This window comes from Ornithodoros turicata, unplaced genomic scaffold, assembly GCF_037126465.1.
Source record: "Ornithodoros turicata isolate Travis unplaced genomic scaffold, ASM3712646v1 ctg00000864.1, whole genome shotgun sequence".
NCBI classification, from domain to species: Eukaryota; Metazoa; Arthropoda; class Arachnida; order Ixodida; family Argasidae; genus Ornithodoros; species Ornithodoros turicata.
The window spans coordinates 108,735-180,823 of NW_026999408.1; the positions used below are offsets into that span (position 1 = coordinate 108,735).

The 72,089-nt window shown below is 47.2% G+C and overlaps 1 protein-coding gene and 1 non-coding gene across 2 annotated transcripts; one reads left to right on the top strand and one right to left on the bottom strand.

Moving 5' to 3' along the window:
• Positions 1–220: 220 nt before the first annotated feature.
• Positions 221–13,235, top strand: LOC135375459 (CDK5 regulatory subunit-associated protein 3-like). The gene is made up of 12 exons (XM_064608151.1): positions 221–290; positions 861–1,010; positions 3,320–3,408; positions 3,476–3,565; positions 3,627–3,763; positions 5,232–5,391; positions 6,146–6,220; positions 6,440–6,551; positions 7,278–7,378; positions 7,492–7,697; positions 10,989–11,160; positions 11,644–13,235. Exons 1-12 carry the CDS (start codon positions 248–250, stop codon positions 11,713–11,715), a joined length of 1,407 nt encoding a protein of 468 aa, XP_064464221.1. The 5' UTR covers positions 221–247; the 3' UTR covers positions 11,716–13,235.
• A 27,681-nt stretch (positions 13,236–40,916) lies between these two features.
• Trnaa-ggc (transfer RNA alanine (anticodon GGC)) lies at positions 40,917–40,989 on the bottom strand. The gene has a single exon. It is a non-coding gene; the product is annotated as a tRNA-Ala (tRNA).
• Positions 40,990–72,089: the final 31,100 nt, after the last annotated feature.

Here is a 72,089-nt window from a genome sequence, read left to right on the forward strand (position 1 = left end):
CCACAATTTGTGGTACTTCTCTTCTCAGCAGGGGGAGACATTGTTGCCAATTGACATTCACACAAACAAGCTGCTTGGTAAGTGGTCTGTTTACAACAGATAGGTTTGCATGTAGCAACAGTGTACTTATTCTATACATAATATTGTCCTTGTCATAGACTGGCTGATTAGTCGAAGGCACTGTAATAAGGATTGGCAGGCAAAGGCACTAACAGTCAGAGAAAAGATCAATGCTGCCATCCAGGACATGCCTGAAGTGGATGAGGTCACCAATCTTCTGTCAGGAACATGTAAGCACCCTTGTACCGGCATGACCCCAGCCCTAAAGTGACTAGGCCATAGCGTCGGTGCTAGAGTTCACCCCTGTTCGAGAACTATGAAAATGAGGGACCTTCTTTTTTAGATGCAGGTTATATGTGGTTCCACATCACTTTTGAGTAGATTTTTCTAAAAAAAAATTACGAATATATGTTTTTTTTTTATTTTCTGGGAATTTTGAACCACCCTCTGTTTGGTTCTTCAGAACGAGTCCACCTTCCAACAGCATTTCGCCCTTCAGCTTTTATATATCTGTAGCAGAAGTAATAATAATAGGATATAGTTATCACAAAAACGGTTTGATGCCAAGAGTAACACCTCTTGCTCCCGCACCATTAGAAGAAAGGACGCATCGTCATTGCAAATCTCGCATATGCCCCCAGTAAAAGATATTAATTTATTTCCTGATAATTAGAGCATTCGTTATAGACATCCTGATTCTCCACCTTGTAAAACTGCCCATGTATCTATGTATTGCCCATTTCCTTGACCGTTCCTTCAAATTCAATTTTGAAGTGAGCTTGCCATTTGGATGTGTGCAGATATCAACTACTTCCATTGCAAGAGAATAGTGGAGATTTTGAAGGACACTGAAGCCAGCAGTAAAAATATATTTGGAAGGTATTCCTCACAGAGGATGAAAGACTGGCAAGAAATTGTGAGGCTGTATGAGAAAGACAACATGTATCTAGGTAAGTGCCACATAAAAACACGTGGAAGCAACACTGGACATCCAACCTGAACATTTTGACTCACTGATGAGAGTTCAAGGTGGCTTCCTATAGCGTTGTTCTTATCCCATGCATTACTAGAGTTGGCCCTGCTTGCATGAAACGCTTTGAGTGCAGCGCAGGTAGTGTTGTACAGTACCCATATAAACCACTCTGGCACAACCAGCAAAGTGAATGTGTTGTATATGTAACAATCTTTCACTGCCAACAGGGGGAGTCCCAGAGATATGTAATGCTCAGATGTAACAGCTTTTCCTGAAACTGAAAGTAACTTTGGAAGTCATTCTATTCAGGGTGCATCACGTAATGTGTCATTTGACCTTTGTAAAAAAACGGCTGAGCAGAAAAATATGGGGTAAGCGGCTGCCTTCCGGCCATTAAATTTGCCACCTACTGGAAATAATTTCCACGACTTGTAATTGAAATAAATTAATCTTTTTAAATTGAACTCTGAAATTTGCCTAGGCAATGTCATGTTATTCTTGCTAAATCAGATAGGCCGTAGTTGAATTTGCCAAACCCACTGCGAACTACGATTCGTAGTACGGTGGTTACGTACAGAAACGTTGTCCGAAAATTGAGGTTTAGTTGAGCGTATTTCAGCGACGCATTAAGTCAGTCAGAAAACAGCGCCGTGAGAGGGTATGCACTCTCCACCTGATGGACAGAGCAGCTGAAAAATAAGGCAAGGGAAGCTTTCGCATCGAGCAATCAGAAACCCGCTTATCTGCACATAAGCGGGCGGGTTTGGCTATTTCAACCATGGTCTATCTGGTTTAGCAGGAAAAATGTTACATTGACTAGGCAAATTTCCAAGTTCACTTTTTAAAACTTCAATTTAATTCAATTCAAAGTCATTGAAAGTAATTTTAGTACGATGAAAGATGAAAGTCACTGAAAAGGTTAGCCAGCTGTAGGGGTCGAACCCACATCTTCTGGATTGCCGGTCCAGGGCTCTACCAATTGAGCTAAGCTAACACGCCTTCTCAATTTTAGTACGTTGCAAATTGAATGGCTGGAAGGAAGCTGCCTACACCATATTTTTTGGTTGAGCTGTGTTTTTTACACGGGTCAAATGATGCGTTACGTGACGCACCCTGTATAAAGCACACACATTTTCAATGCACCAGAAAAACAAAAAAACTAGACAGTGTATAGGTTCCAGAGGATGTGCCAGACACTTAAGAAGTATAAAAATTGGCCTAGTTCTTCTTTTGTAAATCGTAACAATTAGGAAACTGCAGTTAGCATGTGTGAGTCCGAAAGCATCCTTCGTGTTGCTACGACTATTACCAAGAATCTGAATTCTGAACTCTGATTATCTTTATTGGCAGCATTGCTTAGATAACAATAAAAACGTGCTTGATGGCCATTCGTCCTTGTCAGTATGGCTTCAACAAAGACAACATTGCTCACACAACTTGCTGAAAGTACACAGCACAATTGGTCTATTACGTTCTTCCAGCATAGGCAGATTGACAGCTTTTCTTTCTGTGATTAGCACGACTATTAATCAGTGATGGCCACTAACTACTTCTACAGTAGTTTAACTATAACTACTTTGCGATGGAGTAGTTTAAGTAGTAGTTCAACTACTTTTCAGTGGAGGTAGATAAAACTACTTCTTTAACTACTGCAGTGTAGTTTAACTACTTAACGTTGTCCATCAACACCAACCCCATTCTATAGTGTTCTTAGACCCCTAAATATGAATCACAAGCAGTGATAAAAGTGAAAATTTAGTACACATGCACGACACAATTGCTCTGCACCTCCGTTCTTATCAAACAAGTAGCTCAAGGTAAAAGTCGGAAGCACAGTCGTGCCGTAAAGCTTGCGGCAAAATCGGAAGTAGTTGGCGCCTGCAGTGACCTAACTACCGTAGTCAACTACTCGAAATAGTAGTTTAACTAGTAGTTGCACACTACATTTCTGCAAGGAGTTGATAACTACTTTTTAACTACAATCAGGTAGTTTAACTAGTAGTTGCACACTACATTTCTGCAAGTAGTTGATAACTACTTTTTAACTACAATCAGGTAGTTTAACTAGTAGTTGCACACTACATTTCTGCAAGTAGTTGATAACTACTTTTTAACTAAAATCAGGTAGTTTAACTAGTAGTTGCACACTACATTTCTGCAAGTAGTTGATAACTACTTTTTAACTATGATCAGGTAGTTTAACTAGTAGTTTAACTACATGTAGCTAACTACTGGCCACCACTGCTATTAATTGGTTTTAAACTCCGTAAAACCGTCGCCTTTCAGCGGAAGCCGCACAGATGCTCATTCGTACGGTGAACTATGAAGTGCCTGCCCTCAAGAGGCAGATTGCTAAGTGCCAGCAAGTACAGCAGGTTAGTTGTTGTCGTCCTCTTTCTGTGTACCAGAGCGCAATCATTAAACTCGATCACAACGCGACAGGAGTCGATAAAGAAAGAATCGGACTACACAAAGCACGCCGAGGAGCTGAAAGCACGATACCGCCAAGAATGCAAGCAGCTTGGGATACCGGTAGGTCGGTTTCGAGCAAGTAGGAAGGGGTTTGTTGTGACGTGAATGTTCTTTTTTGCAGGGAGAATGTGTGAAGAAAGAATTGCTTGCACTCTTGGATGAGCTCCCTACAGTCTTCACTGATGTCGTTACTCAGTTGAAAGGCTGCGACAAAGCAATCCAGTTCTATAAGCTGTTTCTCGAGTTTACTGTGGGAAGGTAATGAATTTTGCTGTTTCTTCTCAAAGTATGAGCTACTAATGAGCAATGTTTTCTTTCGTTGACTTTTCGAGTGTAATTTTGATTTAGGATTCGTGTAAAAAAATATGTAATGAAAGCTGTCAGTTTCTTGCTCAATTTGCATTCCTGCTCAATGCATAGAGCCTGAAGTTTTCGGGAAATATTTTTTCCAAAATTCGGGGGGTAAAAATCTGGTAAATAAACATGTGCACTAAATTCGTGCGAATTCGGGTGAAAAAACTTCCATTACGCTAAAATCGGGGAGAAATCGGGCCCAGTTATTCAAACTAACTGTAGCGGTTTGGTACAAACGGTGATGTAACTGCATTTTTCTGCCAAACAAGTTAGTTGGTGCATTCCTACAGACATCCCGGTGAGGGCAATTTGCCCGGTAAAAATCGGGTTTCACCCTAAAGGGGCAACCTTCAATTCGGGGTGCAAATTCGGGGAAGAATCGGGTAAAACCCTAAAACTTCAGGCTCTATCAATGCACTTTTTATGCTTACCATAGCTGAGTCGTGGTCCCAAGGTGGGAAAGGGTGGTGCCCCTTTCCCAGAGCTGAGGTCCTTCTTACTTGACCTTTCAGCCTTCAGTATTATTATCTCGACTTTCACTGTGCACAAATGTTTTCAAATTATCAAACATCCTTACATAATTTTTCTGTCGTATCCCACCAACAACTTGTAATTTGTGATTCATCTGTTGTCCATAGCTGTCACACCTTTTAAAAGGATCTCTGCATACAAAGCATGTCCCCTGCTGGCCCTTTAGTTTGATGTTGTTTCTCTCTGTCGATCTTGCTATTGCCGTTGGGCTACATACTTACGTATTATGAGTAAAGCCCGAAGTTTTTGGGTTTTACCCGATTCTTCCCCGGCAAATTGCGCTCACTGGGATGTCTGTAGGAATGCACTAACTAGTACTTGTTTGGCAGCAAATGCAGTTACATCACCATTTGTACCAGACCACTACAGTTAGTTTGAGTAACGGAGCCCGATTTATTCCCGAATTTAGCGTACTGGAAGTTTTTTCACCCAGATTCGCATGAATTTAGTGCAGATGTTTATTTAACTGATTTTTACCCCCCCACCCCCAACCCCCCATTAAAAAAATATATACAGTCAAACTCCTTTACAAGGAAACTCAGGGGACAGCAAAAAAAAAATTCGCAGTAAAAGTATTTTCGTTAAAAAGGATGTCTATTATTGGACCTATAGGCTCCAGCGGGACCGCAAAAAAAAATTCGCTGCAGTGGTATTTTCGTTAAACAGGTGTTCGCTATAAAGGAGTTTGACTGTATATATATATATTTTCGAAAACTTGAGGCTCTAATTATGAATGAGTGTGATGAAGCTTGAAATAAAAGCCAGGCAGAGCCAAAATTGAAGCCAAGTGTGTTCATTTTGAGTGAGAGACAGTGTCTGAGCCGTGTTTTATGTAATGCAGTGAGAAAGCTGGCCCAGTGTTGCCTTTGGCGACGTTCCTTATTGAACATGGTAATGCAACGACATACCAGTGGAAGCATGGTGAGGCTCCCGAGGTGGTTGAAGAAACGTTACCCGTTGTCCCGGTAGATTTGGATAACGGCAGCGGACATGAGGACCAGGTAACGCACGTTTTACATGCAGTAATGCAGGTTTGGGAAGTATATTATGGGATATAAATCAGATAACCCCTCATTAAAAAAAAAAGAAAAAAAAGATCACATTTTCCAAAGCAGAAGATTGTTTACCACGGAAATTGGTGGGAAAGTGTTTCAAATTGTGTTTTGGGTGTACGGCCGTCAGACTTAACTGTAACACGTGAGTGCGCAGACAACAAAACACTGCGGAATCCTGTCCACTGGGTTTGAGGCTAGGTTGCAGTGCACATGCAGCACAGACTGGAGAGCGTAGGTGTGGGCAGATATTGATTTGTAGGTGCGATAACTGCTGAGCTGAGCATGCCGAGCTGCTGTCCTGAGGTGGTGCATGTCTCAGCCAAGTCTTGGAAGTATGTCTCGGACGCAATCTCAAACCAAGAAGCTAATGCCCCTGTTACATGGGCAGTCTTCGGTGATCATTGGAACCAACGGCCATTGGATATGCGTGTGGCGCCACCAAGCACTTCTCACACAACATTCCAATGCTTTCCGCCAAGTTGACACATTACATGCTTGGTGGCGCTACGTGCATCCTCAACGGCTGTTGGTTCCAATGGACATTGAAGATTGCCCATGTAACAGGGGTATAACACTCTGCAGTGCTGGTGACTGCACGTGCCTCACGGTTAGGTCTGGTGGTGGCTGTACATTTGAGGAGGGTTTCGTACGTGTGTATTTCATATGCTTACACTTCGGCTGACGAACTCTTGACTCTCAGATTGACTTTGGAGATTTGAACCTGGATCCTGGCGCTGCAGTTGGCAATGGCTCACCCAATGGCGACTTTGTGCATGTAAGCTTCGAGTAATCTCTTTTTCGAAGTCAGAAAATGTACTCTTTGTGCTACCATGCTACCATGTGAGCTTTGTCAAATGCTAGACATTTGTGAAAACAAACAAGGTTGACAATTCTGTTGGTTGGCTGCTGCCCAGATGGTCAAGGAAATTATTTTATGAATGATATTGCAGTTGTTTTGTGATGTTGTGTTAAAGGGTCAATCCTTCATTGTTAGGTGGACTTTAACGAAGGTCTGGAGCCCGTAGTGGTTCAGGAAGATGAAATCAAATGGGACATCAGTATAGAAGATGCTGGAATCACAGTGGATAGCTCATCTGATGACAAAGGTATCTTAAATAGTTAAAATACAAGGTAGTGGTCAAAAATAAAACTTACCTGTACTGGCACGCTGTACTCAGCAATTAGTGAATTCTGGTGGAGCATTGTGTTGTGCATAGATAAAGCTCTGAACGAGATTCTGTCCTGGCAAATTTCAAACTGCTTGAGGGTGGGGGGGGAATATGTTTATTAAGAAAAAGAAAGGAAAGGTCAGCCAGACAAAGGGTGGCTTGCTATTCCAAACAAAAAAAAGGGAAAGAAGGGTAGAAGGAAAGAAAAGGGAAAGAAGAAACTGCTTCAGCATCCTTTGCAGACTTGTACAGTTGCCGAGAGATTTTTTTAAACTTTGAGAATCCACAGAATAAGTCTGAATTTTAGAGCAGTCCTAATTTTTAGTCGACGATAAAAATTCACATTGTTTGTAAAGCCTTTATTCGGAACACTCAAAGTGGTTTGGGAAAAACAAAACTGTCAATGCATGTTTGCTTCACTGCACGGACACAGGACAATACATCACATCAAATTTCTGTCAGCGTTTCTGTTACCATTCCTGTTTCCGTTTTCTGTTAACCAGCTGGTGCACTATTATCATGGTCAACAGTAGGCCCAGCTGAATTGGAGTACTCTCTGTATTTAGCTCACTGTGCTCTATGCTAAAATTGAATTTGAAGACAAAAATTTTTTAAATCTGAAAATATTGAGAAAAAATACAGACAGTTTTTTCCCCCCTCCAGGGGCCACTGTAGACGGTGCCAAGGTTGCTCGAGGAAGTGACGCGCTTTCCATCCTGCACAACCCTGAAACACGTGCAACCTTTCTTAACGAGCTTGGGGAGGTGAGTTTTTGCAGCCGCGATTTCTTGCTCGAAGAAATGCGGTGAATGTTTCGTAAGTGGTTCTGCTGCGTACTGTATCTACAGTGATAGCTGGTATGACACTATTCCCTTAGTTGCAATGCTTTTTGACTCAACGGTTGAACGAACTGAGGATTCAAGGGGACGCTCTCGCAGCCAGCATTGCTCAAGCAGCGCCAGACCAGGTGCAGCTGCAGACGGCTGACCGTGTGGAGGCCATGCTAGCTCACCTCGAGGTTGTCCTGGCAGCGCTCACTTCCAAGCGCATGCAGCACCTTTACCAGCTACATAGTTCTCCAAAGTATGTGCACCTTTCTGATGGATTTTAACTAGAGGTGTGCGTATATGCGAATTCTCGAATTCGAATCGAATATCAAACGCTCGAACTATTCAATTCGCGAATCGAATATCCAGTATTCGATTTTTCGAATATTAGGCTATTCCGCGACCTTAGCATTTTTTTCCACAGCTGTTACCACTGTAGTAGGGAATTTATTTTGTGATGGAATGGGATAAATCCGACATGCACGTTCTGTTTCTGACAAAAAAAAAAACGTGACATTGGCTCGGCAAATTTCGGAGTTGAATTCAGAAAATTCAATTTCCTGCGACTGAAAATTGATCAAAGTGCTCCCATGTCATGCCAAACTTGTGCGGAAGATAAACCCCAAATTTTCAGCCAAGTAGATGTTTAAATATATTTTTGTTTGATCGCAAGAAAATTTATTTGACTCTGTTGTGTCCCCAAATGGCCCTCGACGAGATCACCTTTTTTACTTTACAAACTGTTCACGTATGAGCTTCCCTATCCTTCCAACGTGCTGGCCGCAGAGCTGTGACAAGAACGCTTGTCCACAGGAAAACGAAACTATAGAGCGCGATTGTCCGACGTCGTCTCTATCGATGTGGGCATCCAGCTACGCATTTCCGCTTGTATTGGAGAATCGGGTTGCAAAAACTGTCGCATTAACTGGCACTTTTGGTAGGTAAGACGAAAAATGGTCAGTCTCGAACTCTCGATGCTTTGAAAACGGGTCTCGAAACTGTAACAGAAATTTTCTAAACCGGTTCAGTTCCGGTTCAGCTCCAAGATGGTGGCGGCCTTTTCGGTTCGGTTCTGGCAAAAAAATAACGGTTCTTTCCGGTTTTTTGGTTCCGGTTCGGTGTTGATGCTCTGCCTAGAATAAAACCCTATTTTCAAAAAACATAACGTATTTACTCGCATAATTTGCACACTTTTTTTCCCCAAAAAATGAGCAAAAGTTGGGGTGCGCAAATTACGTGGGTCTTTCTCAAGACGACTTGAAGAACGGGTGCAAAATCAGTTCCTGATAAGCCAAAACAAAAGACGGGCCTTAAGGTGAATAATTACCTTTATTACTTGGTAACTTTACAACTCGTCGTCGCTGCTCGAGCCAGAAATAACGTCACAGCCATCGGCGACATCGGGGTCTCTCTCGTCCCATAGCATGTTGTCTTCTGTACCGTCCACGTCGTTAGAAATACCAGTCTTCTTGAAGCTTTTGACGACAACGTCAAATGGGACCATGTCCCATGCGTCGCAGATCCACTGGCACATCTGTTCAGTCGACGGCCGCTTAATGCGCCCAGTTGGCGTTAAGCATGGTTCGCCGGACGCCATCCACTCTACGTAGACATGAAGATCCAAAACACAGCGCGAGAAGACACGACGGAAGAAGAGAGGACAGGACAGGCGCTGACTCCAACGAACAGTTTAATAACACAAAAACCAGTACGCAGGCGCACAGCCGCCAACCCAGTCACCCCACCTTGGTCCAAAAGTGCAGACGCTCAGACAGACACAATCACTACCGCCTCGACAACATCCTCCTCTCTCCCGATAACAAAGACACAGAAGTTTGGCTCACACACCTACCGCCTCTATCCCCGATAAAAAACGCTTCAGATAACTCCCGCGCACCCTTATCTCTGCTCCTAGATAGCACGACAATCTGACTAAATAGCTGTGTACTGTGACTAAATGGCTGTGCGCCTGCGTACTGGTTTTTGTGTTATTAAACTGTTCGTTGGAGTCAGCGCCTGTCCTGTCCTCTCTTCTTCCGTCGTGTCTTCTCGCGCTGTGTTTTGGATCTTCATGTATAGTCGCCAACGTGCCCAACAGCGAGTACTCTACGTAGAGTTTGCGCAGATTGTCTTTGAAAGGCTTGTTAATACTGACATCAAGCGGTTGAAGTACCGACGTTAGGCCACCGAGGATAACTGCAAGGTCGGTCTTCATCTGTGCAAGCAGACTCTTCACTGTCTTGACAAGGTGGTCTCTGAAGCTGTCGAGGACTAGAAGCGACGGAAGCTTCAGCATGGCACCCGGCCTGAAGCCCCACACGGTCTTGATCCAATCTTGGACGAGGCTTTCATCCACCCATCCCTTTTCTTGAACCCGGAGATGGACCTTTTTCGGAAACTGTCCTTTGGGCACAGTTTTCCTCTTGAATATGACGTACGGCGGAAGTTTTCGTCCATCCGCTGTCACAGCCAGCATTACCGTGCACCGCTGCTTTTCACACCCTGCTGTGCGTATGGTCACATTTCTGGCCCCTTTCTTATCCACTGTCAAGTTCAGAGGCATGTCAAAGTTAACAGGGGTTTGATCAGCATTTCCTATCTGTGACAACAAGTACGACATGGCCTTGCGCTTCTCTATCATGTGACGATGAAACGAAACCACCTTTTCTTCGTAGTCCGTCGGCAGTCGTTGGCAAAGTCTGGTCCTCCTTCGGATACTGAGATCGTGCTGTCGCATGAAACGTGTGATTCATCCCCTTCTTGCCTTAAACGTTGTTACGGGAACATCCCTGGCTGTGGCGATCTTCCGGGCTTTGAACTGAAGCATTTCACCCGAAACTGCGCATCCGCTGTTCCTTAGCTTCTCTATGTAGACTAGCAGCTCCTCCTCAACTTCTGGGAACTTGCCTTGCTTTGGTCCACGGAAAGCTTTCTTCCCTGGCTTGGCACTCAGCAGGCGGTCCTTTTGCTTGCGCCAATAACGCACGTGGCTTTCCTTGACCTCAAACTGCCGTGCTGCTGCTCTGTTGCCGTGTTGCTCTGCAGATTCTATGACCCGCAACTTAAACTTGGCCGTAAAATTGTCGTAGCCCATTCCGATCACGGAACTTGGAAGGAACTGCCAGCGACATGTTGTGCAACTGAGTCGAGATCAAATGACAACCAGCAATTGCGTGACCTAAGTCACCAACGCGGACTCCCCAACGCTGTTCCTGTGATGACTAATGAGAGCGCCGTGTCATTGGCCGTAGGGTCTGCACGTGCAATGGGCGTGGCGAACCCCACGAATCCCATGAAGGGAGGAAGGAGAGGTTGGAAGAACGATGGAGCGTCCACGATTTCTGTTCTTGCGAAAGTAGGGGTGCGCAAATTGCGCAAATCTTTTTTCTCTTGAACTTTTAAAGTAAAAAGTGGGGGTGCGCAAATTATGCGAGTAAATACGGTAACCCCCCCCCCCCCCCCAAAAAAAAATGAGGGTCTACCTGCTCCATAAGCAGCATGTAGTGTGCTACCTCTCACAGAAGAAGTTGTTGTGTCTTCGCCTCAGGTACGTGGACCGTCTGGTGGGGTCGCTCCAGCAACTTCTGTATCAAGCAGACAAAATGGAGCAGTCACGGCGGGCTGTTCTGGTTGGGGCCGAGGAAGCTCTGGCGGAACAGAGGCAGCTTGAACCCAAGAGGGACTTAATTCTACTGAAAACCAGGGAGCTTCAAAAACAGGTATGGTAGCACATTACTTTATTTTTTTTTTTAGTCTGAAGGGGTGCTCTAAGGAAAATACTCTATTGCAAAGTATGTTTGAAGATCTTATTTCCAAAACGAGCAAAGTCTTATTTTTCTGGATCGAGAGAAAGATGATTGTGTTCATACGACTCCTTTCCCCACAAATCTTGTTTTTTTGTGCTTTAATTTCGGGCAAGCATGGAGCCCTATAGTCTTCTGAACCGCTGGATGTGCCTCTGGAGCCCCCTTTTAGTCATTTATCTCAGTTATGTCAAAAAACGACAGTGCTCATTTCAGAAATAACCTCTTCAGCTGCCAGAAAGACGTAAATCTGGCTCAGTAAATGGAAGTCCTGATAAACGGAACAGATTTTTTCGGGTCCCTCGAGGTTCCATTTGAAGAGATTGCACTGTAATAAGCTTTTGTAAGGGATGCTGTTTACCTTATGATGTTCATTAGCGATGTGTTTTGCCCTGACAGATCCAAGAGGAGATTTCAAAACGGTACAAGGACCGCCCCGTCAACATCATGGGAGGTATCACGGTCATGTGATTGCTTGTGGCATAGCGAGAACCATACTGTAAGATGCGTCGACATGTAGCGTTGATGAGTTACGTGCAACATGTCGCAGCGATTGGCGTGACTAGCAGAGCAGTGCATTCCAGAGAACGGTGTGGCTCTTTTCGGGAAACCACCGCAGTAAACTGAAATTGAGCGGAATGCCAGTGTGCATTTTGTAATATATAACCAACCGTGCGATTAAATTATTCGTGGCAGTGCTGGAGAAAGGCAATGGGCAGAGTTGTGAGGTCCGTAAATGATTTGTGTACATATTCTTTTAGATTGAAAAATGTAGGACAGATCTTTGCTAAGAAAGATATATTACCTTCCTTGTTGAGTGCACTAAATGGTATTCTGTAGAGACATGAAGTCTTGTCCATTCACAACTTTTTTTGAAGAGAAAGAAGTCTGAGAGGAAAGGTAGGGTAAGGAGCATTTGAAACAAAATAAATAAAAACAAACATGCCTTTTTGTCCCCATTGTGAGAAGAAGTGACAGCGATAGCTGTGTCATCCTTGTCCGGATCACGACCTACTACAGTTTTTCCCGGCGATTTTAATCCGCGTGCCAGCTAAATTAATCCATGCCCCATCAAGTTTGCATGGCACATGGATTAATTTCGATGGCACTCGGATTAAAATCGGCGGGAAAACCTGTAGATTGTAACGACCATGTCATGTTCGGTAACCCCTATGAGGAGCCCATCCGCACGATCCGCTAGGGGCGCTACACATCGGCCCGCGAGATTTACATCACGATTGGACAATGAAAATCTGAATTTTGAATCCGCATAAGCGGAAGTACGACTACCGTAGCAGACGACAGCAACAGCTCCTATGAAAAAGCGTAGAATGATGATGATGACATTCAACATTAGAATGAAACATATTCTGTGGGACATTCACCACTTGTACAAGAATACTAAGGCAAGCTGAAGTACAAAATATCGTAGAAGTTGAGGAAGCAATAACCGGGCGGATGAGTAGCGCCACCGCTACTTTCCAAATGCGGCGCTGGGAAGGGGTGTCTATGACATGGTCGTTATAATCTACAGGTTTTCCCGGCGATTTTAATCCAAGTTCCAGCTAAATTAGTCCACGCCCCAAAAAGTTTGCGTGGCACGTGGATTAATTTCGATGGCGCTTGGATTAAAATCACCGGGAAAACCTGTAGTAGGTAGTGGTGCGGATTACGTATTTCCCTCTTCCTGCACTGCAGTTGACTACAGCGCTGGCCAGTGGCATGTGGTGTGATGTCGTGTGTGCGTGACTTTCATTGTATGTGTGTCATGTCTTCCGTCATGCTGGGTCTTCTAAGGGCAGTGTAATAGGAAAGAATGGCAGCGGAACGTGAGTTTTTGCCATTGATTATGAATTCGGAGTGCCCGATAATTCGGACTGATTCTGTGACTCCCGGAAGATTAAAAAACCTATCAGTGACTCTACAATGGAAATGTAGGAAGATTAAGTTGAATGAAAGCAAATAAATTTCTTAAACCAAGACATCCATGACATTCTGTTCTTTTTTTTTTATAACTGTTAAACACTGGAGATGAGGATGTTGATACTCAACAAAAGGAATTCGTACAAACTAAGCTACTGTGTAAAAAATTTAACTAGATTATTAACGAAGTTACAAGTTACAAAAATGAACTTGAAGTTCCCAAGTTACTTTGGGAAGGACAACAAGTTGCTTTTGGATTGCTATACTTGCTGCATAATATGTACTCTTTTGTTGCTCTTTGGGAAGAAACCCTTTAAAAGAACGGTCGACGTCTCGACAGTGGTACTGTCTTCGTCAGGACAAAAAAGTTAAAGTTAATAAAAAGTTAATGAAACAAGTTAATGAAAAAATAAAACAGTACATTTTTTTGTCCTGACGAAGACAGCGCCACTGTCGAAACGTCGACGGTGCGTTTATAATCTATGTTTTAAATTACCCATTAGATAAATTAGTTTTTGTTAACTTTCCTGTAATCTGTCGCCATGCCAGTACTGGACAGCTGTTTCAGACTTCTTGGGCCTCATCAGCAGTACGCAGGCAGGCAACGTTTGAGCGGATGGCGTCAGAAGGTCACGTAGCACGCGATTGCTCCCGTCAGGTTGAGCTAACTCACCACTGAAAGCCCAGTGCAGAGCCAGTGAAGTATGCTGTAGAAGTGGTTTTTTCCGCGTTTTCGAACAAAGCTGGTTTGAGGGGAACTTAAATTCGCGACACAGGTTTCCGTTAGTGCTTCGCTCTTGCATACAGTGCCGCGGTCAGTACTCGGGCATATATTTCGGCACGTGCTAAGACATACGTTGTTGATCGAGATGGGGGCGTTCTAGGTCAATCCCTTTCTTCTCCACACAGACATGGGAGGAAAGGCCCTGTACAATGATCTTTAAGGACTCTGCAGGAGGCCATAGTACTGGCCGTGTGCAGGTCAGCCAGTTCAATTTAGTAGTTCTCATTCATTATCACTCAGGGCACTGAACAGTTCTGTTGAGATGTCGTACTATCATACAAGCTGGTTTTGAGAAGGCGGGGAAGGACATGTTGCGGCTTCGGGGTATAGTGGTATATATGTACAGTGCAATGCGTTTGTAGAGGTAGCAAAAGCGTGATCAATTTTCATTTCTTTACATCATGCTTGGTGGGATAAAACAATCTTCTGCGGCTTGCTTAAACTTCCTACGCTACATGGAGTAGAAAAGGTCAAGGCAGTCACGGTATGGCGTCGAACGCCGCACAATTTTCGCCCTCATGTGGCCAGAGCTATTCGCGGGAACTTAAATTCGCGATTTTGGAGGAATGCGCGAAAAACGCACGCGAAAAAAAAAAAAAAGAAAAAACACTGCTACAGTAGTACGGGAAAAAAAAAATAGCCGGAGCTCTTTGACTGCACGTATAGCATACGTTTGTAACTCAAACGTCGCCATGCCAGTACTGGACAGCTGTTTCGGCCTTCTTGGGCCTTATCAGCAGTACGCAGGCAGGCAACGTTTGAGCGGATGGCATCAGAAGGTCACGTAGCACGCGATTCCTCCCGTCAGGGTGAGCTAACTGACCACTGAAAGCCCAGTGCAAAGCCAGTGAAGTATAGTAGGGGAAAAAAATATCTGGATCCCTTTGGCTGCACGTATAGCATATGTTTGTTACTCAAACGTCGCCATGCCAGTACTGCACAGCTGTTTCGGCTTTTTTGGGCCTCATCAGCAGTACGCAGGCAGGCAACGTTTGAGCGGATGGCGTCAGAAGGTCACGTAGCACGCGATTCCTCCCCTCAGGGTGAGCTAACTGACCACTGAAAGCCCAGTACAAAGCCAGTGAAGTATAGTAGGGGAAAAAGATAGCCGGAGCTCTTTGGCTGCACGCATAGCATATGTTTGTAACTCAAACGTCGCCATGGCAGTACTGCACAGCTGTTTCGGCCTTCTTGGGCCTCATCAGCAGTACGCAGCCTGGCAACGTTTGAGCGGATGGCGTCAGAAGGTCACGTAGCACGCGATTGCTCCCGTCAGGGTGAGCGAACTCACCACTGAAGGCCCAGTGAAGTATAGCAAGGGAAAAAAAAATATCCGGATCCCTTTGGCTGCACGTATAGCATATGTTTGCTACTCAAACGTCGCCATGCCAGTACTGCACAGCTGTTTCGGCTTTTTTGGGCCTCATCAGCAGTACGCAGGCAGGCAACGTTTGAGCGGATGGCGTCAGAAGGTCACGTAGCACGCGATTCCTCCCGTCAGGGTGAGCTAACTGACCACTGAAAGCCCAGTGCAAAGCCAGTGAAGTATAGTAGGGAAAAAAAATATCTGGATCCCTTTAGCTGCACGTATAGCATATGTTTGTTACTCAAACGTCGCCATGCCAGTACTGCACAGCTGTTTCGGCTTTTTTGGGCCTCATCAGCAGTACGCAGGCAGGCAACGTTTGAGCGGATGGCGTCAGAAGGTCACGTAGCACGCGATTCCTCCCGTCAGGGTGAGCTAACTGACCACTGAAAGCCCAGTACAAAGCCAGTGAAGTATAGTAGGGGAAAAAGATAGCCGGAGCTCTTTGGCTGCACGCATAGCATATGTTTGTAACTCAAACGTCGCCATGGCAGTACTGCACAGCTGTTTCGGCCTTCTTGGGCCTCATCAGCAGTACGCAGCCTGGCAACGTTTGAGCGGATGGCGTCAGAAGGTCACGTAGCACGCGATTGCTCCCGTCAGGGTGAGCGAACTCACCACTGAAGGCCCAGTGAAGTATAGCAAGGGAAAAAAATATCCGGATCCCTTTGGCTGCACGTATAGCATATGTTTGTTACTCAAACGTCGCCATGCCAGTACTGCACAGCTGTTTCGGCTTTTTTGGGCCTCATCAGCAGTACGCAGGCAGGCAACGTTTGAGCGGATGGCGTCAGAAGGTCACGTAGCTCGCGATTCCTCCCGTCAGGGTGAGCTAACTGACCACTGAAAGCCCAGTGCAAAGCCAGTGAAGTATAGTAGGGGAAAAAGATAGCCGGAGCTCTTTGGCTGCACGCATAGCATATGTTTGTAACTCAAACGTCGCCATGGCAGTACTGCACAGCTGTTTCGGCCTTCTTGGGCCTCATCAGCAGTACGCAGCCTGGCAACGTTTGAGCGGATGGCGTCAGAAGGTCACGTAGCACGCGATTGCTCCCGTCAGGGTGAGCGAACTCACCACTGAAGGCCCAGTGAAGTATAGCAAGGGAAAAAAATATCCGGATCCCTTTGGCTGCACGTATAGCATATGTTTGTTACTCAAACGTCGCCATGCCAGTACTGCACAGCTGTTTCGGCTTTTTTGGGCCTCATCAGCAGCACGCAGGCAGGCAACGTTTGAGCGGATGGCATCAGAAGGTCACGTAGCACGCGATTCCTCCCGTCAGGGTGAGCTAACTGACCACTGAAAGCCCAGTGCAAAGCCAGTGAAGTATAGTAGGGGAAAAAGATAGCCGGAGCTCTTTGGCTGCACGCATAGCATATGTTTGTAACTCAAACGTCGCCATGCCAGTACTGCACAGCTGTTTCGGCTTTTTTGGGCCTCATCAGCAGTACGCAGGCAGGCAACGTTTGAGCGGATGGCATCAGAAGGTCACGTAGCACGCGATTCCTCCCGTCAGGGTGAGCTAACTGACCACTGAAAGCCCAGTGCAAAGCCAGTGAAGTATAGCAGGGGAAAAAGATAGCCGGAGCTCTTTGGCTGCACGCATAGCATATGTTTGTAACTCAAACGTCGCCATGCCAGTACTGCACAGCTGTTTCGGCTTTTTTGGGCCTCATCAGCAGTACGCAGGCAGGCAACGTTTGAGCGGATGGCATCAGAAGGTCACGTAGCACGCGATTCCTCCCGTCAGGGTGAGCTAACTGACCACTGAAAGCCCAGTGCAAAGCCAGTGAAGTATAGTAGGGGGAAAAGATAGCCGGAGCTCTTTGGCTGCACGTATAGCATATGTTTGTTACTCAAACGTCGCCATGCCAGTACTGCACAGCTGTTTCGGCTTTTTTGGGCCTCATCAGCAGCACGCAGGCAGGCAACGTTTGAGCGGATGGCATCAGAAGGTCACGTAGCACGCGATTCCTCCCGTCAGGGTGAGCTAACTGACCACTGAAAGCCCAGTGCAAAGCCAGTGAAGTATAGTAGGGGAAAAAGATAGCCGGAGCTCTTTGGCTGCACGCATAGCATATGTTTGTAACTCAAACGTCGCCATGCCAGTACTGCACAGCTGTTTCAGCTTTTTTGGGCCTCATCAGCAGTACGCAGGCAGGCAACGTTTGAGCGGATGGCATCAGAAGGTCACGTAGCACGCGATTCCTCCCGTCAGGGTGAGCTAACTGACCACTGAAAGCCCAGTGCAAAGCCAGTGAAGTATAGTAGGGGAAAAAGATAGCCGGAGCTCTTTGGCTGCACGCATAGCATATGTTTGTAACTCAGACGTCGCCATGCCAGTACTGCACAGCTGTTTCGGCTTTCTCGGGCCTCATCAGCAGTACGCAAGCAGGCAACGTTTGAGCGGATGGCGTCAGAAGGTCACGTAGCATGCGATTGCTCCCGTCAGGGTGAGCGAACTCACCACTGAAAGCACAGTGAAGTATAGCAAGGGAAAAAAAAATATCCGGATCCCTTTGGCTGCACGTATAGCATATGTTTGCTACTCAAACGTCGCCATGCCAGTACTGCACAGCTGTTTCGGCTTTTTTGGGCCTCATCAGCAGTACACAGGCAGGCAACGTTTGAGCGGATGGCGTCAGAAGGTCACGTAGCACGCGATTGCTCCCGTCAGGGTGAGCGAACTCACCACTGAAGGCCCAGTGCAAAGCCAGTGAAGTATAGTAGGGGAAAAAGATAGCCGGAGCTCTTTGGCTGCACGCATAGCATATGTTTGTAACTCAAACGTCGCCATGCTAGTACTGCACAGCTGTTCCGGCCTTCTTGGGCCTCATCAGCAGTACGCAGGCAGGCAACGTTTGAGCGGATAGCGTCAGAAGGTCACGTAGCACGCCATTGCTCCCGTCAGGGTGAGCGAACTCACCACTGAAAGCCCAGTGAAGTATAGTAGGGGAAAAAGATAGCCGGAGCTCTTTGTCTGCATGTATGGCATATGTTTGTAATAGAGCCCTGCACCATCCGCGGATGGAAGCGGATATCCGCAATATACTTGCGGATTCGGATGAAATTTAGCACTTTCTGCGGTGTGCGGATCGGATGCGGATGTCTCGAGGTCGGATGCGGATACGAAGGCAGCGGATCGGATGCGGATATACCGCGTGCTGTCATTTTTCCACCCGCAATTTATTTGTATTGCGCGCCGACAGCCGACAGCGAGCGCATGCTCTGGTTCACCTTTGACCATGCACGGCGCCAAGACGGGAGAGGAGGCATTCAGGCGTCTCGAACCGCGCGAGCGCCGACGAGGTAGCGTTCCACGCGTTCCAGAAGTCTCTCCATATCGCGTTTGTTGAAAGGTTTACCCTTGCTTGTCGTCATGACTGAGTCCTTCCGTGACAGCATGGAGGTATCCGAAATTATACCAACATGCTTTACGCGTCTTTGGAAACGTGCGGATTTTTGCGGATCGGATGCGGATGGTGCGTTTTGCTCAGAGGATCGGATGCGGATGTAAACTGTTGTGTATGGTGCGGTGCGGATCGGATGCGGATAACGTGTGCGCGGATGCGGGTCGGATGCGGATGCCAAAGACCTCATCCGCGCAGGGCTCTAGTTTGTAACTCAGACGTCGCTATGCCAGAACTGGGCAGCTGTTTCGGCCTTCTTGGGCCTCATCAGCAGTACGCAGGCAGGCAACGTTTGAGCGGATGGCGTCAGAAGGTCACGTAGCACGCGATTGCTCCCGTCAGGGTGAGCTAACTCACCACTGAAAGCCCAGTGCAAAGCCAGTGAAGTATAGTAGGGGAAAAAGATAGCCGGAACTCTTTGTCTGCACGTATGGCATATGTTTGTAACTCAAACGTCGCCATGCCAGTACTGGACAGCTGTTTCGGCCTTCTTGGGCCTCATCAGCAGCACGCAGGCAGGCAACGTTTGAGCGGAGGGCGTCAGAAGGTCACGTAGCACGCGATTGCTCCCGTCAGGGCGAGCTAACTCACCACCGAAAGCCCAGTGCAAAGCCAGTGAAGTATAGTAGGGGAAAAAGATAGCCGGAGCTCTTTGGCTGCACGTATGGCATATGTTTGTAACTCAAACGTCGCGATGCCAGTACTGGACAGCTGTTTAGGCCTTCTTGGGCCTCATCAGCAGTACGCAGGCAGCCAACGTTTGAGCGGATGGCGTCAGAAGGTCACGTAACACGCGATTCCTCCCGTCAGGGTGAGCTAACTCACCACTGAACGCCCAGTGCAAAGCCAGTGAAGTATAGTAGGAAAAAAAAAAGAAATAGCCGGAGCTCTTTGGCTGCATGTACACAAACATATGCTTACAAACATATACACATATGTATATAGACATGTTTGTAACATATACAAACATACGCTATACGTACATACAGGGTGTCTTTTTTTAGGCGATACAGATTATTCATCAAAAAACTATAAGGGCTATAGACATGCCGTTTTCACTTCTATCATCTCGGTGCCGGCGGACGGTGTTGACCATATGTTGCTCAACCGTCAAATCACTAATTACCTAAAAATCGTTAATTAACTTTTTAATTATAACAGCTACGAAGCTGTCCCAATGAGAACATCTGTTCCTTTCGGTGACCTGATATCGTAGCCGTTTTCAGCACAAAAAATCCGTTCGGTAGATCGTCCGCAAAAAATTTGTGAAGGAACGCCATTTTTTTCTTCATTTTCTTCATTGCGCATCTTCCGAGACGCGTCTTTCCTTCACCCCCCACACACACACCTCACACGCGAGCGCGTGACCTGCACAGGCACAGGCCGCTGGGTAGACTCAAACCCAGTCAGCCAGCATGCAGCGCAGGCGCTGGCGTGGGCATGTGTCTGGTTCTCTAGATGCGTTGACCTCCAATCGGGCACCCTCAGCCGCTTTCATGAGGCGGTGTATGTCTTATCCCAATCTCCGACACAGTCCCATATAGTCTCGGAGACTAACCCCCACAGACTTTCATGCTCAGTCACTGTGAGAAGGCATCCATTACCTTAGGAATCCTTTGTTTTCACTTTTTCTTTCTCCCCTATTTTTGGTGACGACAGACCAACCTATTGGCGGCGAGACCCTCACTAGGGGCGCCACTGCGCCGTCTCTTGGTGGGGATCCCCGTTTCGGTTTCGTTTCTGTTACTTACAGTAAAAACTGTCATATTGGAATAAAAATGCGATTTACTTGGAACACATATGTCGTTTTCTTCATGAATCACCAGGAAATATCAATGCTGGACAGCCCCTAACACGTGCAATGCCTTTATACGCAATGCAATGTGAGAATACTGGCCCGGGGACATCCCCACGACAAGGTTCGTTCAGTGAACACCAGGGGGCGACTCCCAAACTTCTCGGCGCCAATAATCAGTGTCTCACAGAGCCACCAGTTCGAATACTCGGACGCCCTGTTCGGAAACTTCCCAGTTACTTAGTTAGAACAAACGCGAGCTGTCTAGTTTACGTTGACGTTGACGAAAAAAATAATAATAATAATAACAGGGAGAGATTGAATTCGTCACACGACAAATTCCGCTAAGAGATGTCCAGTGAACCAGCCTGCGCTTTGGGGACAGTTCCTGGATATGCTGCACACGCAGTACCTGCTTTTATTATTACGTGCACTTCATTTACCGGCAGTGAGAATAATCTGCTTTCGGTAACTAAATGACACAAAGCGCGGCCAGGTATCGCACCCACCAATGCTGTTTCTACAGTAAAAAGAGCAAAGGCAAAACCGGGAACGTTACATCTATCAGAAACTTCAAAGGTCTCATCTTCGAGTGTTGTGCTGAAATCCCATAGTCTCCTGGACTGTAGTTGGCATGTAAGTCAGCTTCCTCTAACCCACTGCAAAAGGACATATTTTTTTTCTTTTTACCGTCAGTACCATGTGTCTTTCACCTACAGTCGTGGCCAAAGGGTTTCAGACTGACAAATTTTTCTTTCAACAAGAGTTATTGATTTAGTTCCTGTAGTGGCGGTTTGCATTCACTTTAGATTGTCAAGGAGAGAGATCAGTTGATTTGCAATTAATTACAAATCCTGTGGCTGTCCCGGCCAAGTTAATAATAATTAAAACAAAATGTCAGTCTCAAAACGTCTGGCCACGACTGACCTAGGCAGATAAATGTTGTCGTTACACTCATAACTATGTTTCGGCATAATTGCATATTGCAATGTGCACTGCATTATGACTGGTGAAGACTGCACGCCTGAACTAGGCTACGGTATGCGGATGCATCCAAAACGGAAATGCTTGAAAACACTTCTCTACCCTAAAGATATGGCACTCTCATATAGGTGCACTCACCTTGATTAGAATAGCTGTCACTGACGTCACCGCCTGAGCACCGTTTGTTGCTTGATATATCTGCAACTGACGCATCCAACTGCTGCGATAAATTGGAGACAGCAATATCGCGGCAGGCTCAATTGCTCCCTGCTTGACCTGCTGCAGTAAACAAAGCATGGGCTCCGTCTGCTCGGGTGAAATGGTTTGCCCGTGGTTTCACCCACCGAGGAGAAGTAAGGAGACGGAACTCGGGTTGAGATTGATGAGCTTAAATCCACGAATCATTTGCAGCCGCTGTGCTCAGCCAGTCCCATGTGGTTTATTGGGCAGGCACAAGATAGATTGAGTAATGCGCAACAAACGAAGATCCCCGTTGCCGGCTGTGCAGTCTGGGGTTTTTCCTCATACGCTTTCAGACATATGTCGGCACAGTTCCCTTAGAAGTCGGCCCAGTACGCACATTCCCCCAGGGCGTCAATCGTGATGTTGCCCACATCTGCGAGGCCCACAACGGCGAGTGCTTCCACCACCAACATCCTCGATTACGTTTGCAACGTTCCTTCACGTAAACTTTATTGTGAACAATAAATGGCAAAGGACGGAACCAGAGCAGCCCTAGAGAGAACACACTTTAGCCGGACAAACAAGATTGGTTACAGAAGGCGCATGCCACGTTGGGTACAGCGTCCCAAAGCCCAGGAACAACCCGACTTTAGAGAACCATCCATCCATACTGACTGGCATGCTGGCTTCAATCACATGATTCACTGTGTCGCTTTGCAGCATGCATGTTGTTCCAAGCCATCGTGTACCAGGCCTGCCCAGAGAGCAACGCTGCCGTTACGACACCTAACGGTGCAGAAGCGATGTAACAGTGCACAAAATAATAACCCGTCGGGGACGAACGTATGGCCATCAAGAACGCAAAGTGACTTAGGAGCGTTTCGTACAGGACACTTTTTGTTTCATTTTGCGCCTGAAACGTGCACCGTGCGAAACGCCGCAATGTGAGGTTTCGAGACTTTGAGAAAGATGCAGGATGATGTCACGTACATTTGCGACCTGTATGTGTGACGTCACATCTAAAGTCGACCAAAGACGTAGTCTCCCTTCCCGAAATACATGCTGCCATCCTGCATGCAAATCGCTCGTTAAAGATACACACAGACAGAGAGAAAGAGAGAGAGAGAGATGAATTATCGGGGTATAGCGGAGCTACGTTATACAGGCTCTCCAGCGGTTCTTGAGATAGACGCCTCGCTAGAATATCGCTTGTACACAGGAGCTCAGTGAAACTACTCAGAGAATGTCCACGAACAGAAGCAGATGACCTGCCATGTATACCGTCAGAGCCAGTCGGGTTGTCCGAGTTACATTTTCTTTCCGACTTTTCTGAGCAACGTCGCCTACTTTTAAATCGTGATACCAGATCTGCGACGAGGTCTGTTGGGTCGGCGCCTCACTTCAAAGCGCAGATACGGCCGGCGATAGGGATGAGGCTTCGGTTGCAAGTGCACTTCAATTTTAAGTCGCGGAGCACGCTGGACAGATTGGGAATTGGGATGTAACATGAGCTCCGTGGACCGCCTCGATTCTGATCCAGGGTGTTGCCGATGCCTGAAGGTCTTCGAAGGAAGGGGCGCAGGGAAGTCTCTGACTGTCTTTAAAGGAATGGGCGTTGTTGAACCCAATACATGCGGTACTAAACTCGATGACATGGCAGTAATATTGACGTCATCGGTGGAAGGTTTCTCGGATGCGCTTCCAACGGGCACGGACACTTCGGTAGAGTTGACGGAAGTCGCATAAGCTTGCTGTTGCACGTAGCCCTCACTACCATCGTCGGTGATGCCGGCTGCAGCGAGAGTCGCATTATCGATCACTTGGGGCACCAGTGTGGATTCGTTAATCGACGATCTTCCCTCTGGAATATTTTCTTCTCGAGACCCAACGGTCGTGACGCGGTCCCCCGTCTTGTCCGTAACTGTCGTTTCGCTGACGTTGCCCGGCGTCGTCACCTCTATCCTGTGCTGAAGGTCAGCGTCAACAGGTTCCTGGTCTATCGCCTCGTTTGTGGACACTGTCGTGCTCCTCGGTGTTGTCTTGACGAGCAACGGCTGTCGGTGGTTGCCGTGTCCCTTCAGTCTGGTCTTCGTGCGTTTCTTGAAGTAGGAGTAGTCCGCGTTGGGGACGCCAGGAGAGACGACAACGCCGTTTGCGTACACGTCCTTGTCGTCTCCGGCGTGACTGGCTAGAGGTTTTCGCTTTCCGTGAAGAATGTTCTGGAAGCGTGACAGCTTTGTGTGTCGGCAAGGGACGCGACGGTTTGGACACGGGTAACGGCTGACGCAGTTGGCAAACTGCAAGTCACATTGGCACAGCTGCTGGCCGCAGTGCGCATGGGGGCTCAGTGACGATGGGTACGCTGCAATAAAGAGATAAGAAAATTAATTCTCAATTCAGCTATGTTTAAGGGAGCCAAGTAATTTTTCCCTTCTGATGCTAACATGTCCCGATTTCGTTCATCAAGCAGTCCATCTTGATGATGGACTGCTTGATGCCTGATGTCACCATGCAAAATATTTTCGCTCTGCGGTGTATTGTCATTGCGCAATGATCTTTACAGAAATTCCCAGAGAAAGCAACCCTATCTCCTCGCGTGACCCGACTGTAGACCCGCGCGGCATCAGCTGGGCTAGCGTGGGCAGGGTTCCGGAGGAAACCAAAAACCTGAACCGAAAACCGTAAAAACGTTCTTTTTGGGCGAATTGGAATGGAACGAAAACCGAAACAAAATTTTATGCTCCGGAGGTGAACCCGAGAGTATGTTTTCGGTTTTCGATTCAAATGGAAAATTTAACTATTTGGCCCTCAAGGGTACGTAAAGCAACACCAAAAGTGCACAATACATGGCATCCATCGGTGTTTGGGTAAGAAACTCCAGAAACTTCACATTACAACAACGAGCCAGAGTGCAAGTCGGGCTCGATTAAGCCCCCTGGCATCGGTATATGTTGCGTGAGTGCGTCTCACCTCACTGTAGTAAACCGGGCGAGCTGGTATGTCCAACGCATGATAAACCAGCATTGAAAGACACGGACGGAAGGAAGGAAACTGCTAGCACTTGTTCCTGAATTTTTCCTTCCTTCCGTCCATATCTTTCAGTACTAGTGTATCATGTTGGATAAAATCACATCGATGAAGATAATAGAAATTCTGCGGGACAAATGCCACAAAGAGAGCAAATCTTCAGCTTCCTTGACAAATCGGCAAACTTTCGGTGTAAATTTACCAGAACATATCCACAGATCCTTCTGTAAGCGTCGCTTTATGATGATTTGAATATTATTATCATTAGGCAGTGTGAATAACAAAAACAGACACTCTTCCATGCATACTTGGGGAACATCTTTTATGTAAAACTTTAAAAACGAGACTTTCGTGCAGGCTCTGTACGAAAGTCTCGATCTTAAAAAGTTGCTCCTAACCGTCTTCTCATTATTGTTGTACTGCATAGAAACGCGGATTTTTGACATCGCCTTGTTATCTGTTCTGTTGTGGGGAACTAACCTCGATATATGAGCGACACGGATACTTACCGCAGTGCGCTATTCCACGGGTGATGCAGATCCAATCGTAGGGAAGGAGGTAGATGGAGAGTTTAGAACAGGGTGACTGAGAGTAGCACCAATCATGTTGTAGGCAACAGCTGTGGACCAAGAAAATACATCAGTGTCTCGTTCCTACCTTAATGTATGGCGAATTCATATCATGGATGTCAAAGTCCCACAGGTCGCTTAGACCCTAGCCTGTACTACTATGTGTAGATACTTGGACATATAGCAATCCTCAACGGGATAACCAGGTTAAGAGTTAGTTACAGTAGTGGTCGCTAGAAGCACTACTTGATATTATCGGCGAGAGGAATGCCATGTACAGCATTATCACCATGGCTACCGTCATTTTTGCAACCTCCTTTTTCGTCATAATCATCGCTGCGATTTCGGAATATTGCGTGAAAGTACACTATAGCGCCAAATCCTTCGCGAGGCGGCGGTCGCCAGAAATATACTCACTACTGGGAGCTTCGAGCGTATGTCCAGGTCTCTAGAAGTAGTTCGTGTTGTGTCCTCATGAAGTGATCTTCAGTCGATCTTTGACAGTGTAAGTAGCATGCACCGTGTGTATACAGCGTTATTGATGTTCGTTATTTCATACCAGCCACCAATTTTCAGAGTACTCAAGACCCGCGCTCCAGTGTGTCGCCAACTTGGGGATACGTGGACTCCTCGGTCCTGTTGTCTTTGACATCCTGCAAGCTTATAAGAAGGCGACCATTGCAGGGCACACTGGAGTATTGCAGTGGATTTCCGGATATGTCGGTATCAGCGGCAACGAAGAAGCAGACAGAGCCGCATTGAACGCCCATCAGCACGCAGCTTTCTCCTCGATAATGATGTCGTCGGGCGACCGAAGACACCTCCTCTCGACACTCACCGGTCCCAAGATGCAGGCTCAGTGGGAACACGACATAGCTCACTCTCTTTTCTCTGACGTAGACCCCACGCTTTCTCTCGTCCTTCCTCCGCGACTACCGCGCTCCTTCACTGCTCTCTTCCACCGCATGAGGCTCAACGTTGCCTTTACGCCTGCCTTTCAACACCGTCTCGGCTCCACCTCGTCTTCCCTCTGCCCCACTTGTGGAGTGCACGGCGACCTCAGCCACGACATCCTGGCTTGTGGGCAATACCACCACGAGCGTGCCCTAATGGAACTCTCTATGCAACGCATTGACAAGCGGCCGTTCAACCTAGCGAAGATCCTCGGTCCGTGGTCGTACGCTGCCCACCAGACGCAGGGCTTTCGTCTTCTGGCGGAGTACTTGTGCTCCACCGGTCTGGCGACGGCTCTTTGAAAGCCCCATCATCATCCCTTCATCCTCCCCCAACGCGAAATAGGGCAGTGTACCGCCTCAGCGGCGGTGAATCGCCCACTCCATCACCATCCAATGTATGTGTGTGTGTATGCGTGTGTCAGAGTACTATTGGTTTCGTTATGAAGATCAGGCAACGAAACACACCTGTCGATAGGGTCGACGGGAGTTCCATCGCCTCTGTAGCCGCAGAAGCATCCATAACCCCGGTAGCGAAGCGGATTGCAGCCGGACACGCAGTTGAGTATGCCTGCTAGCTGGACGACGCTGCGTTTCCGACGGCGGACCTCGGCTTCGCCTGAAGGACTCCTCACTCGTATCCGGTTCATTCCAGTCAAAGCACCTGCGCACAAAAGGTAAGTCATAAAAAAGGAAATCTATTCGGGGCCTTAATGAGCTGACCGCGAGTTAGCTCTTAGCCAAGTGAAATCTTGAGAGGGACGCGGGCCTCGTCATCAGTAGACCTCTCCCTGTTTGTAAACAAATGATGTCATACTGATTGACAGCGCCACCAATTTGGTATAGTTCAACTACGCTCGAAGCTAGGGGGCGAACAAGGTTGCACCCGAAAGCGACGGTCTTGAGGGTATATTACGATGGTTCCTGAAAGGGACGCGACCTTCAGTCCTACTTTTCTTTCAAAAGGAGGCAGCGAACAAGAGTCCATTCGTGGAACCCAGCCCTCCCCTTCCGATTCGTTTCGGTTTCAGTGTGTCTATCAACGTCATGATGACGTTTCGTGTGTCGAGGTCTATTTGTTCTTCACAATACTATACGCTATGAAATTAGGTCAGCCTTTGGCGCTGACCTACTTTCATTTTACCTATAGCTCAGCTTTTCCCTTTCCCCTCGTGCATGTAGAACGGTCCGATTGGATACCAGAATAAACTGCACGTGGGGTCCACGTGGCTCGCCACAGCTCGCATGACTCAGTGGTTAGAGTGCTGGCCATGCCACGTCGAGACTGGGAGGTGACTCGGGTTCGAATCCGTGCGTCGGCTGTGCTCTCTGTGTGTTTTTCCTGGGTTTTCTTCAGACGCTTTCAGACATATGTCGGCACAGTTCCCTTGGAAGTGGGCCCAGACAAAGATCCCCCCAGGGCGTCAGTCGTGACGTTGCCCACCTCTGTGAGGTGGGCAAACTTTCACCAGGGCACCCTTTCACCACTAACCGCGTGGCTTCCTTTCTTTCACCATATATAGTGTTGTGGCCCGTCTGCGAATGCGCCCTTATCGCTGCTTCCTCAGTGGACAGACGCTTTGTCACGTGCTTTTTCCAACCTTTCTTTGTCTCATGCTGTCGTGGCTTTCGTGCTTTGCGTTGTGGGAAGCGAAATATGGGGACGCCGTGGTGCTGCGATGTACAGCCGTCCACTACGCATACCTTGCTCATGGGGGCGAAAAAAAAAACATGAAAGTGTGCGACACCGATGGACTAAATCGGCAGAAATATCACGTACGTCAACGAAGTAACCGCAACCACAACATGGAGCACGTTGGTTATTACTCCGCACCGACTGGTGAGTGAAGGAACGCTGCCCACGTGATTTCTCCGCCCATTTTTCCTTTTCCTGCGCAGAAGTTCAACTTGGACAGACCATTGGAGCAGACCAGAGACGAACAAATTTATGTGGTGGTGGCACGTGGTGGTGACGCGCACTTGATAGCGTGAGATAGGTAGAGTAGTGTAGAGTAGGTGTAGGTGAGTAGGTGGTGCTGGGTCCGGGAGGTGGCGCTGCACCGAGTGCACAGCACAACAGTGGTGCTTGCCTTTGACATGACATGGGAATGCAAGACGGTATGACGATACTGACTATCACACACAAATTATTCCGAGGCGCTGCTATGTGGCTCCTGAAGCTAAGATCTTGCTCTTGCATCGTGCCTACTGCTTGGTGTGAGCCGATGAAGTCGGCCAATAACATTATTCATATTCAAGAGGAAGTCAATCTCCGGTTCATCCGAAAGTACGTCGTGGGACAGACGATCTAAGCAGCTCTATATTCAGTCTTCTTGACTTCGTGCCTCCTGTGGGATTTATCCGAAGGTAACCCTGTTATTCATGGGTGTGGCTACGGGAAAGTGGAGCTGCCGCTGGTCGGGGATACCTGTGGTCCCGAAGTCATGCCATGACCTCGACAGGAACTCCTGAATCGAATCAAGTCTTCTTCCTTCAGTCCACTTCCGCAGAGCCGCACTGCTTCATTCATTCACAGCCAGAAGTGGGCATCCTCACGAGGGCAAATGAGGGAGAGGATGCCCTCACCCTCACCTCACGCACATTGAGGTGAGGTGAGGAAAAATTCTCAAAAGAGAGATTGAGGTGAGGTGAGGAAACTGTTTCGAGAGGGAGGTTGAGGTGAAGTGAGGAAAAGTTTTTGACAAGGACGTTGAGGTGAGGTGAGTGAGGAAAAAATTCCGAAATTGAGATTGAGGTGACGAAAAAGTTTATAAAGGCTATATTCAATTGGCTATATTCAAAAGGCTATATTCAATTGCGCGATCTCTTAAAAGGGCACCGAGGGCCAGCTTTTTCTATTACCAATGTAGCAGAAATGTTTTTGTACTGTGAGCATAGGCTCCCTACACTAAAATGTGTTCGCTGTAAGCCCGTGGCTTTCGGTTGAGTCAGATACATGATAGACGTGTCAGATCAGATACACGTACAATGCACGAATGCAGTGAATATAGCTTTTGTGTGTTTTATGTATTTAGCTCAGATTTCAATACAATCAAACCAGTCAGTTGAGTCACATACATGATGTGACACACGTGAACAAGCCAATATAGTTTCGTGAGTAGAGTGTTCAGATTTAAACAAAGCCGAAGTCAGTCTGTAAGCAGATGTCTTTCACGTATCTTATCAGAGACTGATGTAAGAAATTGAGGCAACAACACGCGCTTTAATTGCAACAAGCTCAAATACTGGCATATATTCCGTATTGCCACAAGTTGAACCATTGAGCTTTTAATACGGCAATGAAGTTAGGTGAAAAGGCACAAGAGGTCTGTGTCTACATAAAGTAATTTAATTAGTAAGTCAACATATAAGTCACTAGTAATCCGTACAGCACGTCTACCTGATTGCTTCAAAACAAGGGTCTCGAAGAAAATGTCCCCGGATTCCGGCTACAAATGAATACGTCTGCTATTTAAATAATATTGATCGATAATATAAAGTCATAACAGACAAAAATGCAAAATGTACAAGTAATTCGTACCAGCTGCATCCCGAAAACGACTTCCGCAGCTCCATTATCATTCTCGCTTGAGAGATACTCGATAAAAGCCATTCCTGCCTTGCCAGTACGAAAAACAAACTCAGAATTGCTCGGTTTGTGCAACTTCTCAACCCATGTACCCTACGTCAAATTTTTACTGATCGTACATGTAGTGGATACTTGTCGCAAGAAGGACGAACCAAGCAAGGTAATGAATCTTAGTTGTGGGTACTTGTTGTCAGGAATCAACCAACGAAGCAGTAAAAAGCCAACTACAACGTATACACCTGCCCGCTCCTAATACTTTTTCATTCCGTGTTAGCACCGCGAAGCAACTATGGCTATGAGCGACGCCACTCCTAATTGAAAGAGCAATTATTGTGACGTGAAAACGTCTTACAGAAACTGCTCGACGAGGCAAAAATTATAACAAGTATAGGTGAATATACTTTAGAAGGGAGGTTGCGGTGAGGTGAGGAAGATACTTTAGAATGAAGGTTGAGGTGAGGTGAGGAAAAGTGTTCTGGAAAATGTTGAGGTGAGGTGAGGAACATTTTTCAGAAACTAATTGAGGTGAGGAACGAAGTCCCTCCAAAAAATGAGGCGATGTGAGGGGAGCAAAAACATCTGGGACGAAAATTGAGGTGAGGGCAAAGATCGTGAGGGCATTTGCCCACCTCTGTCACAGCACGCTTAGCGTTACTACCCATTCGCCACGGCGGGTAGCCACGTGCTATTTTTAGCAAACCTCACGTGCTTGCATGACAACCTGGAAAAGGATCCTCGTACAAGGTACTTGATCGCAAAGCATTGCGCGGGCTCATAAATTTCATCTGTAATCTCAGTTAAATTAGTAATTACACGTATTACGAAAAATAAATAAATCAACTTGCGCAGAACGACTGCCAACAATGTGCAGCTTCACTCAACTTGAGACATCCCGTGCATCGCTTTTCTCGTATCGGAAGCACTCTTCACTTTGTCTCCATTTTATGTATCATAGAATGATTAAAAATGCTGTGGAGCATGTTGTTGCCGTGCTTCGCGCACTTTCTACACACTATTAACCAGTTAACCACGGGAATATTCGAGCTTCATGTTTATGGTTTGGCTCTTTCTGGGGAAAAAAGAAACAAAATGGAAACTTACTCGAGCCTATATCTATGCCCGTATTCTATTTTACTAGGACACGGTTACACCTCAATTGCCACGTATTGCCATTCAACGTTGTAGCTCGAGTGTACCAATCCACTTTCAGCAAACCTTAATTCGTTATAATGGAATCGCTCTTTTTGGGCTATCGCTTTATGTGGAGTCTCACGATGTTCGGACCGAAATGCATGTGCTTCTATTCTATGCCGATTATCCGAAGTGTCCTGCCGGCCGGCTCCGCTTAGTGCGAAGAACGAACCGACAGAAGTCCGTACAGTCAAACTCCTTTACAACAAAACTCAGGGAACAGCAAAAAAAAATTTGCAGTAAAGGTATTTTCATTAAAAAGGATGTACATTATTGGGCGTATAGGGCTCCAGCGGGACCGCAAAAAATTTTGCTGTAGTGGTATTTTCGTTAAAAAGGTGTTCGCTATAAAGGAGTTTGACTGTACTACACACGTAGAGCTGTGCGCGTGCTTCCGAAGCTATACTGTCCCTTTTTTCGCGGCACTTCCGCTTTTTTTTTTTCGAATGGCCACTTATATTGATTATTACGCGGTGTTATCGACTTCGATGTAACGAGGGTCATAGCCTCATGTAGTACATAAGAGGATGCGAGACTTTACTGTACCAGAGACGTTTTCTGTACAACACGCGTGCGCCCACAACAAGCCTTGCTGTAGCCGTAGTACGCTCTAATACCTAGAAATCTACGCAAAAACACACGCGCTGTTCCACATGTGCATACTGTAGGCGTCGCACTGTTTGCGTTGCCATATCGCCAAATGTGGCGCCAATGCTCACCAAATGCTCGCTTTATAGTTTAGCGCACTAATAATACCGGAAGGCGTGATCGTAATACCACCCTATTTCTGTACACCCGAAATCGAAAAAAAATATGACCCTGTTTATAAGGCCTACCTGATGACATATCCCGGGGAGCTGGATATGGCTGGAGAGAATGTCAACCCGGGGCCGCAGTCTAGGACGATACCGGTAGAACTTACACGCAGATCGTTTTCTGCTGTGTGCTCTGAAAGTATGCTGCTTCGGTATACTGTTTTTATTTGTCGTGTAGGTGGCGTACGTTTCGTTTCGTGTTCCATAGAGCCGCACGGCTTCGTCGAATGCAGATTAGAACGAAACTGTTATACTATACACACACACATACCACAATCAGACGAGGTTAGGTGGATTCCAGAAAAAAAAAACGAAAAAAAAAAAAAGAAATGAAAACCGGGCACAGAAGCTTCGAAAACGAGTGCACGAAATAGTACATCGATCGCCTCTCTCGATTCTGAAAATAACGAAGGAAGCGTAAAAAAAGAGAGCGGGGAAGTATACACGGAAGGCGATTGTCTCATGTGCCGCTCTAAAAAATCTGGAAGCTACCTCATTATTTATAAGATGGGTCGTCCAGATAAATAAGAGATTCAGGAAGTCTCGCATTATGAACGCAGATGCCGGTTTCCGAATGATACAGGTTCTTATGTTCTCGAATTTGTGCATTAATTTTTGATCGTATGTGGGATTTAATCGGTGGAATCGCTTTTGTCCGCCATTTATTTTACCTATCCGTGGCAGCCGTCGGTCGCAGGTAACCACATTTGGTTTGAAAGCGTGGAAAGAAACGCGCCCTCTATGACAAACGATGGCGTAGACCTTGTGTGCGGAGTGGTACCTCAGTGGTCGCCCGGAGTGGTCCTTTCAGGCGTAATGACGTCATACGTACCATTTAGGCATTTCTTGTTTTCCCCAAATGAAGTAGGTGAGGAGGGTGCACTAACACAAGACACTAGCGAGGACGATGTAAAAGTTGTGCGCGAGCCTCGGGCACGAGTTGTCCAGATTGTAGTCCAGATTGTGTTCAGTCTTCTGTGCTTGAGACGCGGAGTTTAACCGTTATTACAGTTTGCAAATTTTCGTACCGCCGAGCGCACACATTAAATACTTTGACCCGGATGTATTCTGTTTACCGTGTCCTCACACTTGTACGAATATGAACGGAAAATCTCGTCCCGAACTTGCTGAATCGCTGAACCTGCACTTCCATTTCGTCACCATAGCCAGCGTCGCAATGATTGATTGTTATATCTAGACCATTATCCTCCTACCGAGGCAGCTTGATGAGCAAAGGGACATATGTCGGCACAGTTCCCTTAGAAGTCGGCCCAGGACGCACATTCTACCAGGGCGTCAGTCGTGACGTTGCCCACCTATGTGAGGCCGACAACGGTGAGCCCTTTCACAACCACCACCACCACCACCACGATGAGCAAAGCGTGTGCAAGCGATCTTTGCTTTCCACGCAGTAATTGTCAAAGGGATGGCTTGTTAGCCAACACATCATAATATTCTATTTGACAGATCGTGGAAAGATGTGAGCCGGAAGAGGGCAACGGGTGCAGTAGAAAACGCTTGTTTCGCCAATTTTTTCATTCGGACATCGTTCCAGCCCAAAAACGGGACAAAACACCGTCCCTAAGCAGTCTGGTGGGACAGCGGTACCACGACCGCAAACGCGGGACCTCTGGTCACATTACCTCAAGGTCATTTCTGAAGGAGCCCTTGAAGGACGGTACCCTCATCTCTGGAAAAGTCGAACGATTACGGGTACTGGATACAACCCGCAGGCACCAAAAGAGAGTTACTTATACCGCTCTCATCCTGTATAGTTGGAATATGTGTAAAAGAGCCCCTATATACTTGATAACATTACACACATCTACGTAGTGTATAGAGGAAGGCTGTATGCACAGTTCCATGACAGCCGAAATCATATAATCATATTGTGTAAGGACCAGAGTAGACGAACCAGCCTCGGGGCGTGGCGTCCAATTACCTTACTAAATTGCGATTACAAGGCTGTGGCTAAATGCTTCGCGATCGTCTAACTCCAGCGATACCTGTACTGCTGGGTACTAGTCATGCGGCGTGCATCGAAGGCCGGACAGCGCAGATGCATGTTCTCACCTTAGATGACCTAATACGCTGGATACGTGTACGTGGCTTGCAGGGCCTTACGCTGTCGTCGATCCAGGAAAAGGCGTTCGACCGCTTCAGCCGCGAATACCTCTTTTCTCTTCTTTTCGCGCTGTGGGGGAGATCACCCGGTGAGCAGGTGTCGCCGCCGTACGTTCGCTCCTGTATTCAGACACGCCCACGCGGCGCTTCCTGATATATCCGAGGACACAGGGCATGATGAAATGGTTGACTGGGAAAATACGAACGAAAGAGAAAAATGTCTGAAGGGAAGGCTGCCGAGCTATATGACAACGAGATGTAAGAGATGTAAGTGCGGTTGAGGTCCCCACCGAGGATACACCTTCGAAAAATGCGAAATATGCCTCGCGCACGACTGAAGAGCAAGGTGCCGCGGCACATAAGAATGATGAAGTAAGAGATGTAAGCGCGACTGAGGACATTCCTATGGAAAATTGCGAAAATCAATGATGATACGAAGGACGTGATACGAAAATTAATTCTTCCGCAAAGGCGGCACAAGTGGTTCTCCATGGCAGACAGTATGAAGCATCTGCAGCTTCACAGAGACAGCATAAGCGTCGTCGCAAAAGAAAACATCCTCGCAAGCGATCCTCGTAGGAAGGAAACTATTCCTTACCAGCCTGAAATAGGCACCCAAGACGAGGTCGACACAAACAAGTCCTCGGAATGAAAAGAAGGAACCCCTGACAACAGAACTGTGAGAGTGTGCGTGACATGAGAAGAAAACAGCTAGCGATGGAGATTAGACGTGCTTATCGACGTGTGTCGAGGCGCGAACGTCGAGTTACTCAAGGGCAGAATGGGACACTGCCTTGGTGGAAGGATGGAAGAACTCTGCGTAAATTTCACACCAGGCATGCAGTCTGTTACGGAACCTTCCGGCATCATATCCTCAGCAAATCAGCGAGTGGTATTAACGCAGGCCAGGGGCTTTGCGATGTCGGATTTTGCGTGTTCAAGAAATATTATTTTCAAGAACCAGCAAAACCCTTCATTTTGACAAAACACATCCAGTTGGGATTTGGGCCCCGGCGGTGGACAAGGCGTAGGAATTATCTTTCTGAACCCCAGAAGAGAGACGTTGCCATGCGATACACGCGCGACTGAAATCGGTCGTGTGCTGTGTATCTATGCTGCCAACAAAGGCAAAACTCAGAGCGACACAGACAGAAGCATTAGACTCCCACATGGTGGGAGCGTCTCGGTTGATTCTATATGTGGATTGCAACTGCACTACTGAAATACATAGAAGTGCTGAGAACGGCCGTTGCTGCAGATGGAGAGCTGGCAGCAGGCCTCTGTCAAGCATAGAAGTCATGAGGAGGGAGCTAGGAGAAAATCTGAGAAAGAGAGAGTAATGGGGAAGAGCAAAGTACTTCTACGGAGTCGATACTCTCAGCATCGAAGTCCTTGAGACGCCATGACCGAAACGGTGGATTCGGCCACAGCCCTTCCACGCGTGAACGCCAGTCCGCTTCGGCACCCTGGTATCCAATCCAATCCAATCCAAGTCTTGCTTCCTTCCCCTGGGCTCCGTGTGCCATGCCGTGTGCGAAGTGTATTCTAGTGTGTGTGTGTGATATCATCGTGTGCACTTGGGTTGCTTCCTATTCCGTAATGGACGAGTATTGCGCTGCTTAAACCTTATGCTGCCACATGCGGGAAACGGCGCACGGAACTTGTAGGAGATACCGTTTGTAACATTTTAGGAACACCGTATCGCTCATGGCGGCTCACTTCTTGGGATCCCCCTCTTCGCTATATTGGTTTCTAGCTATTATGATAGTTACATGCTGTCAGAGCTCATTGACGCCATCGACCTTGGGAATTGTTACATCCTGGAGCGGCAAGATGCACGCGGATGCGGTGTGGTTCCCTAAGTGGTGTCCACGGCGTACAGATATCGCGAAACCTCTTTGCCTGTTGCTCTGAAATTGAGGTGCATCACACAGCCCTCAGCGACCACCCAGTGCTATCTCCTGGGGTTGCCAAAAGAAGCGTTCCCGAAACGAGGACTTGGATGCTGGCGGCTCAACCGGGCCTTCTTTGACTCCAAATTTGTAAGAACGAAGGTAAAACAAGTCATGTACCCATACCAGCGCCAGAAACGTAATTAGGGGTCAAAGGACGTTCTCAAAGAGACTATAAAGAAAGCGTACATGAGGCGGACAAAGGACGTTAGAGGGAGATCCGAAGAGAGCTAGTAACCGTTGCGGCTGTCATCCTCCGCAAACCGGGCTCACGTGTACCAGGACTCAAAGAAGCAATAGCACGTCTCAAAGGAGCATACCTGTCAGATCACCCAATGGGACATGGCGCAGACATGTAAGCGTGTAGAGGAATGGAAGAAGAACATATGGTGCCTCCGAAATCTCCGTAAACGCCTGGGGTAAAGTTCTGCCCAGCTAACAGATATATATATAAGGGCAAGCTGCAGACGAATCAATCGGGTGTTACACGAGCCTGCTAAGAATATTATGCAAGATTCAACTCCAACTTTCAACTACCCCAGGAACCGACAGCATCTGTCCCCAGAAGGAAATGTTGGTGCCCGACGGTCCCATCACGGAGGAAGAGCTTCACATTTAGACGTGTGGCAGAAGAACAAGGCCACATGCCCGGATGAACTCCCAGTAGCATTCTACTGCAGATTTTGGTCAGTCATTGGGAAGAAACTAACAGAACTGCTGAACATTTGCCTTTGCCTGCAAACTAGAAGGCTACCTATGTTTATTAAGGGAACCATGGTTATATGTTACTCTACAAAAATATTGCAATCAGACGGAAATTTAAAGCCTGGATTCCCAGTAGCCTTCTCAGCTGTGGCTCACAATCAGATCTCCCACAAATATAGGCCCCAACCAAGCTCCCTGCGTCGAGGGGCAGTGAGCTCAGCTTCGGGCCAGGCCATCACACTACACTGTCTCGATCAATTGGTGAGAGATCGTGGCCTGACTGGAACTAGCCTAAGCCAGGACCAGACGCAGGCATTTGACACATTCAGCCGACAGTGCATATTTGGTGCACTCCAAAGTGCCCGTGCTACACAAAAAAATTGTGCAGTACATATACGAACCTTGTACAGTTACACCACAGCACAGGCGTCAGGGATGGGATTCGTCTCGTCGCCATTTCCAACAAAGTGACGGATGAGGCAGGGATGTATGCCTGCGCCACTACCGCACTCTAAGAAAAAAAAAAAAAAAAGGAGTAAAATGGGGAGTAATTGCAGCTTCTACTCCCCTTCATTGCAATTACTCCCCATTTTAGTCTTCTAACCCGACATTTACTCCCCAGGACTGCAAATTGTCACTGAACTTCGCGAATGGACTCCTGAATGCAACAGTCTACGTATATATGTGCCCTTGGTCAATTTAAACGGCATAAGGCTGTATAACCCAGCCAACGTAGCAATTTTCCAGCCACACAGAGTAAGAAACAGCGCAACTTTCTTCGCAAATTGTGCCCTATGTATGGCGGAAGATTTTATATAACTCGATATATCACGGTTGACGGTTTGCTTCAAAGTATTTTCACGCATGCACACGAATTATGTACTTGGGATTCTTACAACAGCGCGTCAAATGCAGTCTCCGCTCTGTGACATTCATTTACTCCCGTGCATTTACTCCCGAAAGGGACTATTTTTTGTGGCAATGCATTTAGTCCCCAAAAGGAGTAAAAGTACTCCTTTTTTTCTTAGAATGTCTATGTACTTGACTCAAGTACATACACCCCTTACAGCCCTTAATTTGGAACCTTCAATACTTAGCCCTAATAGAACGTCTGCATTTACAGGTGTGTTAACCAATTGTTCCAGTTTTAGCCTTCGCAGAAGATGTCGCCATCGTCGTTCCAAGCACGAGCTCGTGATGAAAGCCATCGAAGTGGCTTGCATGGAAAGCGGCGGACAACCGAATCGTAGCAAGTGTCGCTTTTGGTTATAAACGGGAACATGAACGTCGCTCACATCGGCGTACAAGCTGTCACGAAGATTAAGATTTTTGGCTTTGTCTTCGAATGTACTGGGACTGTCCAAGAGACATTTATAAACACAGTGGCGGAAGTAGAGAAGAAGATGATGGTGATGATTTGCGTTTTTTTTTTTTTTTGCGCAAAGGCTACTACGGCTATAATACGCCAAGGAAGTAGAGAAGAGAATCTTGGCCGGTGACCGTAACCTCGGTGAGAGTTTCTTGTGGGGCCTTGCAGTGGACCAACTACCAGGTGTTGTCATTCACCTTCTCCGAGAGCAAGGTGGGCAGAATATCCCAAACATAGAGCTATACGACACTTCACATGGAGTGGGCCTGTGGAGCCGCAGTCTGATTGACCGTAGCCCTGACGAATCGCTGGGACCAACCTACGAAATTTTGAAGTCCCACTAAACCACACTACTCCGCGTTACACCCAGCCTCTTGTGCTTTACCGCGATGTTGCAAAAGCTATCGTCTGCATGGGAACCAAGTCGCCGAGTGTACGCGTGGTAGAACTCACGTCGCTAGACATCGTGGAACTAGTGACCCAAGACCACCCGCATCTACCAATAGACAACCACCTGTACCCTGCAGTTCCAAAGTAGAAGAAAATTAGGGCGCAATACTTGAAAGGCAGCCGAGCTTCCTTCATGTCCATAATCTCATCCACCTGCGAAATCGCTCCTTTTTGCACGATTCAGTCACTCTTGCGTGCTCGACCTGGTGCGAAAATCATACTCTGGGACATGCCTTTGCAGAGTGTGCTCCACTTGCAACACTACTTAGACGGGTGGTGTCCCAGACGGCTTGCATCGAAGGGATGCCTCCAAGAGCTGATTAATGTGATGATGGTGTTCGTATGTCTTGTTGTGTGGGATCGCAAAGGTGCTCAGCAAATATAGTGTTGGCTACCGTACAGATATCTGAAATGAAGGAGGAGGAGGAGAACAAATGATCTAAATAGTATAGTGATCTGAGTGAAACGCGATGTGGTCAGGTATTGCGCTTTTTCCCATCTTCCAGTAGAGACACATTCTAGAACACTACTGCCCTCCGTAGCGACTCTTCCGATGTTTCAGTTCGCATGGTATAGCACACTCTCAGGATACAAAAATCACTCTCTCCTTGGGAGCGCACCAGGTATGTAACATATTCCGTCGGTGTAAAGGGGACTACCTCCATATGTAGTTCTCCTAGTATGCACTACCTCTCCATAGGTAGTTCTCCTACTTGATGACGATACACACCCCTGCCTTGGTGTGCTAACTTTCATGGTCTCGAGGTACCCAACACATTATTAGGGTCCACTACTGGTACTGACACTAATGTGAAATGCCGGAAGTCCACACCCTGGGTTCCCTACTTCATGGCAATACACACATTGCACAACGTACACAGCACAATAGTGTTGACTACTCAGATAATCCGAAATGGCGGCGCCTCGTGAGGCGCATCAAGTTCTAATACGCACACCAGGATACTACCCTGTGTAGCGACCCTTCCGAAGTTCCAGGATTGTTTGCGTGATAGGGGGCGTGCACAACAAGCAATATCTCATTGGGAGCCTTGTTATCCGGCATGTAAGGTAGAGTTCCGGTCAGTGTAAAGCGGACGACCTCCGTAGGTAGCTCTCCTACTTGATTACAGTACGTACTTCTGGGACGTTTCAGGAAGCCAACCCCTGTTGTTGATGGTCCTCCTCTTTGGTGCCAATACATCTCCTGTGACTTGCTTCTGTGCTTTATTCTACTCGGCGAGCCTTCTCTCAGTTGACGTGTTTGGGTGGCAGTTTCGACTATTGCGGGGCCTTGCAGTGGACGAACTGCCGCGTGCTTTTGTCCAGCATCTCCGACGGAAGGCGGTTGGAATATCCGAAAGACAGAGCAGGTAGCGACTGCACTCCACGTGAAGTGAGCCTGTAGAGCTGTAGTCAGCGATAACACTGTGACAGTAGCCCTGGCGAAATTCTTCGCCGGGATCTAACTACGGAACTCCTGTGTCCCACCACTCGATTCCGGACTCGATGGACCGGATGGACCACTTCGATGGACCACTCGATTCCGCTTTCCACCGAGCCTCCGGTCCTTTACCGCGATGCTGCAAAAGTCAGCGCCTGCATGAAAATGAAGTCGCCGAGTGCAGACGTGGCAGAACTCACGGTGCGAGACACTGTACTGACCCAAGACCATCTGAAACACCAGGTGTCTCCGATGCCTCACGCCCACGGTCAGTGACAATATTTGTTTGCACATTGTGTTGTCTATTGACCTTTTTAGGGGGACTTGCATGTGACCACACGCTGTTTTCGCCTCTTTCGCGATGCTGGAAGGTGGGGCATTCCTGACTTAGCTGTTGTATTGTAATTAGTGGAATAATGGTGGAAATTTGCATGCTCGTTATCCCAGCATCCTTTGAATCAAGACGAAATGCACAATACCGCTCCACGTAATACATACTGCTCTACGACAGACCGAGGACCTGCGGAATTCCCCATGCATCGATGCATACTCATGCATTTTAGGCACAAAAACATCCCTGAACGTACTGACCTATTAGTGCGTCACGGATGGATGGATTGTAGTGGCACCCCTGGTGGGCCTCTTTGTAGCGAGTGTTCAGCACGAAAGTGTGCGGACATGCTGGTAGGTTAGAAATCCTAAATGTTTCCTCGTCCCTTCTGGTGTCTACCTGCTGGTACTCTGCCGAAAGTGGCCAGCACAGAATTTGCTTATTGTGGTGGTCCTCAGATTTGCATGCCGGGATACAGGATTTTTTGGTGTGTTATTTTGAATGAAAGGAAAATATGGAGAGGTTGGGCCCAACTCTACATTGGCCGGCTGCTTCAGCACGCGTAGGGTGGCAAGTATTTGTAGCTATACCGATTTCTATAAGAGGATGTGCGTTCTATGACGGACCTAAGGAAGGAAACCAGAGTGGAACACAACTTGCCGTGTCACCGAGTACTCTTTTGGTGAAAGATGAAAGTCACTGAGAAGGTTAGCCAGCTGTAGGACTCGAACCCACATCGTCTGGATTGCCGGTCCAGGGCTCTACCAATTGAGCTAAGCTAACACGCCTTCTCAGCGACTTCCAGGGTGCGTCATCTGAAGGGACAAACCAGCCACTCTCTCTCTCTCACTGATCCTCCTTTCACTCTTACATTTTTGCTTACTCACACACACATTCATACGACGGGAATCGACGCAGGCGGCAACTGATGAACATGAAAGAACTGATGTTCTGAGATTGGAACAACATAGAAGGGACATACTTTGTATATATTTGTCCCTTCTATGTTGTTCCAGCCTCAGAACATCAGTTCTTTCATACTCTTTTTGTGTCATGAGTACCGTCGTCGTATCTATCCAACGCTCTCCGTAGCATTTCACGACTTGCTGTGTATCGCTGGCAGCCGAGCAGTATTCTGGGTGCGGACTGCTAACGGAGCTTTCCCGATACGGTGTATAGGAACGCGTGGCCAAGGGGAACGTTCAGCCGGAATCGGTACACTCTAAGAAAAAAAAGGTATGATTTTCTACCCATTTCGGTAGAGCTGCATTGCAACCACATTTCTACTCCAACCAGTTTTATCTTTTGGGTACAGCTGCAGAGTAGAAACAAACTACAGAGTAGAATCTGTCGTTCTACCAGCTTGGGTAGGAAATTCTACCCTTTTTTTTTTCTTAGAGCAAACGTGAGAGAGAGGAGGAAGGGAAAGGGACGCCGCCGCTTATACCCGGGTGGGGGGGAGGGGAGAGAAGTCCCGTGTGGGTTGGCACAAAATGGTAGAAGTACTGTCCTGCTGCAACTTTGGGTAGGAAATTCTACCTTTTTTTCCCCTTAGATTGTACAGTAAAGATTCCAGTGGTCTGGGTGTCTTGAATGTATTCTGTACTTGGGGTGGGGATCTATCCTTCGGAACAGTGACGTTGTTGAACAGTAAATTGCTTTTTATCGGTCGGCTTTGCAGAGGACCCAGAATGCCACTTGTGGAATCACTTAGGATACCCTATAGGAGTCAGCGCCTGGTACATTGGCGGCATACCCTTATGGCGCTGAGAATCCCAAATAATTCTGCTGCGATGACCAATGAGGTGGGACAAATAGACGACGTGTTGAATACCGCGATATTCAACACGTGTGCCGTCTCTTGTCCCGTGTCGCGCTGTTTTCCCTCGCAGGATGTCCAAACTTTGTCAGATCACTGCCTTAACTCGAATACCACAGCTCAATTTGTAGGAAGTGCAAGGTCAGGTGGCTGTATACGTAGTCAACACCCTCTGGGCTATGCAAGGCATGACCGGCGGCCGAAGGTGACGTAATCTTTAGGCATGGCTCCAGTAGCCACCACGCTCTTAGAAATGAACTTCCCCACATAGCACGCTCCTAGCCAACCATCATCCTGAATGACAACGTTTTCGCCCTCGATTTGTTGAAAACGGGAGGAGGAGCCTATTTTGTGCCGTGCATAATGGCACAAAATAGGCTCCTCCTTCCGTTTTCAACAAATCGAGGGCGAAAACGTTGTCATTCAGGATGATGGTTGGCTAGGAGCGTGCTATGTGGGGAAGTTCATTTTTAAGAGTGCACGCTCATGTGTAAGTGTAACACACCGACTTCCCATATTGACGTAATCCGCTCACCATTTATCTGTTTAATTATCGTTACATGGCTCGAAAGTAATTATGTTATACTGAAACTAAAATGTAATTCAGTAACAGTTACTCATCCGATACTGCAGTTAGGTTATTTTTTATTTACTTCATGCTATATGCATTTGAAGTGGTCACACATTACAATGCTTCCCACAAAATAAGTTTCTTTTTTCCCTTCTTTCATGATTTTCTCTAGAGGATATGTATTTAATGTTACCCATGACAGACTTGATGGTCACGGGAGGAGAACACTACCCTACCCCTTACGTAAGCCGCTTACGTATGATACGCTTACGCTTACTTATAATTACGCTTGTACCGGTAGTGCACGAGAAGGAAGGAAAACTTATATGTAACCCGTGTAAGTCATGATAACTATATTGATAACCGTCCTTCACTTTTACAGCAGGGTGTCAGATACATCCGAGTATATAGCGCTACACTGCTGTTCACGAGATAAACACATCTATGCATGATTACCAAATTAGATTTAATGTTAAGCCGTTAGCAAAGTTAACACTTCAGTGAAACAACTATTCCGTGGATCTTTACAGACCTCGAAATGTTTACCAATGTGTAGACGTTACCCATCATCCAGGAACGTGACAGAATGCCTGATGAGGCAGCAAAATGTTGTTGGAAAGGGTTCAGTGGAGTTCATCAAATATATATATTCTCTAAAGTGCGACTAAGAAAAGATAAATGAAAAATCAAATGGAATTATAAGGAATCCTGCACAGCCATCATATGAGTGTGCAAAATTTCTGGTAATTCTGAACATTCTGGGTAAATAAGCAAAACAAGACGCCCTTGAATATTTCAGCTGGTATTTGTACTGTGTTCGCTGTCACCGGTGCTGCTTCATATCTTGCACGGTATGCTAACTAAGCTAGATAGATTTGTAAAAGAAAAAAATGGAGATGTTGGGATCATTTAGTTGGTCTTTTCTATAGCATATTGATGCATGTTAGTTAGGACAGCCTGTACATCAGCTCACCTGAGTAATCCAGCAAGTCTAGATTCATCTGAAAGCTAGTTGGTTTCGATAAACATTCGGTTATTTAGAAGCAAAACGGTTCTTTTGTGCAGTCATGGGTAAATTACTACAGAAAGTAACTACAGTTAGCCTGCAAAAATTATAACAGAGTTACAGTTACTCTCTTTGAAATGTAACTATAGTTCCAAACAGTTACCACAGTGAAGTAACTTAGTATAGTTACTTTATAGTTACATTCTAAGGGGGGGAGGAAGTCGAATAAATGTAACCCTCAAAAACTTTGTTTTTGCATTTGTACCGGCCCATAGCATACTTGTACCGTGTTATAAGCAGGGTATTTCCCAAGGACCCTAATGGCACGGCATGAGTTAGTCTAAGGCCATCCTGGACGCGTATGAGGTGACAAAACTCGTGGAATTCCTCGTTGGGAAAAACGGCAGCGTACACTTGAAGCCTCGGCAAAACGACGTCAGGGAACTGAGGCATGGTAAATACTGCGATACCTGAGTAACTTAGTCGCAGTTACATTTTGCATTTACTTTAACCAAAAGCGGTAACTAGTTACAGTTAGCGACCAGCGGCATGGCCGAGCGGGTTTCCCGCTCGGGTGGTAGCCAAGGTCGCGCTGAAGACTGGGAGGCGGTGGGTTCGAATCCTACCTCCGGCTGTGCAGTCAGAGGTTTTCCCTCGGTTTTCCGAAGACTTTCCAGACGAATGTCGGCACAGTTCCCCCTGAAGTCGGCCCAGGTATACTAACCCCCTGTCCCCCTACTCCTTCCTGCTGTCCTCTCTCCATCTGTCCACATCTGTACGCCGCTCATAGCCACAGGTGCTTCGCGGCGCTAACACGGGATTTAAAAAAACTTAATTAGAAATCATTTTTCTAGAAAAGTAACTGGTTACTGCAAAATGTAACTAGTTACAGTTGCAAGTTACTATACCCAAGGTAATATAAATACTACACTAGGACTACACTAGGTAATATAAATATGTTATCCCGTTTGCAGACGAGAGCACTTAGGGTTATTGCTGGAACTCGCCGTTTCTCCCAGATTCCAGATTTATTTAGATACTACAACAATATCGCTATACAGAAGTTCCTCCATTACAGACTTGCACTGACATACTCGGTGAGCACCCGGCAACACAACACAGCGTTTTTGCAACTTTGTAACATTCAAAAACGCCCCTCTCCTTATCAGTTTCGTGCCGAACAGTTTTATACACGGCGATGTCGAACAAATTATGGCAAACAATCATGGCAATATCTGCTACCTACTGTTCTTAATAGATACATTCGTATCTCTTCCGATTTCCTGCTAATGTCTAAAACTAGACTTGTTTCCTTTATCCTAGATATGGAATAGTGTGCTCGTTTTTTTGTGCCTTTGTTCTTGATATGTATAACATTTTGTTTGTTAGCATGTGACTGCTGCTGTACGTTGTTATGGGAGCGGGATCTCTGTCAAGCCTAATGGCTTTTTATCCCGACTTCCATCCGCAAAGGAGAAATAAACTGAAACTGAAACTGAACTGAAACTGAAGACTGCTTTTGTGTGGACGGCGGAACAAGCCGACTTTTGGTTGAACTGCGCTGTTATTCGCTATTTTGACACAAACATATAATCCGTGATCGTCCAGAGAACATAGATTTACAACAGAACGGTAAAAGGACAACGTCGGTATGACGTCAAACCGTTGCTGCAGTTGAGTTCAGATGCCCGAGCCACAGAAAGGCTGTCTACGCTGGAAAAGCACTTTTGGTAAGATGTGGTTTGAGGCGTGTGACTAAAAACTGAATGTCACATCAATATATCAGGCCATCTCTATGGCCTTAAAGGCAAAAGGGAAAGGGCGAGCTGGCGCATACTGTGCGTCTCTCTTTTTTTCCTGTCTCGTGTTCGGTTCCTGTCTGTCATGCGTGACCTTGGTATGTTGCGGATGTGCGAGTGCCCGTGATCGCTGCTTGATACTGGGCATTTGATGCTACGGACAACTGAACTGACAGAAGTCATTACGTTCGTTATGCGACACAATGCAGTTCTTTTATCGGATTGACGAAGTCACACTGGCAGGATGTAACGCACAGAGCTACACGAGCGAAAGGCTGCACCGCTATACCAATTGGGATGAGAGCTATGACAATAATGTTTATATATATGACAATAAGTCTCGAAAGAAGCTATAGGATTAACGCTAGAAACGGTCGTTAAAGGAGAAGACTGTCTGTGCCAGTGCGACGTTGTCATGTGGAACCCTATATCTACAGGAACCTGGAAACGTTATCGAGTATTGCGTATCCCAGGCCCCTGTTTTGGACAGTGCTGAACAAGACCTTGCGGAACGCGGGTGCGCAATCATTTTCTGCGTCGTCGACACCGCGGAAGAAAGTGGGCACGTGCACCCGTTCGTGGTGGTAGACCAGTTAAAGCCCCCGGAGGCTTGAATGGTGACCTTAATGGGACGAGCGTGATTTTGGTATCGCAGATGATGCCGCGCCGTGTTCCGTAAACATTTGTCCAGCACTGTACTGTGCACCCAGTTTGTAGCGTGTCCGCCTGCTGAACCGAAGGTTACGGATTCCATACCGGCAGGGAACGCTCGCAACTTGGTAGCAGGGTACAAGTTGATTGGACACTTGGTCTTCCACGAGGGACTCGAAGTATCCTACTGTGTGCCGTGTGCTGAGATTTCGGCGTTCGTTAGAACCCCTTGGGGGCTTCGTAGTTGTCTCGCGACGTAACGCCACGAATTCCGCAACCATATCACGTATGTGTGCGAACAGGTCTACCAATAGACCTCTACCCGAGAAACGTCATCATGACGTTGGTTAGACAGACTGAAAACAAGAAGAAATCGGAAGGGGAGGGCTGGGTTCCACGAATGGACACTTGTTCGCTGCCTCCTGTTGAGAGAAATGTAGGACCGAAGGTCGGCATCCCTTTCAGGGACCATCGTAATCCCCTCAAAACCGTGGCTTTCGGGGTGACCTTGTTCGCCTCTAGCTTCGAGCGTATAATTCAACTCTACCAAATTGGTGGCGCTGTCGAACACTATGACGTCATTTGTTTACAAACAGGGAGAGGTCTATTACTGTTTTTAAAGGCTTTTCAGCAGACGGAGACAGAAAACTTTCGTTTTTGTCGTGCTTTTCTTCCTTTTCGGTCACATTCCCATATGCGGTGGTCTCGGTACATTCCTTACAGCATTTTAAAAGCACGAAGCCCCTCCTAGCGTTCAATAACACGGAATAGACACAAGAAATAGGAAATGGGACTCACCTGCGACGAGAAGTAGGGCCAGGAGGAGCAACACACCGACTCCTCCCGGCCATATAATCCGAGCCTTCATGGAGAAGCCGACGTCCGTATGCACATAATCACGTACGGTGCATCCATCGGACGACCAAAGAAAGCAACGACTGACGCCACTGACCCATATTCCCGGGGAGAAAGTGGCGTTTCCCCCTCTTGAAACTTCCTTCTCACATGGTGGCTCTTCCTGAAAGCGCTTCTGTCAGAAACAACGCTCTACCGGAGTCAGCTGGCGGAAGCCTCTCTCTTTTTCAACGAGAATGAGAGTGGTTTTTCTTTGCGTGACCACCTCTTCGAGTACAATAGTCGATGGAGGAGATAATACACTATAAAAAGGGAGAAAGAGAAGTTATTGTACTACCGCGCGGGCATAGATAGTATACTGTGCATCAGATTGTGGTCCGCTTTACGGTCGAAAGTATCTCACAGGCCGTGGGATATCACGAAGCTTCCGTTTCCGTTTCTCCATCTCGAGGAACACTACGCTGTCACCTAAATGCATAAGAATTGTTCGTTGCATTATACTTTCGTCCACGGGGTTACCAAATGCAAGACTCTGTGTAGTCCTCTTGTTACGACAACGTGATTCGCCGCTTCCGGAATCGGTCGGAGACAATCGGTCGTAATTTGTGGTTTCAGGGCACCCTGCAGTGTGTTCCGCAACAAAGACGTCTAAGAGGCGATCTCACACAGTCTATGCGTTCACCACATGCAGATATATCTAATGTCTGCACTGCAACAGCGTGCGAACAGGAGTCTGCTACAGCGTCATACCTTACGGAAGGATTCAGCTATAGTGTCGTCTGCGAGCAGAACCATGCTCGTTCACGATTGGCATCTGCTATTGGCTATTGGCATCTGGCTGCGGTTGTTCAAGGAATACCTAAAGAAAGCAGCGACCTTCTTCCTTATATGGGATCAATGTATCACACTAAACATCTTGTGTACCATAGGAATGCGCAAAAGGTTAATCGTTTAACCATTGCTATAGCCACAAGAGCCGTCAGCGGAGTCGGTGGGGACGACAAGGAAACGACACGGGTTCATACCCCGGCAGCGGGAAACCACACAACCAACCAACCACTGCTTCAAGTGAAGCATGCTCTTGTAATAGACCTCTCCTTGTTTGTAAACCAATGACGTCATAGTGTTGGACAGCGCCACGAGTTTGGTAGAGTTGAACTACGCTCCAAGCTAGAGACGAACAAGGTCGCGTCCGAAAGCCACGGTCTTGAGGGGATTACCATGGTCTCTGAAAGGGGCGTGACCTTCGGTCCTACGTTTCTTTCAATAGGAGGCAATGAACAAGTGTCCATTCGTGGAACCCAGGCCTCCCCTTCCGATTTGTTTCGGTTTCAGTCTGTCTAACAACGTCATGATGACGTTTCTCGGGTAGAGGTTTATTCGTACCATGTGAATATACATTTTGAATGTTCTGGATGCGCGAACAGAAATTCTCAGAAATTTCGTTTTGTAACGCGTTCTGCGCGCGGTAGACGTGTTCACAAAATCCCAGCGCTCTTTGCGCACGCGTTGCATCCTGGGCGCTTACTGAGCGGGGGAACGAAGAATAATTCTTCACATTTCGCTTTCGCTGACCTTGACACGTCGTGGACAATGGACCGGCACGGGAGAAATCGAAACAGTTTGGAGGTCACCCGTTGCTTTCGTATTAGTAAACTCCCACAGTTCAAAGCGGCGCTAAGCACTCTGAGATTTTCTGAACCCGTCTATTTCACCAATGTCGAAAACTGCAAGCAGAACACACGGGAGACGAACCAAGCAACGGAACCCTCTGGTTTCCTAAGAGAAATAATAAAGTAACTAAAATTAAACCTCGCTTATTTTGCTCGCGTACAATACTGGCACTATCAGGACAGTTTACTGTGTTATTAATTTTTATTTGTTCATTTGGCTTCGTAGAAAAGACAGGTAAATGTAGATGATGCATGACGAAAACCCGAGACTGGGTTTTCGTCATGGATCTTAGCCACCAGCTCGCTTGCTTTTTAACCATTTTATCTGTAGATGATGCGTCAACGACGGGCATTTTCCTGTGCCCTCACATTTCTTTTTTTTTTTTTTTTTTACAATATCCACGATCTCAGAGTAATGGTCGAGCATAATATTTGCAACACTTCACGAAATACAGACGGGAGGTGGTTACTATACATTCCTTTCAGGTACAGTGCTGGACAAAAGTTCACGGAACACGCTCCGGCAGATTTCTTCCTTAGAATGACACGCTAACAACAACAAATAAGTAATGATGATCTATAGTGGGATGTTTCGCCGCTGAGGCGGCATCCTATCCCATCCTCGGGGCTTACAGACGCCTGTGTGCAAGTCCCGGGCAGACATGAAATACAATTAAGATACTAGAGTACCTGTCGCAAATAAGGCAGCCTTGCGTTTTAAGCGTACACTTTATTTGCCCGCAGTAGCAACTGCATTTCAAAATGGTCGCCTGACACCTTTCCCATCTGAACACAATTCTCAAAAAGACTACAAAGATATACTACATAACAAAGCAAGAGATAACCTAGAACAAAGCAAACTTCTAGCAGGTCCCTGCTCGGCGAGGTCAGAATTCTGCGTCACCGGGTCAGGGCACACATAATAGAACCCTCACTGGCCAAGGATTAGTGTACACACGGGGCAAGATCTCTAAATGGAGACTTTCAAGAAGGGCCAATGTCCGGGTCAAGTCCGAGGGACTCAAGGAATGCTTACTGAACAAGCAAGATAATGGAAAGACGAGACACAGCGTAGTTTGAGAGGCAGATCCAAAATATGTAATTAGAGTATTGAGCAGTGATGGCCACTAACTACTTCTACAGTAGTTTAACTATAACTACTAACTACTTTGTGATTGAGTAGTTTAACTAGTAGTTCAACTACTTTTCAGGGGAGTACTTTTTAACTACTGCAATGTAGTTTAACTACATGTATGACTACTTAACGTCGTCCACCAACACCAATCCCTTGTAGTGTTCTTGGACACCTAAGTATGAACCACAAGCAATAATAAACTTTGGCTCAAGCCATTGCTACGAACGTCAAATACAAAGCTTGCGGCGGGATTCTTTCTGTGCCAACGCGATAAACTAAGTTGCAGAATTATTTCACAGCAAATGAGGCTTCACTAGACAAGCATTAAAAGTGAAGATTTTGTACACATGCACGACACAATTGCTCTGCACCTCCGTTCTCATCAAACAAGTAGCTCAAGGTAAAAGTCGAAAGCACAATCGTGCCGTAAAGCTTGCGGCAAAATCAGAAGTAGTTGGTGCCTTCAGTAACCTAACTACTGTAGTTAACTACTTAAAATAGTAGTTTAACTAGTAGTTTAACTACATGTAGTTAACTACTGGCCATCACTGGTATTGAGTAGAAAATATCGTAAAATGTATTTTAAATAGAGTACAAATACACAAAACAAAAAGTATTATTGAGTAGAGTACCGAAATACCGCAAATTGCATTTAAAATACAGTATTTTAAATACAATACTCCAAATACGTACAAGTCTGCTTGAAGTCCGTACGGTCCCATTCACTGCTAGCGTGTCACTCTGAAGCTGGAATGCGAAGGAGCGTGTTCCGTAAACCTTTGTCCAGCACTGTATATGTAGGGCCGCGGAGGGCTGTACCCATCAACAGGGATTATTACCAAATGTGTCTCTATAGTGTACCTATTAATATCCCGTCTACGCCTTTGTTAAGTCTATTTTTATTCAATTCAATACACGTCTCATTCGTTCCGCTATTTGTGATTCACGAAGAGGGAAGGCATTCTATCTCGTGCATTGATAGGAAATACGTATGAAAACGGACCCACTTGGAAACACCTCGAGTGGTTCCGTGGCAGAAGTCATCAAGCGCCAGTGACAGCAGGATCAGGATTCTAATCGGATTCCACACTACTTCTTCCCGGCAGAATATAAATATTTCAATCTCCGACGAGATTATAAAATTAGTAACGCAGTTGATGGTTTGAGTGCTCGTTGGCAACGCTGAGAGTATGCTGGAAGCATCCGAGTGCGTAGACAACTTATTCCTGTTATTTCGACTTGTGTTATTATTATTATTTTTTAATGCAATCAGGTACTTTGCCACAAACCCATATTCTTCGTATTTCGCTGAGCTTCTGACGTTTTACCACCACTGGAAAAACTTTGCAAAGGCACCGCTGCAATAGACCTTTTTGAGAAAAGCCAGCGCCACCTGTGGCACCCGAGGTATCATGGGAAGTTGGAGCGCCAGTTTACTGTTTACTGTTGCCGGCGCATGCGCAGACGCCATGCAGATTGCAGACGCTCTGGTTGCATCTCTCTGTGAAACGTGATCGTTCGATTGCGTTTCTTTTTTTTTTTTTTTTAGAATTTGCCGGTTGTAACGGACGCGGAAGAGGTAGCGAGTGTCCTCAAGAGCAAGTCATGCGCTCTTTGTATGCCTTAAACACTCAAAGGAGACCAACAACACACTCAGAAAGTAAAAGCATCGCTAAACATTCCACGTTGGTCTGCCAGGAAAAAGCAGACGACAGAGCAGTGTCTCCCAAACATCCCAAGATGCCTTGCGCCGCTCACTTGGGGGCGCTGGCACTTTTCTTGGAAAGTCTATTGAAAAGGTACTGAAGATAATAAAATAGGCCGGCTTTCCTTTTTGTTATTTTATCCACTTCCTTCCAAATAAAAAAAAATCGTACGGTTTGATGGCGCTCCCTCTTTCCCTCTAGCCTTGTATTGTGGACTGGATCTTCACGCACGCGCAGGATGCCGTATTATGCTTCTTTTTTTCTTTTTGCTATTGATAGCATCCCGCAAAGTGAGGCAGTGGCGATTCGAAGATCGAGCGTCGAAAGAGGCTTGTCAAACCCTTCTAAAAGTCCATTCTACCGGCTTTTCAGGACGTCATTGCTTTGATAAACGCCCAAAAAAACATTGCGAAAGGAAATTTGCTTTCGGTTTCCGGGTCGACTGCAGCCCTTCTGTCCTCTAAGACGTTGGCGGATACCCTCAGTGCAATCGAGCAATTTTAAAACGATAGTGCTACAGACTGTACGCCAAAAATTCACACCCGAATTAAGAATTGTCCTTACTGTGCACGTTCCAACCACACGAGACTGTCTAATGTTTACTAGGAACGTCAGTTTTTCTCAGTGTATCAAGTTTCGTTTCGTTTACGTGGTACTTCGGTCCCCACATTCCCCACATCGCCACCAGCAATGGGGTAGGGTACCTCCCCTGACAATGAAACTCTCCAATCATCATCATCATCAAATAAAGCAGTTATTGGTTTTCAGTTAAATGTTTTTTTTTGTTTTTTTTGCAGGTAAGGCTACTATGTATCATGTACACACATCAGTAACATCAAAGACTGGTTCAGTTGAAAACTGCTGAGGCAATGTATCATTCCTACCAACATTACAAGATATATAGTGTATCGTGACTAAAGGGAGCTCTCTCCGTGTTCCACGTTCATGTGTCCTCATAGCCACTGGCCACTTTAACACTTTTAAAGCGGCTGTAGAACTTCGACTCAAGTCATGCCGGATACATACAAAAGACAGTTAATTGCATCGATGGTAACCTCGCCATACTATGTTTTACAACAAACGGGGCAAATAGACGAATAGAAAATTGGCACCACGAATACTGAAGCTCTGAAAGGCTCTGACATCACTGCAGGCGTGTCCGCCATTGAGGCAGCGCCTGAGAAGTCACGTGCTTACAAGTACCAATGGGAATGGCCGTAGGTCCCGACATGAGAACTCTATATCGCCAAAATACGACCCGAGAGAAAAGTAATTTTTTTTCTCAATTCTCTGGCGTGCAGTACAATGCGTGCAATCCGATGCTGTGACACGGGCCTCTGTTCCACCTGCGGTGTCGTGGCGACCGCCCAGCACATTCTTATGGAATGTTTACTCTACTGCAGGCAAAGGCGGACATTGTGGGGTGAGCTTGCCCGCATCAGCAAGAGGCCGCTCAGCTTAGGTGCATTCATTGGTCCCTATGAAGATCCTGTGCTTCATCATCGAGTTATATTCACCTGTTCATGGACTTTCTGTCGTCCACTGGATTGCTTCAGACGTTTTAGTTCTTCCTTGTGTTTTCATCCTTACTTCACCATCTTCACATAATGTTCCACGTGCAATGGGGTAGGGTACCGCACCACCGCGGTGAAACACCCCATCTCATCGTCATCATTTTTGTTGTTGTTGTTGTCGTGCATTATGTAATGGACTACATACATCTATCGTTGCACTGGATGAGGCAATCGAACATAGAAGGACGGTGGTGGTGGTGATGATGGCACCGCTTGCCGTAGTCGGCCACGCTCAGGAGGACAAATAATGCAACACAAGCATCACAACGCCCAATTGCTGAAAGATGCTGAAACTGTCGAAACAACGGTTGATAGATGCCGCCGCCTGCCACGAGTGTGTGCGTCTGTGTCAATGTAGAAGTGGCCGGCGACAATGTAAGAGAGAATGTGTTGAGGGCATGACCTACTAGCGACCATGTCATAATCGGCAACTCCTATGAGGAGCCCCTCTGCACGATCCGCTAGGGGCGCCACTCACCGGCACGCGAGATCTGCATCACGATTGGACAATGGAAATTTAAATTTTGAACGCGCAGAACGACTACTGTAGCAGACGATACAGCTACAGCTCTTAGGTAAACGCGTCGACTGATGATGATAATCAACTTTGGAAAGAAGCATCTCGATCCCGTGGGACATCCAGCGCGTGTACAAAAATACTAAAGTAAACAGAAGTACAAGGCATTGCAGGAACTGAAGAAGCATTAGCAGGGCCGGTGAGTAGCGCCACCGCTAGCTTCCAAATGCGGTGCTGGGACAGGGTGCCTATGACGTGGCCGTTATAATCTAATAGGTCGTGGTTGAGGGTGAGCGCGTGTCCCCGTGTTTCCCAGCGTGGCTTGGTACGTTGAAGAGAAGGTAACGAGCATGTTGGAACTGGTACCATCTCTGACCGGCAATCAGCGGCTGTGGGTTCGAAACCTACTGCCGGGGGGCCTCTTCTTCAACTGCCATGATTCACTCATATATCTATTGGCGCAATATGGATCCACGAACATTATATTGGCCCAGAAGAGGACCGCCTCTGCTCAGTATAATGGTACCTCTCGTCCTGATAGTTTTCCCTTCGTGCCTCTCGGAGTATGACCACCCCTTGAATTTTCATAACGGAAGACGGCAAGCGATATGAGAATACGTCACAGAGTTGCTGGCGGGCCAGGCAGTGTTCGAACCTGCAACGGTACGATGAGTAAGCGTTTATTGGGCTTTTGAATGGCACATTCCAACGATAGATAGAACCCTCGACCTGAAAGTACTTCCCTCTTCAGGGGCCTCTTTCGATTTCAGTTTCTGTGTATTCACACGGGCGACATCCTCACGGAATATTCCAGCTGGAAGAAAAAAAGGCGAAAACACTGCTCACAGAGTCGAAGTTCCGTCCAGTGTTATGTTGAGCATTCACACGGTGCAGAATATTGGGAGTGGCGTACTGCGCTTTTAGCAGACGACACCGTCAGCGTGTTTTCCTGTCGTCTGCTACGGAATATATCTTGTGGCTGTGTAGCAGAATATTCCCCACGGTTAGCAGTGTACGTGAAGACACGACGTTGAGCTCACGTGACAGCAGAAAGCTATGACGCTTTTCGTATCTTCCGCTTCTGGGGGAATGTCGCTCGTGTGAATACACGGTTTGTTTACACTCATATCGCAGTAACTACCCAAGCAAAACATGCTGTAGGCACTTTCGCTCTCTGCATGCTAGTAGCCCAAGCGTCCTTCACCTGTTCATTCCACTTCCTCCAAGTATTTCTCTAGCGGTCGTGTGTACACCGGTCTGCATTGTACCAGAGAGAGAGAGTGTGTGTGTTCTCCCTGGTTGCTTTTCCTCGTCCCAGACGGTGACGTCAGCGAGCAGCGGTGCATCCCTGGCCCGCGGGGTCAGTGACTTTCCTGCAGCGAAGAAAGTGACCTATCTCTTTGACCGGTGCTCAATCTCGCCCATGCAAAGAGGCGCACCCACGTGCTTCACCTCTTCCGCGTTTTGTGTAGCACTTGTTCGCGAAAGTACTGTCGTCTCGGTGGTCTCTCCAATACTGGTTGGAGTGCATTCTCGAATGTCAATGTTGTCATATGGGACGCGTCATCGCAGCCGTGTTGTCCACTTATGAAGTTGAAGACTTTGAAGGAATGCACTGGAAACAGAAGTACTATCGCCTGTGACGTATGTAACATCTAAATTGAGGAATTATAGGTGGTCTAAATTGACGTGTGGTTGAGGAATTATAGGTCATAGCCGACGATATTGTTGGTATCTGGTGATATCTTTCGAACTGCGTAATTCAGAGACAATCGACGTTTTTTTTTGTTTTGTTTTTTCCTGTTGACCTTGATCACACACGGTTATGTAGGTAGTACATTTATTTATTTTTTATTTATTCTGGAGCTTTCAAGGGAGGGGGAAGAGATATGCTTGGTGGAGGTTCCACTTACGGAATTTTTCTTAGACACAGAAAGAATCGTGGCATAATGGTGATGACATCTCTGCACAGCTTTCCCGTTTTATTTGTACATGTTATTACGTTAGAACACAGTACATTAGAATATAGATATTCATTATGAACGGCATTTCAACATCAAGATGCATAATCGCACGACCGACAAAGAAAAATGACTAGCACCTTGTCTCACGAAGCTCAATGAATACCTAGCACACAGTTTGGACAAATGCATGGTACGATCATCTGCATGATAGAGTACACTAAACACACCTATTTAGTGCCTTTACTGCATGACTGTGGTCCTACAGCCCAAGTTTGACAGTACAGCATGTAATTCTCTGCGCCGGACTCTCTACCAGAACGTTTTGGTGGCCAAGCTGGGTGGGGTTACCTCAGAAATTTCAGGGGGGTGTCGCAAAAATGCAGGGGGGGGAGCGTAGGGAAATCGCTGGTGGCATCAAAATTGGAGGGCTAAGCTGGTAGTGAATACACACACATCGTTTCACTCAAATGGTGGATTTTAGAAGCATATCTTCTCGGACCGGTCCCGGTGGATCGGTGCCCCTGCTATGGTCTGGCTTCGGTCCCGGCCGATGGCTTCGATATACGCCGTCTTCCGGCAGATTCCATCCACAGATCAACCACTGTGGCGTCGCTCATTATCATATACGTAGCTGTCTCGAGACGTAAGTCTACGAATTACCATCGTCATCATCACGTTTCTTCTAACCGATTCCATTGCACACACACACACGTGATCGTTACGCTTTCCAATAGAACTTTGGGACACTGATGTTTAATATTTCCTCCGTACCGTTATTTTCGGCTCAATACACACATATACCTTCGCGAAAATTTGTTCCACACGTTCTTCCTCTATCGCTACCCACTTAGTATCCATTTATACTTCTTTTCTTCCCTTCCCCTCCGAGGCACTAAATGAAACAAGCGAGGAAATCTAAATAGACGGCTTCCTTTTCTTACCACTCTCTTTTGAAAGCACTGAGTATATAACAACAATGCTTTCTTCTCCTTAAATAAAGCCCTCCCATGCGTTACGCTTGGATGGTCATTTTTCTCCGAAGGTTTCTTTTGTGGGCGAGAGAGAATTCTGCATGCTCTAGAAATGCCAGGGAGGAAGAATCGTGGACACCGATCCTATCCCACTTGTTTATGGCTGCACGTGAGGCGCGGAGAGAATTTAAATGGAACAAACAACGACAAGGGGCAGTACCTTTCTCCGTCGAGTCGCTTTACTTTGTCCAGAAGAAAGGGCGTAGGAGTAGAGGGAAGGAGGAATGTTGAACTTGAATCTTTTAGATTAACTTTTGAAGCTCGGGAGAGGCTGCTTGGAGCATGGGAACGTTTCGATCGGGGTTGCGGAATGGGGGTCTCCCATTTCGTTCCAATTCCTTCCTTTCAATTCCTCGGAATGGAAAGGTACGGTCAGTTCCCATTCCTGGAATGGCTTGGCAACCCAATTTCATTCCGTTAATTCCCTCGGTAAAAGAAAACGACCGGTAAGCATACTTGCAAATCCAGGAGCGCTAGAGGAGATTGACCTTACCAAGCACGGAAAAAGCACAAGGACAAGGTTATTTTACTCTTGACCACATGCGCCTCGATGTGGCCTTTACAGCTCAGTGGCGTTACCGCTTGAGACAAATTGATTCTCCCACCTGTTGCCACTGTGGTGCTCTTGAGGATCTGGAGCACATTCTTCTTCATTGCCCTCACTACGAACCTTCCCGAATGACACTCTCCGAGTCTCTTCGTCAGCTGGACTCTCGCCCTTTCTCCCTACCGAAATTGCTTGGTCCCTGGCCCAATCCAGCCCAGCAACGCTCTGCGCTCAAAGCTCTTCTGACATTTCTGGACACCATCGGACTTCGATCGTTATTGTAAAGGGGCTCGTTATTTTATTCCCCCCATTCCACCAAGCACTGGGGTAAAGTATCGCCTATTGCGATGAAACTCCCCACTCTCCAAGGCCGAAAATAAAGTTGTTGTTGTTACTCTTGACCGTGTGCAGGTGTAGCGCAAAGGGTGTGAGGGCAGAAACCAGCACGTTGAAGCCAAAATTGCCAGCGGGGCACCCAGACCATTCCATTCCAATTCCTCGGACAGTTTCTGCCATTCCATTACAATTTCATTCCGGGCTCTGCTAAATCTGGAATGATTCCGGAATCATTCCAACTCCGGAGTGGGAATTCCGCAACCCTAGTTTCAATGGGTTGCATCACTGTGAAGCAACTCATTATTCCATTCCACAACATTACGGCCAGCAACGGAGTAGAGTATCGCGTCTGGCGATGACGCTCCCCAACCATCATCATTAAAATAAAGTTGTTGTTGTTGTTTCAACGGGTCGTTATTCTTCGACGTTGTTCAGCTCTTACGTGACATGTGTTACTAGTATACAGGTTTTCATGATTGGAACAAATATTCGATTTCCGTAGCTATGTCCAAGATAAGCAAGCCATCCAGCAGCTTGGGCGGCTGCAGAATTCCCTATATATGTATACGAGGGGCGTTCAAGTCAAACCGGGACTTTCTGTCTCCTGAGTGTACACATGGCTCGCGCTACTTCTTTTTCGTCATTTTCACACGCGACATGCCTCCGCGTTCACCACGTGGTGGTCCAAAGTTTGTGCAAAACAGAAGACACGTGCTGGACAAGATGGCCGACAACGAGGTGAGCGCGCACATCGAACAGCGAATTGTCATGAAGTTTCTCGTGAATGAAGGCGAAAGACATCTGAAATTCACAGAAGACTTCAGGCTCAGTATGGCCACGATACACTTAGCCACAGCCAAGTGTTTGAGTGGTGCAAACGGTTCCGAGGCGGCCGTACGTCAGTGCAGGACGATCCCGGCCGGGGCGGCTCAGAGCCCAGTGTCAGAGTTCCTCAGAACATCCAACTTGCGGAGCGCCTGATCCTCAAGGACCGACGGATAACATGTCTCGAACTGGCTCGAAAGACAGACCTTTCTGTGGGAACGTTGTACACTATCATTCATGAACACCTCCAGTTTCGGAAAGCCGGGCCTCATCATCAAAGGAGTCCTCCTCCTACAGGACAATGCACGCCCGCATACCGCGCATCTCACGACACGCACCTTACAGGAACTTGGCTGGGAGTTGCTGCCACATCCCCCTTACAGTCCAGACCTCGCCCCCAGCGATTTCCATCTCTTCGGGCCACTGAAGGCGCTCCTTGGGGACCGCCACTTCAGCTGCGACGACGAGGTCAAGAATGCGGTCCGATCATGGCCGCTACGCGCCGGTAAGGATTTCTACGCTGCTGGCATCCAAGCCCTCGTGAAACGCTGGAACAAGTGCATTAGTGCAACTGGAGATTACGTTTAAAAATAAAACAAATTTCTCGTCTGTAAGTTCATTTTACTTGTGCGAAAAATGAGAAGTCCCGGTTGGACTTGAACCCCCTCTATATAAGGAACTCTATACCGGGAATATAGGGAACTATATATATATATATATATATATATATATCCAATATTTGTTCCAATCACAATTCCGATCATATGCACCTGTATACTAGTAACATATGTCATGTAAGTGCTGAACAACGTCAAAGAATAACGGCCCATTCCATTCTTTCAGTATCACAAGTATACTTGTATTGGAATATGGTTTCGTTGCGGTATAATCAAGGATCCACCTTGCCACTACGTCACTCTCGAAACAGTTGCATACGCGTTGGCAACACTGACGATACACTGCGATATTTTTACTTTTCCTGCGAGCATTCCTCGTGTTTTATCTCGAAATCTTTCGCCTTTGGGCCTCATGCTTTATGTTTATCCCCCTCGGGAATTATACCGCCCCTACAGAGGTGATACACCAAGTTCTTAAATTCAAGCGTAAAAACATTACGAGACCCTTTATTGCGACTTCGGTGTGAGAAAATGCGTTTTTATATGAGCCCTAAATTCTTTTCCTGTAAAAAAAAAAAAAAAAGCCATTCGAGCTTCCTCCAGGAGTCGAGCAGAAAGCGTAAATTACGACGGATGGACGCGTGGTCTGAATATGTCGTAATAATTCTTTCCCACTGCCGACTAAGTAGGTGGATAATAGTCCGCAAAGAGGATAAAATTTCGAAAATGTGTCAAGTGGCGTCTTCAGTACCGGAACAAGCAACGTCACCATTCGCTTTCCATGTGTTTGTACGTGTGCAAAGGCGGAAGAGACCCGCATAAGCAGTTCGCGCGAGTCACGTAGGCGATGCAATAGGTACACTGTTGGTGGACTCTTTTTCTTTTTTCTTTTTCGTAACACAGAAAAACACGATGCATGCAGGACGCAGCCAAATAATCTCACTAGTTTTAAAGGCAAAAAAAAAAAAAAGCTTAGTAGCTAATTATTGAAAGTTTTAGTACACAGTACACAATGTGAAGGTGCATGAAATGTAGTTTATTTCAGTCAGCCACACAAATGAAAGTGAGCTTCGTCACCTGTAAACAGAACAGCGTTTGCATGAATATTTTGAAGGATATCTTCACAACATATCATTCGGTTCGCGTTCGTCAAGTTGTCTGACAATCCAAAGCATAAGCCTGCTTACCAACTGAACGTCTGGGAGTTTGCATAAGAAAAGCGGCACGGAGTCTCACACTCTCGGGTGCGCGATTGGCCCGTCGCGTTTTTAAAGGTACTGTAAAGCAGCAGGTATACAATTTTATACTGCTGGCTGTTCGACAGCCTGTGTGCCCAGTATACAAACGCCACAAATTCCGTTCAAGTCCACCTCGTGTTTTCTTAGAACATTCAGATTTAATATTACGGGTAACCCTGAGTGTAATACCCCACCACGAGCTCCGCAGTTCACACCATGTAGGCTGACGAACGTAAGCATGCCAACAACAATGGGAGCATACAGCGACATCTATGGATTGCTACCGTCACCATGCCGGTTCGCCGGACGTGGTGCATTTTTGCGTTGGTGACTCTCATGGTGAATTTGCTGCCAATTCTGTTACTCATTTTCACGTTGTATCAATGTCCTTGCATTTTGAGAGAATTTGTGTCAGAAACTATCTCGTTTGAACAAGCTCTTCAAAGAAAGTTCATGAAGCCGGCTGCTTAGCCGGTAGAGGGTTGGGGACATATAACACTTTTGCTCGACGAATGGGCGCTTGCTTCCCACCAGGCGTCACCCCGCGTCTTTTCACCGCAATTTCAGTCGTGATGAAAAAATATTTAGAGTTTTCTGTCGCACATAAAATTTGCAGTGTGGGTTTCTTTCGAAATAAGCTTTCAAATTCCGCTGCAAATATTAACAGCTTGCCTGCTGCTTTACAGTACCTGTAAGTGAGTGACGTCTGAAACACTCGCGCCCAGGGGCGCCTACCCAATAACGCCTACTCTAGCTAGAGTCACCAAATAGCTAGAGCTATATTTAGTGACTCTCGCCTATTCTCCAACCAGCTCCATCGCTCAAGCACGTGGATTGCCTGTCGCTCTTTCTGCGCTCGAATAGCGCGTAGTTCTGCTTACGGCTCATTTGCATACCGAAATTTGGCAGTTTTTATCTCAACGCACGTTTGCTTCTGAGGGCATTTAATAAGGATGACGGGTTTGAATACTGACTCGCTCCAATTCTGCTGACTCGTATTTCCCAGGAAACACCTAATGAATAAGTTATTTAAGGAGTTTTAGCTCATTAGCTAATTAGTCGTCTGGTAGTTGCATACAGTGTCCTAGGGGAGGTCTTCGTGGTCACGTTACCCGCCTGCCAAGATGGCATCAAGGCTGCGCTAAGCTTTTTATAAAAAAAACACGTGTCAATAAAAAAAACACCCTTTATATACAGGGTGCGTCACGTAGGGGACTGACCAGAAATTTATTAAATTCGCAATTGATTTTTCTTTCGCAAAAGTCGTGGGATATATCTATTCCCGATGGGGCTTACTAAAAGGTGGTGGTGTATCAGTAATTAGCGCAGCCGTTAAGTTTCAAAATTAATATTCATAATTAGCGAAAATAGGTTGACTGCGTAATTGCAAAGTTGTAGATCACAACCCCGAGGAGCCTAAAGACTCCGCACGAATCGAAGCAGACTCTGTTGTCTGTACTCTGTAAAAAATATATGGGGATGCCCCATGCCTTGAGGAACAACCTGATGTCAGTTAAGAAAGGGTGACAGCGAGAGAGCGATAGGAAAAAGCGGCCGCAGAACTCGCGCAACGCTCGAAAATAGTGAATTTTCGGATATTTTTTTTTTTTACTTGGGCACAGAAAAGCGCTGTGGTTTCGATTCTAGCGGACTAGACTGATCAGGGTTGTACTCTGCAACTTCGCAATTTTCCGGCCAACCTATTTTCACAAATTATGAAGATTAATTACGAAAGTTATAATTAACGGCTGCACTAATTACTGATACTCCACCACCCTTGAGTAAGCCCCATCGGGAATAGATATATGCAACGACCTTTCCGAAAGGAAAACAAACCGCAAATTTAATAAATTTAATTTAATAATTTTTAAAATTTTATTAATAATTAATTTAAAAATGAAATTTTATTAAATTTAATTAATTTAATAAAATTCTGGTTAGTCTTACGTGACGCACTCTGCGTGTGCACGTTGCATTGTGTGCGTGTGTGTGTTCTTTTTCTTCTTCTTCTTCATCTTTTTTTTTGCTTCTTCTTTCAACGGTTTATTGTTTATTGTTTATTGAATTAAAATTACTAAATACAAAGCTTTGGGATGGAATTATGGGTGTCATTAGCACAGGCTAGTATATATATGTATATATATATATATATATATACATATATATATATATGTATATATATATATATGTATATATATATGTATATATATGTATACCACAGGTTATGATGTCCGCTCCGCACATCCCCTTCCTCGTGGAGGGAGCCACGACTATTTCAGCCCGACCCACCACGATCACGAGGACCTAAATGACTCACAAAGTGGAGTGTGGATCTGAACACAAAAACTCTCGTCACGATAACTGTACCCACTTCTGAGACTTCTCCGCATTACAACAACAAAGAGGTAACAGTCGTGTGCGTCTCGCTAGTCTCACACGTTGAAAGGTCGCCACCAACGATACCCGGAACCGGAAATAAGTCATGAGACGCCATTTCCGAAACGACGTATCATAGTGAGCATGTATGTTTGCATTTGCATGTCACGCAAGGTCAACGATGCTTAACCGTGGCTTATAGCTTTTCCTCGTTTTGCCGTTGTGCTCGCCTCTCCGTGACGTCATACACAATGAAGGATTTTTTTTTGCTTATAAATTCGTAACAAAATTTAAACAAAAGTTCTTAATCAATGAAGAGATTCTATTTATTCTCTCTCTCTCTCTCTCTCTCTCTCTCCGTGCTCTTTTCTTTGGTTCAGCCTCGTTGCTCAGCCTTCACGTCAGTCAGATTGAGCGATCGTACAGGGGTCAGGTGGGTAACCTTTTTTAGGAAGCAGTCCTATTGTGACGTCAGATCTATATTTGGTGAAAGGTTCGCGTACGAATGGCACGTGCAACACGTGACATAGAGGAAGTGACTCTAATTGGATGTAAGTTTTTGTCGTATCTGTTGTAGGTTCATTGTGTGTTTTTGTAGTTCAAAACTGAGACAGGAAGTTTGCGCGTACAACATAGTTTTTTTTTTCTTTCTTTTGTTAATAATGTATCGGCACCGCGGAGCAATTATAGCTATGGGTGGTGTACACACGTCGACATATTGGAGAGAGGGAAGTGTGGTGTCTTCTCGCGTACCTCAGGGTCCAACCAGCCCAGTCGCCGTCGCCATTCCAAACTGACTTTATTCTCTCTTGCACTGACCGAGCCAAAAACAACCCACTTTCTCCTCCTTCTAATTTTGTTCTAGAAAAGGTTACCACTCACACACATTTGCAAACAAAGAGGAGCTCCACACCGTTAACTATAGTTACATTTGCGGGTAACGAACTGGAGGAACCTTGTCGTCTTGCCCTAAGTGGAGCCGGTGGTACGTGACGCTGAATGAGGTTGTGCAGGTTGAGAAAGATTGCCTATGACTCGATTGAGACAGCTAGGAGCAGGTGAGCTCCATGAGGGCGAATGGGACGATGCTGGAACCTCGTTGTCGTCGCGGCAAGCGGGAAAACTCAGACGAACGCCAGACTTCGCCATCTTCCGCAAGGAAAGACAGAGTTACTCGTTTGGTTACGAGCGAATGTGAAGCTGTCCTTTCGTTGACGGCGACGTCGTCGAACACAGACATAGGCCCGGTTTCATCAAAACTCGGGTTAACTGTAAACCAAGACCAGACGTCCTTTAAACTTGAAGCTAGCCGTCAGTTCCTTTTCAATAACACTAGTTAGTGATGCAAGGTGAATTCCAGTAACGGTAGCTAACGTAAGAGAAAGAATGTTGAGTCGTAATTTCAAGTTGAGGGACGCTTGATCGCGGATCAACTCTTAACCGGCGTTGGTAAAACTGGCCCATAGCATATGGTTGGCTGACTGATAAAAAAAGAAAAAAATATGGAGACGTTGGCCCGACTCTACATTGGGCCGGCTACTCCAGTACGCTTATGGTAGCGAGGTCTGGCTACCAAGGAGTCCAAAAGGAGGTTTGTTCCACAAAAGCCCTAAGGACCTTTCCTTTCCTTTTCATCACAGAGTGCGAAACCTGCCGGTTTTCTGCTGGCCAGTCACCGAGGACCTTCTTGGAGTTAAGAGGGCCGTTGTCGTGTCTGACCAAGGCATCCCGGAGGACTTCACGGCTTGCTGCGAATCGCTCGCAGCTGAGTGGTATGTGTTCAGTGTCCTCTGGCACTCCGCGTTGGATGCAGTCTGGTGACGGAGCTATCCCGACACGGTGTAGAAACGCGCGGCCGTGGGGAACGTTCAGCCGAAATCGGTGCAGTAAGGATTCCAGTGGCCCATCGGGCCCATTGAGAAAACACGGCCAAAAACGTACAAGACCAAAGACCAACAGCACGAGACCAAATTCTTCTTCTTCTTCCACCACTAGGAACAGTGGCCACCAGCCACACAGGGCGATTGGCCAGGGTTTCGTGCGGAGTAATCTCTAGAGGCTCATGAGACCCACGGTGACATGTTAGTAGAAGGAAGCCATAGCAGAGGGGAGGGAGGTACAAGGTGTTTCAGAAGCGGCCGCAGATGGTCAGAAAGGCGGCGGCTCTCGGCGCTATTTCAAACCGCCATTTTTCGGTGTGGGAGGCTCCAAATGACAGGATGGCGTCCAGGGAGAGGGGAACCCCTTGTCTAGCCAGCGGCTGGGCAAGATAGCTAAGGCGGGAGCGGTCGTAGAGGGGGCAGTGCAGCAGAAAGTGCTCCACAGTTTCCTCTTGGCCGCAGTGGACGCACGCAGGGGAGTGGCTGACACCCGCGCGATGCCCCGAGACCAAATTAAATCCAGAACGCACGCGGGCACGCGCGTTAGCGTTACACTACCAAGGTTTTGTGGAAGATGTAGAAGATGCTGTCGACAAACTCCTCCCTATCCTTACCCCTCCCACCAAGCTTTGCGAACGTGTTTTTGAAATATGTGAGGAGTGAGGAGCAATGTTAATATGGACCAAATGTAAAGTGGCTTGGAGAATGTTATAGAGGGTCGAATCATACGCGTAATGCAGTGTCCCTTGCTTGTTTTTTGCAAATACCATGCACAGGAATGACACAAGCACGTGATGATATGAACTACTAGTCCTCCATTGCATGGAATTAGCTGCGTGACCCGGCCGAGCCTGACTCCCGGAAACATGTTTGTCGTCCCGGGCCCGACCCGGAACACACAGTCAATAACAGGCCAGCCCGGGTCGGGGTCCCGGACCCGTGTAGGGCTCTAGGCGAAAGTCCAGCTGATTAAGAGACCAAGGGAGTGCGGTTTGGGACGGCTGTATGTGCAATGATGAAAAATGTGCTCCAGATCTTCTAGAGCAGCGCATCGTGAATCGAGGGTGAAATCACTTGCCCCATTTAATGTTCACGTACCACCCTCCCGAAATATTTTTCTGATTGCGCTACTGCTTATACTGATTGATGAAGTTGTAGTAGAGCAGCCAGGCTGTCCATCTTCAGGTGCATTTGTGCGTAGCGACACAAGAAGTAAACATATGTCAGCGTTGCACATGCCCAAACACATGCGATGCTTCCCGTTCTCCGACGGAGTACTTCCCCACTTGTTCCAAGGGAATCTGTGAGGCAAACACAACCTGCGAAGTTTCTGTAGAACTTCGTGTAAGTCATATGATGAGTCATCAGGAATTACAGTGACCGGCAGCTGAAAATCGAATAGCTGAGGATCGTACAGGATACCAAAAGAGACTCGACTTCATTGGAGCTGACACTTGCGTCTTTAGTCCAGACGAACGGTTCACTCCCACGTACAGTGCAGATGGAGTATTGGTTCTACCACTTCAGCAAAGTGAAGTATAAAATTCGTACGCCCACCGTCCACGAAGAGGATGATATTTCGAAAATGTGTCAAGTGATGTCTTTAGTAGCGGAACAAGTTGCGTCACCATTCGCTTTCGACGTGTTTGCATTTGCTCAAAGGCGGAAGAGACTCGCATAAGCGGCTCCCGTGATTCACGCAGGCGATGTAATAGGTGCAAAGTCGGAGTTTTTTTTTCTTTTCTATTCATTTTTCGGAAACACGGAATACACGAAACATGCATGACGCGGCAAAATAACCTCCCAGGTTTAAAAGGTTAAACAAGAAAAAAGAAAAGAGCATGGTAACTGCTACTGAACATTTTATTACACAGTCTGAAAATGCATGAAATACAGTTTATTTTAGTTAGCCGCGCACAAGAAAGTGAGATTCGTCACCTGTAAACAAAACAGCGTTTGCTAGGATATTTTGAAGGATATCCTCGTAACGTGTCATTCGGTTCGCGTTCGTCAAGTTGTCAGACAGGCTCGTTCGGATGCCCAGGGTATGGCCCAGGGTGCGCCCTCGCTGACTGCAATCAGTTATTTCTAGCATTTCAGTTATTTCGCAATTTCCTGCAGTTATTTCATCTGCCATTATGCACATTCACTGAGGTATGTCGAACTCAAGAGTGTGAAATCTTCCCACTGCATTGCATGACGTCATGATTGTACAGGTGGTGCAAGTGGTGCTGGTGAAAGGGCTTGCCGTTGTCGGCCTCACAGAGGAGAGCAACGTCACGACTGACGTCCTGGGCCGACTTCTAAGGGAACTGTGGCGATATATGTCTGAAGGCGTCTGAGGAAGACCCAGGAAAACCCCCAGACAGTACAGCCGGCACCTGGATTCGAACCCGGGTACCTCCCAGTCACGACGTGACATGGCCAGCACGCTAACCGCTGAGCCACGCGAGCTGGTCATGATTGCAGACTGACCGTGACCACACCACCTTTTCGAAAGAACCGCGTGGGTGACGCCCCTGCCGGTATGTCCTGATTGGTGTGCTTTGCGCTCTGATTTCCGGTTCCGTGCCGGACGACCGCGACCCAAAACTAGCAGAGGCGGTCGCCTGCGACGTTGCGGAGAAAACAAAGAGAGCGGCGTCGCTGGCCGTTCGCGCGACAAGCGATGTGTCGCGCGACGCGAAAATCGTGTTACTTGTCGCTCCATGTGGCTTAGCCTGTGGGTTGTGTTCAACGCAGACTTGTACTGATCTGGCTGCCGCGTAGAAGCAGAAATTCGCGATAGCTGAAACTCCCAGTCTGTAGCAGAGCTTGTACAGGAGAGTCTTGGAGCTATCACCACACCAACCAATCGGTCCACTCACACAAGCAGCTGCAGAATAAAAAAAAACAAAACAAAAAAACGTCGGGATACTTTCCAATTCATTTCTGTAGCTTTTGTGTAGTATTCCTTCATTCATGTCGCTGGAAGACCTGTGTTTTGTGTGATTAACCCAAGACTCTTCTGACAGTCGTACTGATTACTCGCACAACCCGCCTCACAGTTGTATGAATTATCCTAATTCGTTTTTGCAATATCTCCCGACTCACATATGGGTTCACACATACGGCCTTCTTGCTACGGCAGGGCATTGTAGGTCATCGCGACTACAACCTTCCAAACGGGGATACGTCCTGTCAAAAAAGACGAGGCACTCAGCACTTGTTCGTTGGTTGTATCCCTTGTGTTGCCACTCCTTGAATGCTAACTATTTAGTCCTTACAACGTTCTAGCCGTATGCATTAAGTGCAGTCGCCAAATGGAATGCCTAGCGCTTGATCTCCGGAATTTAAGAAAATAAGTTATACAATGTAGTGCGTAGCTAGCGCTTTACGTACAGACCAAGCAGTGCATGTAGTTATGAATTACCACGTAAGACGTCGATAACATGAGGTGAAATGTCTGCCATACTGTTAGCGCTAAGAAGATCGCGGCAAGCCTCACCACTAGGCCCTCTACAGACCCAAAGTGGGCATTGGAGTGCCCGGTCACGTGGTCATGTGCAGTACGTGCGTATTACACTACCACAGTACGTCTCTGCGCAGGAGAGAAAGAAAACGTTGCTGACGGTACTGCTGAAAAAGCTCGCCGTTGTCGGTCTCACAGTGGTGGGCAACGTCGTGACTAACGCTCTGGGGGAATGTGCGACTAATGCGACTAACGCCTGGGCCGACATCTAAGGGAGCTGTGCTGACATTTGTCTGGCAGCGTCTGAGGAAAACCCAGGAAAAACCCCAGACAGCACATCAGGTACCGGGACTCGAACCCGGGTACCTCTCAGTCTCGACGTGACATGGCCAGCATGCTAACCAAGCGACGAACGCAGCCCGCAGCCACATGAACTGGTGTAGCAACGTGAGTAGTGGTGGTAGAGCTGAAAGAGCTCGCTGTTGTCGGCCTCACAGAGGTGGGCAACGTCACGACCAACGCTCTGAGGCAATGTGCGTCGTGGGCCGACTTCTAAGGAAACTGTGCCGCCGACATATGTCTGAGAGCGTGTGAGGAAACCCAAGCAAAAACCCCAGGCAGCACAGCCGGCACCCGGATTCGAACCCGGGTACCTCCCAGTCTCAGCGTGGCATGGCCAGCACGCTAATCACTGAGCCACGCGAGCTGGTAAACGAAAGCTCTGGCACCTCACGCCCCGGTACCTTATCTGAGATCGATCCAATTAGACCGCCGTTCTACATACACGAGGGTAAAGGGAAAAGCTGAGGGGCTGCGTGAAAGGCTGGCCTACTGTCATAGCGTATACCCTAGCCTCTGTAGCCGCCCGTGGACGACGATGGCGTGCCTTGCTGCCACGTGCTATCGTGCCGGCTCGTTAGTGCTACTGGCAACGTCCCGCAGAGAAACCCGCGTTGAGAAGCTCCCGAGCACATCCGGTCGTACGGGATACTCCATCACCGTCCATCAGGACTCATGTGGAGGGATGCCACCTCCTCTACATTTGGTGACCCAGATAACGAACACCACAGTCCGGTAGACAATTCGGCCATTCACCATCCCAAGATTTCACAACTAACGTCACAGGGCATCAAAACCCGCGAACCTGCGCAGGAAGCAGACGATCGCGCGAGGACCCTTGCTGAATACGGCTACGTACGTCCACCGACCCACCTTATAGGCCGATGACCGACTTGAACACCGCGGTGAGGCCAGTGATACTGCTTCGCGCGCCAACATAGGGCGTATTGCTGTGCGGCTTCCCACCTTTTTTGGAATTCCAACCCCAACGTGTGGTCTTCACAAGTACAGTGCCAGTCGCAGGAATTAGGTAGCAGTTCACGAAGCATTACTACCGGTACTAATTTCGGTCTACGTCTACTTTAAGACCGCGAGGTCCAGCGGAAACAGGCGAAAAGACTGGCTGGGAAAGGACGAGCTATGCGGAGGTGCTCATAGGTAAACAATGGGCGCATTGAGATGACATGATCGCTGCTGCCGGAACCTCTATGAGAAACTGGTCCCTGGAAGAATTTGTAGAACTGAGCGGCGCACATTAATAATGGATTATGATGTACCTGGCATGATTACATTCAGGTATGTAGATCTGGGTTTTCAGGTGAAAGTCGAGTGGTGAGCATAAACCAGACATGGCCGAAGTTGCCGACATTCTCTGTGGCCCCATATACATAAGACTTCCATACAACAACACCATAAGACTTCCTGAAGGCGGCCATCATAGAAAGGACTGCCTGCGAAAGAAGACCGTAGCTGGCGCATGTAGCCGCCTCCGAAAGAAGGCGGCTACAACAACTCTTCGCTGCCGAAGACCGTCCAGTTCTTGCGACACATGTAAAATCTTCTGGGTGACCGTGCCGCGAACTTCGGCGAACCTTTGCTGAAAGAAGTTTTCCTAAAGCGCATCCCACATACAGTCCAAATGCTGCTAGCCACAACAAAGAATTTACCCATTGGAGAGCTATAGCTGCACACGCTGACAAAATTACGGAGGTGGAAGTGCCCACCATTGCCACTGTTAAGCTTCAGGATAGTGTCGTAACATCTACGGCTATTGAACCACGTCGAAATGTCCTGGATGAATTACACGAAAACGTTGCCCATATGTCCACCTTACTGGCTTCTGCCCTGCCTCGCGTTTCAACGCTGACAGATTCTCCCCGTGCAACTTCCCGCCGTCGTCCGTTCCCCGTCCCAATGGGGGATCGTGCGTCCTGGGCCGACTTCACAGGGAACTGCCGACATTTGTCTTAAAGCGTCTGAGGAAAACTCAGGAAAAACACACAGCCAGCAGAGCCGATGCCGGGATTCGAATCTGAGTCACCTTTTAGTCTCTGCGTGCAATGCCATCATCGCAGCTACTAGGCCACAGGAGCTGGTGAGCGGCAGCGTACGCCCATGTATCATGTCGGCGCCGCCATTGGTAGCAAGGCACGCCGTAAAGAGACTCTGAGACAGCAATCATCCTCTTCGTCCCCATACTAATCGTCGTCACAATAAAGCTCGTTATTCGAACCATCCTAACATTTGGTGCATGTGCAAGCGCTTCCCTCTGTGAAATCTGTAATCCTTGGACTTCGGAGCCGTCTTAAGGCCAGCCGTTTGGAAGCATTCGAACACGGCTTTGAGGCGGCGGATGTGTTTTTCAAAGGATGAAGTATATACAATGACGTCGTCCAAGTAACAGAGACAAGTTTTACAGCGCAGACCTTGCAACACGGAATTCATCCTGCGTTCGAACGTGGCATGAGCATTGCAAAGCCCGAACGACATGACGTTAAACTCGTAAAGACCGTCCGATGTTGCGAACCAGCCTAACAATACCACATTACCTTACAATAGATACCATGGTGAAGGATGCAGTGGCAACGACGATGCTGACTGTGCAACGCAGGAAGCTCGATTACATGCGGTATCGTTGCCCACCATTTGTCAAGAGAGGATAGTTGATCTTGACACTGATCCGTCTTTGTAAGATCCATCTCCAGTGAGAACATGACACCGACACCGTGCATTCCCTCTTGCATGCTTTCTGGCTGTTACTTATTCTTTCGAGGAGGTTTTAGGATCTTCACCACGGACTTCCATTGCACGAGGCTCGATGTAGCATAAGCAATGGTATCCGGCTTCTTCGGGCTGCCCGTGGCAACCCGCGACGCGTTGACGGCCTGCAGGAAATACTCGGGTCGACGGTGACCTCGCTCGGCGCAGGAACGATACTGACATCGGCACCGCTATCAACGAGGAACCGCTTCCCGGAGTTCCCGAGTGATAAAGAACAAGCGGTATCCGACTTGTTTGCACGGTGGGCGGGCGGCGTTGCAAAGGAGCAATGGTAAAAACAAACAGCGAGGTCGTGAGGCAGCTAGCGGAAACAGGTATCCCGTGCTCGTCGAACTGTGGATGTCGGATGGTCAACCGTGGTAGGATGAGACTTGCCCGTTCGTAAGAGCTTTGCGGCAACTTTGTGAGCAAAATGGTTGACGGCTGTATATAGCTGTAGAGGAGGATGGGGTTCCCCTACATATGAGTCCCGACTGGCGATGATCGTATGTGGATGAGAGTAACGGAGATGTAACGGAGAGGCGATGACGGTGGCCTCCATGGCCCCGGCGTTGGAACTGAGGACGGTGCTCCAGGCGGCGTGGTCATCTTCGTTGTCCACGGCCCGCTCACGGGCCCGCTGCAGTGCTCCCACCTCAGACGCGGAGCGTCGAGAAAGAAGAACGATGTACCACCGGAGGGAGAGAGCAAGAGCCACCGGTCTAAACCGGAGGTAGAGAGCAAGAGCGACCGTGGATGACGCGCACTGCGGGACATGTCCATGGCCCGGCACAGCACACGTTGCAGGCAGAGGTCGATGAGTGGGGCGGGACCGGCCGAGATGAGGTTTGCGAGAAATGAGCGTTGACATCGTCGTGGTCGGGTGGTGGAGTCGTGGTCTGGGGTGCCGCAACCGGCACGGCAGCGAGAGCTTGTAGGGTCCCAGGGAGTGAGGCTGCGTACTGGTGGTGAGACGCCGACACGCCGGCTGAAACGTGCCGTGGCGTCGAGTGCCGCGAGCGGCAGGTGAGCGCGAGGCTCGACTGTCGCGGCCAGCAGTGAAAGGGTGCCGGGGTGCGGCAGGAGTGAAGGCGGATGCAGCTGTGAAGCGCGTGTGTGCCGGAGGGATGTGCTTCGCAATACGGCGTCTGCAGTACAGCTGTGGTCTTGCCGAGCAGAAGAAGCCTTTGGAAATGTGACCAGGTCGTGGCGT

Bases quoted from the DNA above. Each gene is read 5' to 3' on its own strand.
- LOC135375459 (XM_064608151.1), top strand. From the start codon at position 248: ATGCCTGAAGTGGATGAGGTCACCAATCTTCTGTCAGGAACAT. The intron at 1,011-3,319 runs GTAAGTGCCACA...GTCGCCTTTCAG, and splicing joins GAAAGACAACATGTATCTAG to CGGAAGCCGCACAGATGCTC. The intron at 6,221-6,439 runs GTAAGCTTCGAG...CTTCATTGTTAG, and splicing joins CCAATGGCGACTTTGTGCAT to GTGGACTTTAACGAAGGTCT.